The sequence below is a fragment of the Myotis daubentonii genome, chromosome 13, assembly GCF_963259705.1.
Source record: "Myotis daubentonii chromosome 13, mMyoDau2.1, whole genome shotgun sequence".
In the NCBI taxonomy this organism is placed as follows: Eukaryota; Metazoa; Chordata; class Mammalia; order Chiroptera; family Vespertilionidae; genus Myotis; species Myotis daubentonii.
This window is the reverse complement of record NC_081852.1, coordinates 59757775-59825213: the sequence shown is the minus strand read 5'-3', so window position 1 is coordinate 59825213 and position 67439 is coordinate 59757775. Positions and strand designations below refer to the sequence as shown.

At 52.2% G+C, this 67439-nt stretch overlaps 1 protein-coding gene across 1 annotated transcript; it reads right to left on the bottom strand.

Moving 5' to 3' along the window:
* Positions 1 to 27275: 27275 nt before the first annotated feature.
* TCERG1L (transcription elongation regulator 1 like) lies at positions 27276 to 61421 on the bottom strand. Its single transcript, XM_059661994.1, has 5 exons — positions 61075 to 61421; positions 58887 to 59033; positions 57898 to 58078; positions 37763 to 37948; positions 27276 to 27583 (listed from the first exon to the last, which is right to left on the bottom strand). Exons 1-5 carry the CDS (start codon positions 61387 to 61389, stop codon positions 27276 to 27278), a joined length of 1137 nt encoding a protein of 378 aa, XP_059517977.1. The 5' UTR covers positions 61390 to 61421.
* Positions 61422 to 67439: the final 6018 nt, after the last annotated feature.

Below are 67439 nucleotides of genomic sequence, written 5' to 3'. Positions count from 1 at the left end.
GCTCGGCCTGTGAGCTGTGTCTGGCCGGCAGTGAGCTGGGCAGGTGACTCATACCCATGATGACAGAGACTCTGGGACAGTGACATTAAAGGGAGACCCCAAAGATGGGAAGGGATTGGGACCAGGGGGTAGGGATGTCATATGGAGATGAGGAGCTGTAAGTGCCAAGTTCCAGAGCGGAGCCATCTGTGACCCAACTCTGACCCCCAGGTGCCTGGGCACAGTGAGGGTCAAGATGGGACCAGCAGGGGAGCCCAGGTCAGGTCGGGCTCAGTTAGAACCGTCACCCCTCTTCCCTACCCCAGCTCCCCACCCCCCATTTGTACATTGCAAGGAGAAGTGGAAGCTGAAAAAACGTAAGGACAACGAAATATGAAATTTAGCTGTAAATAATGTCATCCATAATATATGTAGCATATTATGCAGTGTTTTTACATACAGTCAAAATGACTGCATCTTATTTTCACACTGAACACGGTTTTCAAGGCCGCTTTCTGCTGTTACTATTCTTTCAGGGAAGAAAGGGACTGGGGGGGGCGGGGGCTGTGCTATTCTTAGGCACATTGTGACGACGCTAAAATTAAGTGCTGCGGCCTCAGATATCGCACTTAATACCTTAGCTACCTCAGCGTGAGTAGTCACAGCTTCGGATTTCAACCCTTCTCCAAGTACCTTTTTATATAACCTTCACTGATACATGGACGATTACATACATTCTGTTCTAAATTACATTATCCAATTTTATCAGAAGAGGAACATTCCTGTAAAAGAAAAAAGGGGGATTCAATATTAAAGCCACTGGCGTGTAAAAGTGAGGTTTGTGAGGGCTGAGTTGTGGAACAGGGGTCGCGACCATTGAGTGTGGCCTGCTATGAGCGATGCCTTGAAGGGGAGCCTCACCGCTGAGCCTCTGGGTCCGGCGCATTCCCAGGACAGGGAACGTCAGGGCTCAGGCGCCCGCTTGCTCACACACGTGCTGCCCGCCGTGGAACTGGGCCAGCACCCCCCAGTCTGGAGGCTCTACGCTGTCCCTGGTTCGAGTGCTGGAGACCGACTCTCCAGTTCTCTGGACGGGCTGGGACCTCCCTCACCATGGAGGCAGGGCCTGGGAGGAGGGAGCTGCTGTGGGGTTCGGTCAGAGACCTGGCCTGGGAGGGCCAGGCATCAGGGAGGGGGAGACAGTCGCCACCTCTCCCTCAGGGACCAGATGAGTGTTGAGCTCAGCACAGAGGCGAGGTTGGGAGTCAGGCCTGGGAATCCACCCAGCTCTGCCGCACACTACCTTGAAGCCAGGGAGCAATCGCTTACCCTCTGAGTTCCCATTTTCCCAACAGAATGAGAGAAATATGGCACCTTGGGCTGCCATCACACAATGGCAGGGAACAGGCGGCTTAAACAACCGGTATCTAGCCCTCACAGCTCAAGGTGTTGGCACTGTGGGATTCTGGTGCGAGCTCCATTTCTGGGGTGCAGACACCAGCTTCTCCCTGTGCCTTCACATGCCAGAGGGGGAGAGCTCTCAGGTGTCTCCTCTTAGGACACTAATCCCATCACAGGGGCCCCACCCTCATGACCTCATCTAACCCTAATCACCTCCCAAAGGCTCCACCTCCAAAGATCACCCCACTGGGAACTCGAGGGGTATGGAACAAACATTCAGTCCACTGCCACAGGGGAGATTCGGCTACGAACAGACACGAGGCATACAGTGCCACACACAGTGTCTGCCGTGGGGGTGCTCATGGGACAGGATTCCAGCAGTTTTGGGGCACAAACATCTTCAACCAGCCTCACCCACTATGCAGGGTGAGCCTGTGGTTGAGCAAGCGAGAGGGCCCAGCCCAGAAGGAGACCCTCCTCCCCGCATGTGCAAACGCAGCCCCTCAGGGCCAACTCTCTTTCTGTCCAGCACGCCCGCTCATCCAGCTGGTCTCCTGAAGAGCTGCGGTTGCATTTATTCTTTCCTGACAATTTCATGGGGAACACTGGGCAGTTTCCTTCAAACACTTTGGGAAAGACCATCCATTGCTCCCACGGCTTCGTCGCTCATCAATCCATCAATCCATCAGACGCAGCAGTGCATCGAATCGCATCTGTACGCGCGCGTGTGTCTGTTTCCTGTTTTACATCAAACCGCCCTACTGAATATTCTAGACCAGCGGTTCTCAACCTGTGGGTCGCGACCCCTTTGTCGGTCGAACGACCCTTCCACAGGGGTCGCCTAAGACCATCCTGCAGATCAGATATTTACATGACGATTCATAACAGCAGCAACATGACAGTGATGAAGTAGCAACGAAAATAATTTTATGGTTGGGTCACAACATGAGGAACTGTATTTAAAAGGCCAGAAGCTTGAGAACCACTGGTCTAGACCCTTCACGGGTCCCTGAGTCTCCCGTGTGAGTGCACACGCCTCTTACAAAACGAGCCTGCACTGTCGCTGCATGGAAGAGAGGAAAGCACCCATGAAGGGTATGTTGGCGTCAAGTCTGAGGGCCGCCGGGAGCCTCGCTCAGAGTCTTTGGGCCTGGCACCAGGAGGGCCTCAGGGGGTGTCTCATTCAAGAGGAATAAACATCTATTTTAAAATAGATATGAATCACGATTAGTGATCAATGGGCCCTAACCTAACCCATTTGAATGACTGACGCATCTGCCCGACGCACAGAGGTGCACGCTGGCCCACAGCGCCTTTGAGGCCTCCCGGCCGCCACCCCGCACGGGCAGCCGCTGTTCTCCGAGGGCCCGGGCGGAGCGGCCCTGCCTTCTGCAGGCTGATCCGCATGGGAATGCAGACCTCACCTGGCTGGCTTACTTCCACATTTCCTGCCACAGAACTGATGGTGCAGGGCTCATCTCTCAGTTGCTGAAATTAACTCGGACTTTTTCTTCTTTTTTTCAAGCAGCTTCTTTCAGTTATTTTTTTTTTTCCAAAAGGGAAGTTATTCCAGTCATTTGATACAAATGGCTTTAATTAGCTCAAGGCAAACATAACCTTGAACAAACACAGGCTTGGGATGGCGGCTCTGCGTGCCGGGAGGAAGAGCTGTGTGTGCGCTCCCAGGGCCTGGATGTGTCGCATGGCATCGGGGAAGCCACCCCTCACCTGGCAGAGCAACCCCTCTGCGAGGCGAGGAGACGCTGGCTGGTTGTGCACACAAATGTGGATTTTCATGGCAAGGGCAGGTGCCTCTTGTTGAAGGCTGGGGAGGAGGAGACCCGATGCACCTGAGTTCTGTTTGCTCTGCTCACTGCTACCCAGGGTGGGGGCGTGCGCAGGCTGAGAGCACACTAGGAATTTTCCAAGGAACCTGCATTTTTCATGACTACTTCCTTTAAAAGGCATTAAAAATTTAAAAGCCAAGCCTACACTCATCAAAAAGCATCTGGTAAAAAGAGACCCTTTACTTCGGAAATAACTCAAATGAAGGTTCTTGTCTGAGATTGTCCTTCCCCCAGTTCCGTCGGGCCGGTGACCACGTGGGTCAACCAGAGTCTGAATTTCCGGTGCCTAAGCCAGCACTTCCATTGTGCACCGACCTTGGACGCCCGTGCCCTTCAGTGGCACCTCACCCTCTGCAGGTCAGAGTCTCACCCCTTCCTTCCCCGTCGATATCTAGTGCCCAGGATTCTCCACGGCCGGGACCCCCTCCCCAGAGCAAGCCCGGGGTGCAGCTTTAGCACTTGCTCCGTCTGGAGCAACGGTTCTCAACCTGTGGGTCGCGAACAATGAAAATACATCCTGCATATCAGGTATTTACATGACGATTCATAACAGTAGCAAAATTACAGTTATGAAGTAGCAACGAAAATAATTTTATGGTTGGGGGTCACCACCACATGAGGAACTGTACTAAAGGGTCGCGGCATTAGGAAAGTTGAGAACCACTGGCTGGAGTAACCTTCCCACTGCTCCCCCAAACTGAGCTGAGACCCCTGCTCTCTGGGGCGCTGTCCATGGCTCTCTACGCTGTCCTTGCTCTGCCCTCCACTCTGTCTGCTCCTCCTCGCTGCAAGGATTGCCCTACATTCCTGGCTGACGCATCTCTCCTCCTTGGAAGATAAACTCCAGGAACCGAGTCTTCAGCATTTTGTCTGCCGTGCGGCTACCCGGCCGTGGTGCTCAGTGGGGACCCACTGACCCCTTTGGCCATAGTCACTTCCCCACCTGGATGACAGTCCTCTCTGCGCCTGGCTGGGCTGAGCTGTGGGCTTTTCCAATCCCCCACCTCCGCACTGGACATTGCTAGTTCCCGGTATCTGCCTCCCTGTCTGCCCACAGTCCCTCCGGCCTGGAAGCAGGCCAGCGCCCCGCCCTCTGCAAGCCCGCCCCCAACACTACGGAGTGCGGACCTCACTGTCGTCCTGTGCTCCACAACGCGTTATGCATATTTCCACTCCAGCACGACACATCTAATGACTCATTATGTGTCTGCGAGCTCCCTCAGAGCAGACGCCACGCTTCTCATCTTTAAATCTGCTCTAAACCAACTGTGTGATTGACACAAAATAGATGCTTAATAAATGTTGGATGACTGGCTAAATGTGCACATCAATGAATGATCAGCTGCCCCCTGGAAGACATCCGCAGGCCTGTCAATCGGCCCCTCCCACGTGCAGAGCCATCAAACCACAGAGAACCAAATGGCAAATAAACAAGACACTGGACACACGCTCGGCAAGAGCTGCGGCTTCGGTGGGGTTCCCACTCCAGAGCCAGGCCCTCTGTAGCTGGGAGCCCACCCACCTCAGTACAATCTATCTCCAGAGGCTCTGCAGGGATGTCGATCTAGAAAGTTCCAGGAAGAAAAAGAAAACCCGATCTTCCTACGGAAGGATGAGGACAGCTGAGCACTGAACGGGTCACTTGTCCTTGAAGACACTCGTCTTCGGGCATCTGGTTGGACAGGTGGAAGGGCTGCGGCATGAAAGGTTCTAGATCCCACCTGGGACTCTGCCCTGGGCACTGCACTCACCTCACCTTCGGTTCTGCTCCTTGGTTGGTTTTCGCTTTTCTCAGCAGCCTCCGAGGGATAAAGGGAGGTGTCTGCTTACCCCCCAGACGGCTGTTGGACTAATGAGGTACTGAGGCTAACACAGGGTGGGGCAGCTTTGCTGAGTCGGAAGCTGGGGATGAGACCTCATCCGAGGGTGCAGCCACTTGCCATCTGACCCCTACCACACACTGCCACCCCGTGGCCAGCTGCCCTTTACCCCTGAGGGTCCTCCCCTTCCTGCCCACACCCTCCCCCGTGTCCTACACACAGCTCTGACCCTTATGACTCAGCAAGTCCACCTGAGCACACACCCCGGCCCCAGGGATAACAGAGAGGCACAGGCAAAAAGCCGAATAGAGAGCAGAGGCTCAAGATACCAAAGACAGTGGCCTCAGTGATGGCAAGGGTCATAGGTCAAGTTCACTATCACTCCACCCCCACCAAGCTCCTGGTGCAGGAGGGTCTGATGAAGAAAAGAGTGATGAGTGAGGAGCAGCTATTTGCTAGGCCTACATGACCTCGGGCTACGTCCAAACGAATCCTGCCCTGTGCTGGACTCTCCCTTGCCCAGGGCTCCATGAGGCAGATCCAAGAGGCCTCCGAGAGCACTCCCCTGGCACTCGCTCTGCCGGCATTCAACCCCGTGGCCTCACGCAGGACGGAGCCGCTCTGTCCTGAACTGAGGGAACCGAAGGCTGAGAGCATCTGCCTTGGTGGGCAGTGCTGTCTGCTGTGCCCGCTTAGGTCTTGAGCTTCCCAGCTTCCGGCCAGCTCCCTGCACTGTCCCTCAAACACAAAACTGCCCTACGTGGCGCGGTTTGGGCCACTGGTCCTCCGGCGGAGCTGTCTGGCAGGCCCTACGGCTGCCCCTGCAGAGCACTGTGCCCGGGGAACTCGGGGGGACAGGGGAGAATAGGCAGAATGCCACCAGGTGCTCCACGGAGCCTCGCTCCAGGTCCCCGCCGTCACCGCACCTGCCCCGGTCACCGCCCGCCTGACGGCAGGCCCCCTGTGGAAGGGAGTTACCCGATGCTCCGCACCTCGGATGCTCTCGCTGTCCTGAAAGGCGGCCTCTCCTCCCCTCTGTCCCCAGCACACGCCCAGCAGGAGCCGGGCAGACACCGCCATCGCCAGCCTCGGGCGGGGACAGTGCCAGGAGCACGGGACTTCTGACAAGAAGATGCAGGGCGTGGCCGTCCGGAAGGCTCATCGGTGGCCTTAGGTAAGAGCTCTGAACGCTTGTGAAGTTCCCCGGCTGTTTCCGATGCAAGTCGTGGTATCGGTGGGCATGCTTATGAGTTGAAATAGTGGGACTCCAAGCCCCTCTGACAGGAGGGGACATCGTGGAAACAAGGGGCCTGGCCCGCTTCACGCAGAGCAACTGGGAAACGGGTTCCGAAGTTTCACAAGGAAACAAGTCTCCTGCCGCCTGCACAGCCGCTTCACCCACTCGGAAACACAGGCCGCGTCGGAGGCAAACGAGCTTCCGAACCAAACAGCAAAGACACGCACAGACAGTTTCCCTCCGCGCAGCCGGCATCTAATTAGCACCGGGGAAACAAAGCCCCATCTCTCTGTTCCGGTGACTTCTGCGCTCCGTAATGCGCACGGAATTTACATCGATTCAGGGCAATCATCACAGAAAATTCCAGAGATGCTTCACACACGTTTCCATGGTTTTGGCTCTGGATGTTCTGCATGTGCGAGTTACACACACACACGAGGCGTGGCTCTGTGCGTGTCCTTTCCAATCAATGTAAACTTTAGCAGGTGATGCATCCACTGTTAATTATTCAAATTTCAGAGAAAATGTAAACGCGCGAACCGTCTGCCTGCACTCCTCAATCCAGACACGCATCTCTCCTTAGAATGAATGAATGTTCCCATGCTCCCGGGTGAGCTGCCTTCGATAATCATGCATTCGCAGACAAAGATGAGTACACATGCTTTCTATTTTTTTCTGCACACAAACATAGCTTCATAAATACTTGCTTTGTACCTCTTTTTTTTTTTTTTAATTCTTACTCGGGGATATTTTTCCATTGATTTTTAGGAAGAGTGGGAGAGAGAGGGAAAGACAGAAAGAAATATCAATGTGAGAGAAACACATCGTTTGGTTGCCTCCTGCACGAGCCCCGACCAGGGCCTAGGCCAAGGAGGAGTCTGCAGCTAAGGTACATGCTCTGGAGCGGAACTGAACCCAAGACCTTTCTGTCTACGAGCCGACGCTCTATCCACTGAGCCAAACCAGCTAGGGCTCACCTTTTTCCAAAATCTAGTGATATATCTTTGGGAGCCAGGTTAGTAAAGCATGCTTCATCCTTTTTAACAATATCCATTGCAGGGTGGCCAGCATTTGCACTGACCCCATGGGTGGACACAAAGATCGTTTTAGCCATTTCCTGTTATAGTTCTCGTGGCCATGAGCAGCCTGGGGGTCCACGTGAGGGTAAATCCCACAGGCTAGTGGCTGGCTTGGAGGCTGCACAGCTTTGTGTGCCTCCATTTAGCAAATGTTTATTAGAACCTACTATGTGCCAGGCACTATTCCTGGCCGGGGGTGGGGGTGGTGTGGGGAGGATGAGGAAACCAAAGAGGTGACATGGAACTTCCGATGGCGATAGGCAATCAGTATGACAGCCTCCGACCTCCTCCCCCGTGTTGAGGAGACCCCTGTGCTGTCTCCCCTCCTCCGGGGCTTTCATTCCTGCCTCCGCCGGCGTCCCTCCCGGGAGGCTGTCTCCGCCTGGCAGGTGCGCAGGCTCTCTGGGCTCGGACAGACCAGCGAAGCGCTGCTGTCCTTCTGACCTGCGTGGTGATCATGGCTTCGTGCCCCAGGCTGTTATTTGTAAGGGGGCAAACCGACTGCTCCGTTCTTTGGGGGCTTCTGGGTTTGTGTTGTGTCAGATAAAAGCCGCCTCGCTGCAAAGCACCTCACAATCCTGCCACGATTGGCTCTAGAAGTTCCAGGGTGTAGTTTCCGCATGTCCATCCGGACCCTGTCCCGGCGAAGGTGCGTGGTACGGATACACCTTCATGTTGCTCCGCCTGGCAGCTTCCCTGCTTCCTCCTCTCCATTGCCCCACAACCCCTTTCACCCAATGCGAAGGGCCTGCCTCATCGCCAGGGGTGCCCGTGGGTCTGAGTCTGTTCCTGGACCTGACACACACAGTCACATACTCTCACGCAGACCAAACAGCAGCCTGAGCCTGTGGCTCAGTGGCTAGATCGTCAGCCTGTGGACTAAAGGGTCACAGGTTGGATCCCCGGCCCTGGGCGGGACTCACGCAGGAGTCAACCAGTCGATGTGTCTCTGTCAATGTTTCCCTCTGTCTCTCCCCTCCTTTCCACTCTCTCTAAAAATCAATGGGGAAATATCCTCACGTGAGGATTCACAACTAAACAGAAAACAGTCACAGACGGAAACACTGAAATATTCTAATGTAAGACCATTACTTGGTCCTTTATGCCAAGAAGAAGTTGGGGTCAGTCTCCCCCACTCCTTGCTCACTGTATCGGTGGGAGGAGAAGAGATCCCCAGCCCAGGTTGGAAACATCGTGGCCTCTAAGCCCAGGGTCACGTCCACAGGCTGAGGGTTCAGCCAGTCTGTGTCGGGATCCGGTCCAGGACCTGGGCCTCTGCCCCTTCGCTCTTCCTGGGGCCCCTCTGAGAGCCCCACTGAGTCACGTCAAATGGCTCCTTCCCTAACCGGGCCCATCCTCTCGATCCAATCTCATCACACCTGGTTTTATTGCCTTTTGTGCCTGATAAGTGGCTCCCATAAAAAGAGAACGAAAATGTACATCTTAGCACTTTCGCCTCCGTCCCAGCAGACCCCTTCGGTGGAAAGCTGCAGAATTAAGAAGGGAGGTCGCGCGGCATAAATTAGACGCATCCCGGCTCCTGGCTGCAGCACCGACTTCTGAAATGTGAAGCCATGAAACCTAAACAGGGTTTCAATTTCTTCTGATGTCAAAAAACGGCAATAAAATCAAAAAGTGAGAGGGAAGGGGGGAGGAGCGGGACTCCGAGGCGGCCTCCCCCGGGACCCGCGGTAGGTGTGATTCGTCCCCCGGGACTTCCCGCAGAGCCGCCTCCTGCAGCCTGTCCCTCACCCTGACACTCGCCCAGGCTGAACTGTTATTTGGGGGGAAGTGACAAGTTCCTACAAAACAGCTCCAGCTGCAGGGCCCGCTTTCTGAGGCCTCGCTGTGCAGACCACGCCCGGATGGGAGCCCAGGAGGGCCCCCCCCCGCGGAGGGGTGCTGCTCCCCCAGGCCACCTCACTGAGGGCATCGTCCTGTGGGCCCAGCATGGCGGAGACCTGACTGTTTCTGTCCTGCACGAGTCGGCCAGAGGCAGCGGGAGCCCCGGACAGAGTCCAGGACGCGCTTGATGACCAGGGCTGAGGCGGCCTCCCGCCCCACCCTCCCCTCCTGCCCAGCCATCCTCCTTCCACGGCGACCACAGAGGAGCACTCCATGATCACTACATGCTATCACTGTTTAAACGTCCATTAAAATAAATTATAACATAACCATTCATAACTGGCTAAATGTAAGCATTTAAATCAGTTGAAGCTGGGAGAAGACTTTATGTTCTAACATTAATTGTCAAAGATAAATGCTTTCTAAATATTATTGTCTCACACACCAGGATCTTAATGGTGGGATAACCAAAATCGCCAGATTGCAGATACATTTCACACCTACAGCTGCAGCATTCACGGGTCAGGCTGGGCCTGGAGCCGCCGGGACCTCACTGGGCTGGTCAGGCCAACAAAGGTGAGGATTTAAAATCTAGAGGATACTTTTCTGAGTTTTCAAAATGTATACTTGGCTAAGCAAGGAACGACAGTGAGATAAGGGCCACCTGGAGGAACTAGAAGGCCCACCCCGAAATTCAGGGTAGCTCTGTAGATCTCCAAACATCTCCATAGTCATTCATATCCTTCCTTCCTCTCTCTCTCTCTCTCTCTCTCTCTCTCTCTCTCTCTCCTCTCTCTCTCTCTCTCTCTCTCTCTCTCTCTCTCTCTCTCTCTCTCTCTCTCTCCCTCTCTCTCTCTCTCTCTCTCTCTCTCTCTCTTCCCGAAGAAACAGGAGTTGTCACTGTGCCCATCCTGCAGATGAGGAGACTGTGGTCGAGGTCTCTCTCGAGGTCCCCAGCTTTGCAGGGAGTGTCAGCTCAGCCTCCAGGGTGCCCGAGCAGAACCCAGAACCCACCCCGCTTCTTGCTTTAGTCGCTGCTGTGACCAGAGCCACCTCTGACACAGGCTCCCTGCACAGCCCCTCCGTGGAGAGACAGCCGAACGGCCGTGCTGGTGGGCAAACAGGAGAAAGGGCCACCTGGGCAGCAATGGACACTGCGGCCTCCAGGCTGCTCAGCGATGCTCTGCCAAGTCACTGAAATCTCCGGAAGGTAAACTAAGGACCCTGAAGAATGCACTTCAGCTCTCAGAGGGTCACAGGGTCACATTACGTCACAGGACTACGTTACGTGTCACCAGGAGCCTGTCAGGTCTGTCCTGGGGTGCCCTGGGCTTCCTCCCCTCCTAGGGGCCCCTCCCCCTTATTATTCCTCTTCCCTGCTTTGCTAACTACCCCATCAGGCCCAGGTTACAAACATATTCTGTTATTAGTAATAAATTATAACTGCAGTCAATAACTCATTTTCCAAAAATTAATTTGGCAGCGATGGCACGCAGTTTCCCATGTAAAATCAAGGAGGCATTGCAAGCCATTATTTCACGTCGGTCCTGGTTTCTCATTTTCCTCCAGTAAAGATTTACAATTTCCATGAGAGCTGCCGTGCACTTTAATGTTTTAATCAAAATAAAATGTCCAGAGACATTCCGTTCAATCTCTCTCTCTGACGCAGACCCACTTCGGGGCCTTCTGAGTGCTTGGTTTGGGGCAGTGCCCACGGCATATGCATCTGAGCTCTGGGGGCGGCGGCACAGGGTCGTGGGAGGCAGAAGAGAGGCAGGGATGCTGTGTGGGCGGGGGGTGGGGGGTGAACTCCACAGTCCCACCCAGCATGGCCAGGCCCTTCCTGCTGGAGGCCCCACAGCCCAACGCAAGAACCAGGCTGGCCTGGAGGGGCCAGGAGCCATGCTAAGCTCCCAGCAGGTAGGACTAGAATTAGACCGGATCCCCCAGATCCGACAGTGTCTGGTGACCCTGGGGAAAGACTGGGCACCTCAATATGCAGGCAGCCACAGCTCTGTCTTACCCACCAACATGCCTGGAGGGGGCAAAGGAGAGATTCCTACTATTCTGGTCCCATACTGTGCTGGGGGCCCTGCTCTTAACCACATTTCTACCACCACTGCTACATATCGCCCACTACTACCACCATCATCACCACCTCCACCACCATCACTACTACCACCATCATCACCACCTCCACCACCATCACTACCATCACCATCATCACCAACTCCACCACCATCACTACCTCCACCACCATCACTACCATCACCACCATCACTACCTCCACCACCATCACTACCATCACCACCACCTCCACTACCATCACTACCATCACCATCATCACCACCTCCACCACCATCACTACTATCACCATCACCACCTCCACCACCATCACTACCATCACCACCACCTCCACTACCATCACTACCATCACCATCATCACCACCACCACCATCACCATCACCGCCATCACTACCATCACCACCACCTCCACTACCATCACCATCATTACCATCACCAACATCACCACCACCACCACCTCCACCACCATCATCACCACCACCATCACTGCTTCCACCACCATCACCATCACCACCACCACCATCACCACCATTGAGGCCGCCATTACCATCCTCATGACAACTACTAATACTTTTGTGCCTTACTCTGTATAAGACCTCGCACTAAGCATCCTTACATCCAGTATTTCATGTAATTCTTCCATCTACCCTCTGCACTATAAATAGCCACATTCTTAATGTATATTTTATAGTGAAGAAACAGGCACCGAGAAGTTGAGTGACTGTCCTAAGATCAGACAGCTTTTATGGGATAAAGCTTAATTCTGAGCCTGGCTCTTGGACCATGGTTTCTAGGCCCTAAACCACCTGCCAGGCCCTAACACTGCCCAGTGCCCACTGTTCCATTCCTCTTGCCTCTGGGCCAATGCCTTGCCTCTAGTACCAGCCCTGACTGTGGGAAGTGAGGCTGCCGCCCTGACTCCCCTCTGTGAGCCCTGAACCCACACTACAGTGTCCTGGACCTCTGGGTAGTGGCTGGCATCCCCAGAGCTGGAGAGAGATCCACCAAGCCAGTTCTGACTGCCCGCCGACCTTGGCTGGCTTTTCCCAGCCCCCGGGTCGCCCCGAGCTCCGCCCTCCACCTATGACTGTCACGCTCAGTGAGGTTCTCAGGGGCAGCACATGGCCCTGGACTGAATACAGAGCCACAGGGTCGGGGAGGATGCAAGGGCTGAAGAAGAAAACGCAACTGGAAACAGACACAGGCAGGCCCTCAGCCTAGGAGTCAGGGCGGCTGAGGTCGGGGTGCCCAGGGAGAAAACGCCCACCCTCCGCCAAGACCCAGCAAGGATGCTGTGAGGGGGGGAGCACGAAAGCCAGGTTCCCACGGTCCCTGTGCCCAGCCGAGCCTCTCTCTCCGTTTCTCTGCATTTCTGCCCCTCCCCCCGCCCCCTCCCCACACTCTCTCTCTGACTCTGTTTCTTTGTCTTTCTGTCTGCCTCTCTCTCTGCCCCATCAGCTCACACATGGACACAAATACATCAGAGAAGAACAGAAGGCTGGGGGGCAGGGACCTCCACCACAGCCTCGCACGCCAGGAGCAAGGAGACAGCTTTAGAACGAAATCAGCTGGCACGCAAAGTGCTACCGAGACCCCAGCAATCACCTGATTTGGACGAGTTGCAAACCCCTGCTGGAGGCACGCCAGCTGCTAATGATGCAGCCGGGCCCGTCGATTCAGCATCACCAGGTCAGAGAAGCTAAAGAGCAGGGCTCCTCGCGGAGGGACCAGAGCGCCCACGGCCACGGGGGCACAGAGGGTCTCACGGGCTGTCTCCCCTGTTCCGGAGCCTGGCCCTCCCCCACGCGGAGTCCCGGTGCAGGGACAGCAACGCTGTGGCTCGATTCAGACCAGGAAACGTTAAAGAAGGAACTAGACTCGGCTACAGTTTCTTTTGCAAGAGCCGGGGTGTGGGCGGTGCCGCCCAGCGGGAGACTCTGGTGATGACAAGCTCCAGCGCCGGGAACTCAGGAGCCAGCTTCCGACCCCTGGCGAACAGCATGGCAAGCACGCCCTGCCATGTGGGAACTGTAAGACACCAAAGTCACCGAATGGACCGAAATTCCCTCTGCGTTTAACCTACACCGTCTTTTTGCTGTTGCTGAGAACATTCGTAGCTCTTCCAAGATGGGTGAGCATTTGGGTCCCGGCCTGCCCCCAGGATTGCTCTGACGACTGTTATTATTCTTGGGTGGGGTCATTCAAAACATCCGCAAACGAAACCTAGATCAATGGAAGAAAGCTGCCGAGCGGCCTGAGTTAGCTTAGAGAGCGATACTCCCAGGCGGGAAGCAGGCAGCCGCACCCACTGCTGAAATCTCCCAGCCAAACCTACTCTTGGTTTCTTCCTCAGTCTAGCAAAGCTCACAGACAAACAGAACAATGACTGGGTGACTCAAGGGTGCAGTGTGGCCAGGAGGACATCCTAATCTCTCCGGTGGATGAGAGACCGTCTGTCTCATCCTCCGAGTGATGCACAGAAGTGTGGGCAGGCTCAGCTAAGCTTGTGTCTGCCTCGTCCCCTCCCTCGCCGCTGACTCACAGACTGGCCAAGGTGCAGTTTATTCTGCAAGGTCTGAGTGAAAAGGCCTCTCCAAGTCCTTCTCAGTGTCCACGTTCATGCCGTAAAGTTAAGAGCATCCCAAAGGATGATGGAAAACGTCAATCACCCAGCTAAAGGCATGATGGGAAACTTCATTCATCCAGCCATAGGCACAATGGGAAATGTCAATCATCCAGCTAAAGGCATGATGAAAGCTTCCTACATATTGCTAATTGCATGACGAAAAGCTTCATGCATCCAGCCAAATGCATGATGGGAAACCTCATGCATCGAGCTACATGCATGATGGAAACTTTCATTAATTTAGATTTGGCATCTGTAAGATCAGAATTATTAGACTTCACCTAATGAGTCCATAATTACATTTAGACTCCAAAGTGGAACAGTAAATAAAAGCGAGGAGGTTCGGGTGGTTTGACAAATGCATGTAGATGATGCTTTGAGGTTTCTCAGGAATTGCAAGGTCTGCTATTGCAAGATTCTTAATTACACCTGAAGCTAACAAATTAGGCCTATTTACCACTGGCTAATAACACAACTAATTAACTTAGGAAATGTTTCTGAGCAAACACAGATGCAAATAAAATATCATTTTGCAATGAGAGTTGGAGAGCTAAGGCGAGTGAGAGTAGTTAGGATGGTTTAAGCCAGGCCGTTGGTCCAGGCCTGAGATGACATGTGCTCTAACAGGTGATGGAGGTGCCCCGCCTGGGCCACAAGACTGACACCCTATTTACAGAAAGGCTCCAAACACACTGTCCTCTCGCTGGAGAGTGTGACCTACAGCCGCACGCTGGAGCTGAAGACTTTAATCACTAATCAGCCTGAAAATGCCCTTCTCTTGTCTTACAAGGCAGACACCCCAGAAAACTGTTTCCTAATCAGCCTCAATCAGAGGCTGCATCAGCAATAAGAGAGTGTGCCATCCAGCCAAATGCATGATGGGAAACTTCCTGTGGCTGGTCCTCAGCCCCCTAGAGGCCACGTGGGCTCCTGTCATGGCCAGTGCAGCCCCAGCACCTGGGAAGATGGCACGTTTCAAGGCGGACAGAAGAAACACCCAGACCCTCAGCAAAATCAACACCTGCAATGACCTTCCCACGACCTTGGAGGGCTTGAAATCCAGGCGGCCCACTTGTTGGACATTTGTACAGAAGCTCGAAGAGAGAAAACAGACACACTTGGAGCGGGAGTTCGCGTTATAAAATTACTTGTCACTGGAGTCGGATGGTTGTGAACTCCCATACGGTGCTGAAATGTAATTCTGTTCTTCAGATCCTTAGGAAAATAGCAGAGAGCAGCGACGAGCTCGAGAGCCTGCAGCCTCAGTTCCGACTCCAGCTCAGCTGGGCCACCCCCTGCCGGCCTGGCCGGGCTGTCCCTCCGGCCCCTACCCAGGGCCTGGAGACAATAACTGGAGCTGCCCAACCCCACACCCACCCCCACCTCCACCCCCCCAACCCCCCCCCCCCCCACACACACACACACACACACACTGCTGGGACAGTCCCAAGAGCGCACTTATGCAGAGCACTGGGAGCAGCACCTGACTCCAGGGAAGCCCTGAACACATGGGATTCTGTGTCTCTTGCTCTGCTGTTTGCCGAGGCAAAGCCTAACGGAGAGAGCAAGTCACACATCGACACCTGATGAGCTTAGCTCTGCTCCTGCGCTGGACAAATCAGGCAGAAAGGCAGACCCCTGCCCACAGGACGCCTGCCCCACAGGACGCATGCCCCACAGGACACCTGCCCGACAGGACCCCGCCCCACAGGACGCCTGCCCCACAGGACGCCTGCCCCACAGGACCCCGGATGGTGGGGACCTGAGGTTACCCAGGTCCCAAGAAGCTCTCACAGGCACCGGTGAGGACAGTGGGAAGGGAATCAACTTAACCTGGTAGAGGCCCCTGTGTGTCGGGATGAGGGCAAGTTTTTAATACAAAACCAAACCAAACAGGAGCTGCCGACGGCAGAGCCAGGCACACTGTGTGCATTCACAGCTCCTTGCAGAAGCCTGGCTTCCCGGGACCTGTGCCCAGGGCTGGGGCCCAAGGGTCTGGAGCTCGGCCAGGGCTCAAGTCCAAGGCCAGCTGGGCAGGGGCTGCGCTTCCCTTGTGAAGTCGACTAATCCCTAATCCAGCCCCAGGGTCCCTCCCATCGTCACCACACACCCTCCTCACGCCCAGGACTCGGGTCCAGCCCAGCCAGCCTGCCTCGATGGGACGGCCACACCTCACAGGGGGCGCTGGGGTCTGCCACCACTCACCTCTCTCCTCCCCACCAAATCCGCTTTCACCTGGAGGCGCCTCAGCTCATCTCACGTCTGTCCGACACCTTCACCCCGTGGGACCGGCCTCTTGGTTTGGGAGCACCCCCTCCTCCTGAGTCGGGTCCTGCTTTTAGGAAACTGGAGTCTTTGTATTATTTAATAAGGGGCCTGCGGTCCCGGTCACCACCTTCTAGATCCCCCAACAGTGAGCGTCAGGAGCGAAAGGCATCGTGTCTGTCATTTCAGTGTTTCCCATGAAGTTTATCACTGCTTTTGGGTCTCAGAAGTGCCACATACTTATGGGGGGGGGGGGGGCGGGGGGGGGGAGAAGCAGGCTTCAGGTCAGCTTAAAGAAGGATTTCGAACACGTGAGGTGGTGGGCCGAGCAGTGGGACCCAGCCAGGCCCGGTCCGTTCAGCATCCTCCCCTGGAACCAACATCCTCGTGTCGTTTCTGAGTGGGAGATGCCAACAGAGGTGCTACTTCCTTTAAAGCCAATGCCGGTCCCGACCCACCCACGATTTCTGATCCTTCGGAAACCTCTGGGCCAGAGTCTTCCCTGGCTCCCACGTTGCGCCCACCCACGTCGCCCTTGGGAGCCAGGAAGGAACGGCTGATCAGACCCGATGATACCAAAGCCCATCCTAGCGTTTCAAATGGGGGACGCACCACTGGATAAGCATATGAGCTGCTGAGAGGAAATTACCTTAAAATGTCTATTTAAATATAAATGGAAATTTTAACTCCAATTTAGAAAGGAAGAGGCGTAATTGGGGAAAGCACAGCCTTCCGCGCCTGGAGGCTCTCTGCTTGTTGGGGAGATAAGGGGTCACCAGCGGGGATGCTGGAGCCCCAGCTGTGCAGGCCCCGCCCAAGGGGGCAGGCGCTCTGAGGACACGCATGGAGGCACAGGCTGGGAGGGCGCCTGGCCCACGGCCCACGGGGAGTGCAGCCCGCGGGGGAGAGCTGGCTGTGGTCAGAGGGGCCGTGGAGGGGGAAGGGGAAGGACGTGAGGCCCGGGCTGTCGAGAACGTCGCTGAGGCTGGGAAGAGCGTGGTCAGGGGCCAAGCATGTCCTCTGACCTCTCGTGGGTCAGAAACGGCACCGAGAAGGAGAAACCAGGGTTGCAGGGAAACACAGAAACCTTCCCACAGCAAAGTTACCCGCCCAAGAGACACGGGGACCAGCCTACAGTGCGAAGAGCAGCACCAGATGGCTGCTGCCGGGAACCTGACCTGACGCGGCCACGGCCCAGCCCCTGCTGCCTGGCCCCACACAGACACAGACCCGCACAGGCCGCAGGGAAGGGCAGGACGCGCGGGCAGGTGGCTCTGTCCCTGCCATGGCCTTGCAGGTGGAGGCGCACAGGAGGAGATCAGTTCTGTACGGTAAAGCAGTTGACTTTGGCAAAATCCAGCCAGGAGTCATCGATGAGTCAGTTCCTGTTCAGCCTCCCCTTGATTAAGAAGAAGAAATGGACAAAAACAGTCCCAACCGTATGAACAAAGCCCAAGGAGACACATAAAGTCAGAAGTGGGTCGGGGGTGAGACATCAGGGCGGGGTGGGGACTGAGGCCAAGTGGAGCTGGCAGAGCCTCGGGCCTCTTCCTAAGCACTCCGTCTCCAGGCCTGCAGCTGCCGGCGCACCCACTACAGTAAGGCCTTCACTTAGACAATGTTTTTCCTCTTCCACAGGTTGTTGTGAGAATCTTGGATGAAAAGGACATCTACCTGCTTTGGGAACTCTAAAGCAGGTTTTATCGTGCCGTTCTCATATCACAGAGGAGGACACTGAGTCTTCCCAGCCACAGACGGGGCAAGCACCCATTTATCTGACCTTTCATGTTCTCTTCCGCTTCACGAGGGCTCCAAGGGGCAGCAGGACGATGAACGGGACACAGCCTGCCCATCACCCAGGGCGCTGGGTTTCACCGCCGCTGACCACGGCGGATAAGTAGATCCTGATGGCTTTTATAAAAGGACGAATTCCCTGCCCCGGGAGCTAAGGCTCATCAACCAGAATTGTCCATTTATTCCTCGAAAAGCAATTTACACCGGGGTTGCTAAGAGAAAACAGTGCATGTGATGGATGGGGAGGTAAAATCAGATCCATTGTTACAATAACTGCTGCCGTTGAAACGCTGCCCCGCTGCCCGCCTTGGCCCCTCTCTGGAGGGACGTGAGTGGAACCCCAGCCTGTGGAGCCCCGATAGCCTGGGCCAGCCCAGAGCTTAGAACAGAAGAGTTCCTTCGGACTGTCTGCTCCCTGGGGGGTGAATGCAAGAAGAACGAGGGGCCTCCGACACTCCACATGGCTCCCATGGGGATGTAACAGGCTCCTGGCTGTGGACGCAGGACAGAGCCCAGGACGGGCTCCCCTACTCGCCCTGTGGCTCCTGCAGCCTCAGAGCCGGTGTGTGGTGATATGTCCTGTGACTGACCATGCAGTGCTGAGGCCGGGACCTCGCTGCCAGGACGCCTGCTGCTCTCAGAACCTGGGCAGCGAGAGAGGAGCGGCCAGCCAAGTAGGGTCACAAGGAGCCTGACACGGGCCAGCCTTGTCCCGGGGCCCTCGGCTTGGGGACTGGAGGGGACACAGCCCGGGTCTCCAGATGGGCCGTGTGCAGGGGGCAGGGCTGCCCATTCAGAAAATACCTCGGCGTTTCCCTCCCCCACACACTGGCTCGTCCATGATTAAGGGCGTGACACACCGCCTGCCTTGCGGAGTCCTGTTCATGTGCTGCCTGGTTTGCTCTGGACGAGAACACGGGGTGCACTCAGCTTTGTGATCCCCAGTGTCTGTAGGTCCAGGACTGGGTTCCAGAGAGAGAGGGGATCTTCCCTCTGCCCGCTGGCCCCCGGCAAACGAGCCCTCTCTGACCTGCCACCCCATGCATGGACCACAGCCATCACAGGAAGGAGCCCTGCACTGGGCACAGGGCACAGCGATGGCAACAGGCCAGTGACGCACGGCGTCCTGATGTCACATGGTGGGTGATTCCAGCTGTGCACACGGACAGTCACGTGCTGGGAAGGAGTCGGTGCCCTAAGAGAAAGGACGTGGCCAAGGGGCCCCAGAGACGCCCAGCAGCAGGGCTTCTAAACTCAGTCCTCACTTTACCCAGTTCCCCCATCCCTCCCCCTCCGACCCCCCACACTCCCCTGCCATACGTGCCCATAACTGCCACCCTCACGGAGAGCACGGCTGTGCAGGTGGCCCGGGAGACCCCGAGGGGTGGGCGGGGCTTCAGTAAAGGGGCGATGAGGCCTGCGGGCGGGGTTGGGCATAGTCTAACTCATTTACAAGCACAAAAGGCTGCTTTGGGGTTCCTTGGGCTGCGGCTGTGACATCCAGGCAAGGAATGGGAGAGTCCTGTTGGCCAACTGGGACCCTAGCCCTTCTGAGGGACACTAGTCTAGTTTATACACAAAGCTCCTGTTTTTTAAAGTATATTTTTATTGATTTCAAACAGGAAGGGAGAGGAGGAGAGAGAAACATCAATGATGAGAGAGAATCACTGATTGGCTGCCTCCTACCTCCCCCCACTGGGGATCGAGCCTGCAACCCGGGCATGTGCCCTGACCAGGAATCAAACCGTGACCTCCCGGTTCATAGGTCGGTGCTCAATCGCTGAGCCACACCCACCGGCTGGGCCAAAGCTCCTCTTAGTCTATGAAATGCGCTGTGGTTTGTCGGGGCGTGGAAGCGTGTGAAGGGACTCCGTGCAGGGAGGAGGCACACTGATAGAGCGAGGACGTCTCAAAGCCATCTTCTCCTGAAACCGCCAGGAGGTGCCTGAGGAAGGCCCGGCAGACCCTTCCCACGTCAGCGCACGATCCTGGGAAACCTACCTCCTCCCGAAAGGGGAGGGCAGCCCGCAAGAGACGGGGTCTCCTCACCGTGGCCCGCGTCTCCAAAGGGGAAATTTCCGAAAGCTTAAAACAGGGCTGTAGCATTGGAAAGTAATACATTTTAAAACTATGCCACGCATCGGTTAAAATTACATCTGTTATTATGACTCATTAAAAACACATTAGAGTTCTTCGCAAAATTAACTGGTTTGGGAGCATTTTTCAGAGCCGGCCCAGCCCCCGCAAGGCTGTGCAACCCCTAAACACAAGAACGCGTCGGAACCCATCCTGCCCGCACAGGGGGTGGTCTGGATGTGCGGTCCTGCCACCTTCAAACCCTCCGGGAAGCAGAGGCCGAGTTTCTGCAGACAACACGCCTCTGGGACATTTGCAGGGTCCGGCAGACCAGGCCCCGTGTGGTCACCCAACTCCTGTCACCGCCACCTGCGGCTGAGGGGAGAAGCCGTGTGGCCACGCGTGTCCTCGTGCCCGCCTGTTTCTGGGAGCTGGCTGCACGCGCCCTCAAGTCCTGTTCCTCTGAGAGCGTGGAAACACACAAAACCCTCCTGATCCCCGGAAGAAATCATATTCATCCATAACCCAAACCCGTGCGAGAATCGCCTCGTTCAGTCTGGAGCGCCACCGTGTAACATATGACGCAATAAATATGACACAGCCTACAGGTTCCGGGCCATTAAGGTGGCCGTTACTCTGCGCGTGCGGTGCGAGCGCGGCGGCGGCGACAGTCCATCAAAACAATGAGTTACCGACGCGGCGTCGGGGCCCTGAGCGTCCGCCCCCGACGCGGGCCTCACCATCAGCCGCAAACGGCACTTGAGTTTGGACATCGATGGCTACGTGTTGAACGGCGCTGGGTCCTTCTGTGAATTAGGGCCCGGGGCCTGAAAAATGTGTTGGCTTCTTTGCACGAAATTTAGTGTTCGGAGAAAGCCCTGCCTCCATCGGAGGAGCGGCTCCCTGACATGCCCTCAGCCCGCTCTGACATGCCAGCCCACGCATGGACCACAGCTGCCATCACGGGAAGGCCCCGCCTCCATCGGAGGAGCGGCTCCCTGACATGCCTTCAGCCCACTCTGACATGCCAGCCCACGCATGGACCATAGCTGCCATCACGGGAAGGCCCCGCCTCCATCGGAGGAGGGGCGGCCTGTCAGCCCTGCACCTCAGCCCTGAGAACTGAAGACTTCCGGCCGGAGAGCCAACACTGGTCTCCTGGGGCCAACAAGCCGAGGAGGCGACACGTCATTGCTGGGACAGCTGTTGGCCCAGAAACGCAGCCAGAGACTCACGCTCGCGGCATTCCACATAAATGAGCCACCTGCTAAATACGTGTAATCGAAACTAATGATGGTTTATAAGTGTAAACGCCAGGCAACAAAAACCTGTTTCATTCAGAAAAAATAAAAATAAAAAAGACTCCTGACCTTGCCGGGGGAAGGGGGACAGTGAAGCGCTGTCTTCTAACGCCTGTGTGAGACGCAGCGAGACGGAGGCTTTCCTGCTTCAAGGAAAAGCACAGAAGCAAAACGAAGGCCTGCGTGCAGGAGGCTCTCCCACCCGGGGCTCTCACCCCCGCCTGGGCCCCGCCCCTGCGGCACCGGCCAGTGGGCTCCGGGCTCCGGGCTCCGGGCAGCAGGGATGCGCCCTCCCCTCTCCCAGGAGCTGGCCGCCCTCTCAGGCGTGTTCCTTGCCACCGGCCTCCTCACAACAGCAAGGCTCCAAACTGGCCTGGCCCTTTGCCCTCAAGGCCCCAGAAGAAAGCAACACCCCATTCAGAGGCCTGCCTTCCAGAACTTTCTGTGGGTGTGGCCACTGGCCATGGGAAGGGAGCTTTCCTGGAGTCACCACCAGGGCCAGACATGCCATGGCTGGTGGAAGCCCAACCCAGCGCCTGGCCCAGTGGGGACTCCATCTCTATGCCTGTGCATGTGGTTTTGGGAAAGGTACCCCTCCCTCCTTCCCCCGGGCTGGGCTCGCAGCTGCAAACTGGAATTTCAGGGTGCACTTAGGGGCTGAGGGGTGTGGGCAGAGGTGGACGGAGTCAGCCCACACAGTGGCCTCGGGCTTTGCTTGGTCCCAGGCCGACCTCGGCTTCCCTCCTGTCTGGGCGCGGGCAGGGGGGTAACCCCCACAGCACACATACAGCCTCATGCAGCCTCGGGCAAGCACCTCCTAATGGGGTCCTCCAACTCAGCTCAGAGGGGACTCAGGGAAACCTCTGCATCACACACACCTGTGGTCTTCACCGAACGGACCTCCAGCGCAGCCAGTCCTCCCGCCCAGCGGCAGGTTAGCCACCTGTCAAGCTGGCTGTCCGGCTACCCCGGTCACTGAGGCCGACTGGATGAATGGGTGACAGACCGGAGCACAAAGTCCAAGCTGCGCACTGTAATTAGCACAGAGATCACGGTCATTCATTCAGATGCTGATCACTGATGGAGAACGTTCCTCGTTCTCATTTTTTCACAGAACAGGGGGCCTCTTATGGTATCTGCGTAACATTTTCATTTTCATTGAGCACCATTATCCTTATCGAGCGCCGGCTGGAGACCCTTCTTCTGGCTCATTAGTATCTCAGGCTCCGGGTCCTGTCATTCCTGCCGCCATCCCATTTCTGTCTGTCTGTCTCTGAGACCCGATTCTGACTCTCTCCTCCCGGCTCCGGCCACCACCTCTCCTGCCCGCGCCCGAGCACGGCTGTAGCAGCCCAGCTCTACGCACCTGGACTGTTCCCCAAGGACCAGCGTCCAGAGAGGTGCCGCTCCGTGACCTGCCAGTCCCTTCTCCTTGTGTAACTCCTGGGTCCCGGGTGTTACCAGACTGGACCTGGGGCCACACTTCCCCAGCCCGACACACACTCAGGGACAGAGCCCGGGAGCTCATTCTTCCTTCGGAATTCCACCCCAACTTTTTATTTCTTTCCAAGTAGATGGATCGGGGAGGAAGCTAATCTCCATTTGCCTTCACGGAGAATATCAAGATCTTTGAGAAAAGTCTTGGCCACCCATGGCACACTCATGTGCTATGGGTCCCACCCTCACCTGCCAACTACCAACATGCCCTGGAGCATTCATCCCTGACTCTCCCACGGTCACGTGGGGCGACGGTCACGTGGGGCGACGGCTCGTTAGGGGATGTGGTGCAGCTCGCTGCCTAAGCCCGGGCACGGTGGGCTGGCTACCGCTCACGGCTCTGCCAGCCCTCGAATGTGGCTGGTGGGCTGGGCAAAGGATGAGGGGTGTCCACACAGACGCCCCCCATCTCCCAGAGAAGAAGGTGGGAGCAAGGCCTGTCTCATGAACATCTCCTCACCCTCCTCGTCTCTCTCTCTCTGCCTCTGAAACACGAGATGTGGTCAGCAGTTCCCGGTAAACTGTGGTCTTTGCAAATAGTGTTTGTAAAAGGCTACAGGCTACAGAGAAGAGTCACTTCACAGAACAACTTACCTACAGTATCACAGGAGAGGCAAGTCGCTGCTAATGTTTTAAGTGTCACAAATAGCTCTCCCTGGAGTAAACTGCATGCATCCTAAGACTGAACTCCCCTAGAGGGGATGGTAGGTCGGAGGACATCAATGTGGGAGGAGAATGATACACACTCGTCTCCAGAAAGATGCTCTATCCTGCTGACAGCAGCGCCTGAGCCTGTCTCTATAACGCAGGGTAACGATGTAACGATGTAACGTAATGTAGGAGGGGGAAGGGGGGTCACACAGTACCATTGAGGTCTCATTGTTACAATTGGCATTCTTTGTTAGTAACAAACTTACACGCGTTCTGTACCTTTATTAGCTCATGTATTTCTACTTTCTGGATCCCTTTCTTCATGGCATTGCATTGTTTAAATAAGAGCTAGTGTTCATATATGTGGGTGTATGACCTATGTGCCTATATATGCATATATGCAAACACACATATAAGATTTAGAGTATTCATTCCAATGTCTCAGTCTTTTCTGTGACTTTTTTCTCTCCTGTCTACCATTTACTGGGTTTTTCTGTCCAGATATTTCCCCTTGTTAGCGCTGTTTTTATATGTAATTTTATAACCCATTTAGAGCCGCATTAAAACATCAATGTTGAAGCGATGGGATATACAGTGCACTAAAAAGAGAATCTGTCATTTTAGTTTCCATTAAACTTTTAAGAAATCACTTCATTCCTTGAAGATTGTTGGAAGCATATCGCCAGTGTCTTTGTTGTGATTATTTCCGGCTCATTCCCCCACCCCTCCTTCCCCCCACCCCCCACCCCCTGCCACACTGCACCTGACAGACCGTGTACCTGTCGCGCACACTGTTGGAAATCCACGAGGTAGTAAAATACGCTAACTTTCCTAATACCGCCTGGCGAATGACGGCGATAGTTCTGCAATTTATCACTGGCCGGAAGCGCACCGAGTTGTTAAAATCGCGGAAACAAACACGAAACCCGTGGAGCACAAGGAGACCATTTTCCGGGCAAGTTTTGAGACCGTGGCGGTTCCCAGCCGGAGGACAGGCTGACCCAGGGGACCTAGGGTCAGAGCTGACCCCCCAGGAGTGCGGACCCTGAGAGAGGCCACTGTGTCCGGAAGGAGGCGCCGCCAGGAGCCTGTACTCGGAGCAGGAAAGTCTGAGGCGGAGAAGTGAGGACATCTGTGTGTCCCCAGGGGCTGCCGCAAATAGCGTCGCCTGATCCATTCTCTCGACGTTCTTAAAACCCCCTCACACACGACACCTGCTTCATCGCTCGCCCCAAAGGCTTGCTCTTAGCAGCCAGCGGCCCTTTCAAACCAGAAGACATCTTTGGCGCATTTTCGCTCCAAACCCTGCAAAAGTCCCAGTTCACTTGCTGTAAAGACATTCCTGTGATCCCTCGTGGCCCCGCTGCCCATCCTCTGCCCAACCCCCTCCCACCACGCCCGTCTGCAGCCTCCCGATGGCTCATACTCATGGCAAGCTCACCCCAACGCAGGCTGTTCCCTCTGCTGGAATGTCCCGTCCCCAGACAGCCCCCCAGCGGGATCCCTCACCTGCTCCCAGCTTTGCCCAAAAGGTCTCTTCCCAGTGAGCCTGCCCCCTCACGCTACGCACAGCGTGACGGGCCCCTTTGCCTCCGAGCGCCTTTGTTGTTGGCCAGGCCTGTTTTCCACCACTGATCACTGTCTACCGCCCACATCACTCACTCACGTGCCCCATCTTTTGTTAGGGTTTGCTTCTCCCCATAGGTGTACACCCTCAAGGACAGAGATCTTTATTTTGTTCTTCAAGGTTTGCCAGGTGCCAAAAACAGTTCCTTGCACACAGTAGGTGCTTAGGGAATGTTTATTGAAATGAGACAATGAATAAATAAAGGAAGATAAATTAGTGCATCTGCTAATTTAATATGTAGGTGCATTGTACCTGGTGAAGATGGGTAATTTGAGGGGCTGGCATAAAACTTCACCATTTCACACAGTGCTTTAACACGGTGCGAATGTTTCCCACATTAAAGATGTATGTCTCAGGCATCGCTGAAGCAGACCCTCCTGGTGGTGATGGATGTGTGTGTGGAGAGGGAGGGGGAGATGGGGAGGGAGGTTGACATTATTTGCAGAACTAGTGCTTGGCAAGGTCAGGGACCGGAATGCCCTCTGTGCGATGCCAGGCCACCGGGCAGTAAATCTCCGTTGGATGAAGGGAGTTAAAAGTGCTTCCAGGTGGTGCTTGGCTGAGCCACGTTCTGAGCAGAAACCTGTGTCTGCTGCGTCTTTATATGGAGTATCCGGAGACGTGAGGCCACGGAGGGCCAAGACCCGCACAGCCGTACAGCGTACAGCATGGCGTGGGTGGGTGCGGGCAATTCCATGGAGGTCCTGGGCCACACTAACAAGATGGGAAAGCCGCCGACCTACGCAGGCCTGGGGAAGGGTGTGGCCACGGTGGGAGCTCACCACCTCCCCTGGCACAGGAAGCCTCTGCCCCTCTCGGCTGGAGTAGCTGCTAGGAACACGCCCACGCTGGGGCTCAGCCACGCAAAGCGCTTCTCCCAGAGGTTCCCGCAGGCAGAGGGCCCACCCTAGCCCCAGGGCGAGGGCTCACGCCCTTCTATCCTGAGCCCGGGCTGCTGCTGCCTGGGCTCCTCCTTTAGGAATCTGATTGATTCGGGAGCGAGAGTGTTCTGTGCAGCCCTCTCACCCCGAAAGCCCTAATTCTGGCTTTCCTAACTCAAGCAGGGTACAGGAAATGGCTTTATTCTCGTCAAAATACTCTCATGTTTTGAAAGTCAAAGCACCATTAATGACGTCAGGGTTTTCCAATTTCCTTCCACCACCCCTTTCCCCCCCAACCAGCCTCGACCTCTCCCCCACCACTGCCACCCCAACCGCGGTCAGCCTTGCCCTGCAAGTCTGCCACAGCACAACCTCAGGAAGCGGCCCTGGCAGCTGCCCCCAGAGGGGCCAACCCTCTGGCCACCAGGACGGCTGGGCTGAAGGGGGGAGGCCTGGCTGCAGCTTTGGCTCAGCATGCAGTGCCCGGAGCCTCTGCCCCGCAGTCCTGGGAGCCATCCTTCCTGGTCAGGAGGGTGTCCTGGCACAAACCACACTCCAGGCACACCCCGGTCCCCTGGCCTGCCGCAGTCTTGACTCTGGGAACCTAAAAGCAAATGCCCCTTGCCCAGCAGCGTGGCTCAGTGGCTGAGCATCAACCTATGAGCCAGGAGCTCACAGTTCCATTCCTGGTCAGGACACAGGACCAGGTTGCAGGCTCCATCCCCAGTGGGGGGCGTGCAGGAGGCAGCCGATCAATGACTCTCTCTCTCATCATTGATGTTGCCATCCTTCTCGCCCTCTCCCTTCCTCTCTGAAATCAATTTAAAAATATATAAAAAAGCAACACCCCTCCGGTACTTATTCATCTGCTGTGACCAAAGGACAGCCCCGTCCAGTCCAAGTGTGCTCACCAAGGACAGTCCGCTACGGCTGCGGATCCCGGGAAGCCGGGACGGAGCGGGCCCGGGGCGTGGGCACAGCCTGTCACTCTCACCGACGTCATATCTGCAGCTGCCTGAGGAAATGGAATTTCACGCCTTCGCTTGAATGCAGCCTTTATTGGACACAGAAAAGTAAATAACAGCCCATAAACTGTTTGCTGATACAGGAACCGAAGATCTGCTGATAGCACACCCGCTGAGGAGGCATTCATGCGACGCCCAGAATAAAAATGAGAATTAAATGTCAACATTCATCTTATCTCCTAAGAATAAAGGCATATGGGACAATGAGCACGTCCCTCTGTTATCTGTTTATTTATTTGTTATCTCGAAAGAAAGCTGTTTGCAGATTGGGACAAGTGGTCGAACAGCGCAAACAAGTTGGGTGATAATCGGACCCGGTCAGCAAACACGCTGCGGCTTCCCTCCGCAGGGATGTGGCCAAAGCGCCAGCGCTGCCCAGGGAGGCCCGGAGACAGAGGAGAGGGCAGGGCAGCAGGCAGCACCTGCCGGGGCTTGGGGGTGACCTCGACAACCGTGACATCACACACCAGGGAGAGATGGCGCTCAGAAATCCTGCCACATGACTGAATGCCCAGCTTCTGCACGACAAGGCTGAGTCCCTTCTCACCTGCAGATGCCACACCTGACTCAGGTCAGAGTCAAGACCCTCCCAGGGTGCCCGGCCGGTATGGCTCAGTGGTTGAACATCGGCCTATGAACCAGGAGATCAGGGTTCGATTCCCAGTCAGAGCACAATGCCGGGTTGCAGGCTCCATCCCCAGTAGGGGGCATGCAGGAGGCAGCCGATCAATGATTCTCTCTCCCCACTGATGTTTCCATATATTTCTCCCTCTCCCTTCCTCTCTGAAATTAAAAAATATACATATTTTTAAAGACGCTGGGCTCCTGATTGCCCTCAGAAGGGATGGGGCCTTCAAGAACCTTCCCAGAACATGGAGGACGACATCCAGGCCAGACGGGCAACAGAGAACAGACTACGATGATCCCCGGGAGCCCCGGGAGGGGGGCAGGTGAGTCAGAGAGAGAAGCGAAAAGGAAAAGGACAAATGCTGCATCCACAGGTGAGCAGATGCCCCAGGTGCCACAGGCAGAGCAGATGGTGACCGAGGGCAGACAGGCGTGCTCAGGGGCAAAGGGCTCCTTCCAACTCAATACACTTTGAAAACACAGGAGGTCCAGAGGCCTCCCAGGATGTGGGGGAAAGTCAGAGACACAAAAGATGAGAGAAAATAACAACACATGAGGGGGGACGATCACGATGGCTGCCAGCCTCCTGCTGCGACCCCAGAAACACAGCATCCCCACGCGGGAGGAGATGACATATAATATGTTTGTAATCGATGTAAAGGTCATGTGAATACATCATACTCTCTTACATGTAATTTCTCTCACACTACATGTAGTCACATTATACTCTATGTGGTACATGTAATACAAAGTATAACGTGTAGCACAATATAAAATGCAATCTATAATCTATACTCACAGCACATGTGTGTGTACGTCTGAGTGTGTGTGTGAATAAGAGAATTTCCCAGCAGTAGAGAACAATGAATCTGAAAAGGCCCACAGACTTTCCCCCAGAATTAATATTTTTAAATGTGTAGCTACCATCAGAACATCCCTGTAGATCAAAGATAAACCTGGTGCCCTCGCCATAGTGTCTTTCCAGAAAGAAAACACACCTGTGAGCTCACACGGGCTGGAGTGCGCCCTTCCCTCCGCGAGTCCCGATTTTAGAAGACGGTGAGAGCAATTCCTTAAGAGAAAAACAACTCACGCCCGTATTGTGTAAACTTGACAACCTATCCGTCAAGTTTGCAGGCAAATGAGAATTTTAAACATCAAAGAGATTGGAATTTCCTTTTATTGGGACATTACGGTAGCAGATGCTCCAGGCAAGTGTGGCTGGGATAGGAGTGGAGACGCCGAACCCCGAGACGTGGCTGTCAGCCAGCAGACGCCGCCCGCATGGCAGCTACCGGGATGCAGGAGGGATGATTCGGGAAGATGGATGCTTTGAGGAACGGAGGCCCTCGGGGGCTGGGGTGGGGAGAGAAGAGGAACTGAACGGAAAGGTGCCGAGAGGAATCTGAAGACCATCCTGGTGACACACAAGAGCACAGAGTCGGGAACAACCGAAAGGAGACGGGAGGAAGCCCGGGCCTCAGCTGCTGGGGGTTAACAACGAGGCGAGTGAAGGTGTCCGCTGGGTTCTGGTGCCAAGTGTGGTCCTGAGGTTGGGACTCTCATGGGACAGCACTTATCAATATTAACGAAATCTAGTTAATATTAATGACATCTAAATTCATGTCACCATCTCGCCGGTAGGCGTGGCTCAGCGGTTGAGCGTTGGCCCATGAACCAAGAGGTCACCGGTTCAATTCCCAGTCAGGGCACATGCCGGGCTCCATCGCCAGTAGGGGGCGTGCAGGAGGCAGCCTGTCAATGATGTTTCTCATCATTGATGTTTCTATCTCCCTTCCTCTCTCTCTAAAAATCAATAAAAACATATTTTAAAAAAAAAACAAACATGTCACAGTCTGAACATGCTTTCCCTCCGTGACTTCATAGACTAAGGGACTAAGGGGCTCAGGTGGCCCCCGCCCCACCCGCTCGGCTGCTGAACTGGTCTCCACGCCAGCCCCGGGGTGAGGCTGGGAATCACGAAACCTGGCACATCTCCCTTCTCCTGAGCACAGGAGGGTCGCTGTCTTCCTGCCCAAGGACACTCCGGCCTTGGGGCGACAGTGTGGCGGAGCTGGGGTGACCACAGGCCGAGGCGGGTTCTGCAGGGACCAGGATGGTTCCCCTGGTGGGCATGGGGTGGAGAGAAACCCCGCCAGGGCCAGTTCTCGGGCACCTGGAACCAGCAAGCTCCACCCTAGAGACGGGGCCACCCTGTGGCGGCATCGCTGTCAATCACGCCGGGCCCAGGCCTGGCACTGAGCCTGACTTCAGTCCCATCCTCCCCGCAGAAGAACCCGAACCTCTCAGAACACATCTGCGCTGAGGAAGGGCTGGCCGGCCTCCCACACTCTCTCAGGGGCGTAGGCGGCATCACCGCCACCAGCGTGCGGAGCAGGGACCGCGACCCCACCGCGTCCGGGAGAGAGTGTCGGAGAAACGTAATTAAAGGGTCGCGAGGACGGAGGCTGAGGGAGCCGTGCTAATTGCAGTGTGTAATCCGCCAGGCGGTCCTGCCAAGCCTAACCTCCTCGGAATTCTTTGGACTCGTCTCCGATTAATTATTTTTGGAAATAACAGCCAACATCATAGCTTGCTAATAGGCTTAAAATAATAAATTGGGGGAACACCGAGAGGTTTACGCCGGCTTCGGCTAAGCGCCCACTGTGACCTCACTGTGCAGGGGGTGCGTGCTCGCCCCACGGAATCACGGCTCTCCGAGTCGGCAGCCATTCCGCCCAGAGGACACGCGCCTCCAAGGGCAACGGCCCGACCAGAGGTGGGGCTTCTGAGGCGGCCGTGGGGAGTCATTCTGGCGAATAGTCAAACCTGGTGCCCTAGTGAAGAGCCGGTCTGAGGTCGGCCTTGATAGAAGGGATGCAGTGTGTGTGCGCGCGCGTGTGTGTGTGTGTGTGTGTGTGCATGTGTATGCGTGTGTGCATGTGCATGTGTGCACGCACGTGCGTGCGTACATGTTGTGAAATTGGTGAGACATTCCCGGGCCCTCCCAGTGTGAGAAGGGGGCTGTGCTCCTTGGGCTGCGAGAGGCGTCAGGACGGCTGCCCAGGACGCAGCGGGAGGCCCGGGGGTGGAGTCCCCATGGCGGGCGGTGTGCAGACTGAGGGTGCCGCCTGTCAGCATCACCCCGTGCTTTGGTTGGTCTGGGCCCCATGGGCACAGTGTTACTTCAAGCCCCTGGTTGCACGTTGCTGAAGCTCGGCTGTCAGGCCAGTGAGCATGGCTTGCGTGTGAGCTCACGTCTGTCCAGTACTCGCGTGTGAGGGCTAGGGAGCGAGGCCTGTGCATGTGGAAAGAACATCGGCACGTTCTTGCCCACGATTATCACATTTTGAAACGTGTGTGTAGAAGCAGCAGCACCCGCTCAGCCTGGCCTGTGTTTATCCGCTTCTCGCCCCTCAACGACCTTAACCACCAACAGGACACCCGCCCGGGTGAGCCCCTCAGTATAGAAACAAGGCCAGGTGTATGTGACACAGGCGATCACAACCGGAAATGACACCAGATCCGGCGACAGGGATGCACATGAGCGGAGACGAGGCCTCAAGCCCCAGAAGACGCCACAGCGGGTTTCAGCGCTGATTCTCCGACTCCGCCTGCCGTCCATCCTGATCCACCGCGGGGCTGGGCCCTCACGCTTCTCCCGATGGTTCTCCAATCCGCCTCCCTCTGACCCCCCACGGCACAGCACCTGTCACCAGCGCCCCGCGTGGCCCAAGTCACCTGACAACACACCCAGCCCACGCACTGACCCTCACACTCGGGAGCACACGCGTGTGTGGACATGCATGCTCCCACAGGCACACGGGTTTAGTTGGGGTGACAGATTCTCTTTCTGCAGGTCCCCTTAGTCCAGTGATGGCAAACCTTTTGAGCCCGGCGTGTCAGCATTTTGAAAAGCCCTAAGTTAACTCTGATGCCGTGTCACATATAGAAATTTTTTGATATTTGCAACCATAGTAAAACAAACACTTATATTTTTGATATTTATTTTATCTATTTAAATGCCATTTAACAAAGAAAAATCAACCAAAAGATGGGTTCGCGTGTCACCTCTGACACGCGTGTCATAGGTTCGCCATCACTGCTTAGTCGCATCCTGGGTTCACCTCTCACAGGGAATGAACCGTTCTCAGGAGGACCAGGTCCTGGGCGGAGGCACAGGTATAAACAAATGCGACACCAACGTGAAGGGGACGGCCTTACAGCCAGAAGCACGGGCGGGAAAGGCTTTGCGAAGACACCTCGTTTTGAGCAGAAAAAAGGCCATCACAGAAGAACGAATGAACTCTGATTACACTGACGCAAAAGGCAGAAAAGCCACAGCTCCACAGCGACTGCTAGAGCCGCACACACCTGGGCGCACGAGGTCATGGCACCCGCAGGGAGCGACTGTCCCCGGCCCGCAGGAGCCGGGGCTCCCCGCATCAGGGCAGGGAAATGCCCCTTCCTTAGGCTCAGCGGGACGTCTCGGGCCTGTTGTCTAGCGTTCTGTCCACGTGGCACACACACATGCGTGCTGTTAACGTGAGTGATGCGTTTCCAAGTTCCTTTCCAACAGCGGATGGAAGCTAACAGGGGAGATGGCTAATGCCGAGCCCGGAGTTCCCTCCCCATAATGGAGCCCGGTGGGCAGACACCACGGAATGGAGCCCGGTGGACAGATACCACGGAATGGAGCCTGGTGGGCAGATACGAGCAGAGGAGGTGGGTGAGCAAGAGCAGACTCCCCTCCTGCCAAGCCCTTTGGATTCCAGCCAGGGGCTCCCCGTTTAGGAAACTCTGCACCTTACACGCCTAAGGTGCACACGTCTCTCTCTCCCTCCCTTCCTCTCTCTCTCTGAAATCAACAAAAACACCTCCTCGGTGAGGAGCGAAGAAGTGTGGCAGTGCCCGCGCGGCCACGCGGAGCTCGCATCCTTAACAGGAGTTCATTTGTGGAAACAAACTAGACAAAGTCTTTTTTCCCCAGGTTGTTTAAATCCAATATTTTTCCTCCCGAGAGCTGCGCAACCCCTGTATTCGACACACAGCTGTCTCTCCCACAGAAGCCAGCTGAGTCTCCGACACTCTGGAGTGTAAGTAATTGTGCTGCGGTGCTATTTTTGTCGCTGAGCCTCTCTGAAATGTTAATATGTATTATGACATTCTTCATTGCAGTGGAGGAGGAAACAATTCCTGGATTTTTTTTTTAAAAAAAGGGAAGAGGCTGCATCCGCCAGCCCCGGTGCCTGCTGCCCACCCACGGGTTTCTCCAAGGAGGCAGCGACAGCCACGGATCGGCTGCGCCCTCGGTCCTGGCACGGGGCCTTCCTGACGCGGTGGCTCAGTGGGTGAGTTACTGAGAGGGGGAAGCAGTCACGCCCAGCTGCTCGGTGGCGGGACAGGAAGTTACAGCCACCCACTCACTCGCCCTGGAGCGAGGACAGGTGGCGAGCGGCTCCCGGGCAGATGGCTCTGCCTCCTCCCTGTGCTGCGCTGCCTGGTAATGACTCCATCGTGGCCGCCACTCCCCCCACCTCCTCCCTTTCTCTCCTGGATGCTGACGGAATGGTGGGCAGAGGGTTAAAAATAACCACCGTCACTCTTACCCCGAGGCTCGCCTCGGCAACGTCATCGCCTCCCGCAGGCTGCGCCCACCCGGCACCTGGGCCAGGGCGCCTGTGGACACTCAAGACGTGGGTCTGGCCCTAGCAGATCAAGGGGTAGAGCGTCAGCCTGCAGACTGAAGGGTCTTGGGTTCCATTACGGTCAAGGGCACCTGCCTCAGCTGCAGGCTCAATCCCAGCCCTGGTTGGGGTGTGTGCAAGAGGAAACCAATCGATGTGTCTCTCTCACATCGATGTTTCTCTCTGCCTCTCCCCCTCCCTTCCACTCTCCCTAAAAATCAATGGGAAAATATTCTCGGGCGAGGATTAACAACAACAACAAAAACATGACGAGTCTGAGGACCCACCCAGAGATGGGGACAGCGGGCCCTGCTCTGCGACAAACCCTCCTGCAGGACTGTCTTTCTCCCCTCGGTAACTTCACCTCCTCCTTACACACCAGGAAATGCACAGGGTGTCAGATACGTTTCACCCCGAACGTGTTTGTGCTTGCACCGAAGTGCTAAGGCTTCAGGGAACGGTCAGAAATGAGGAAGGCTGTGTCACTGAGACCTGCTTGAGGAGAAGGGAGAGGAGGTGCCCGCTGCCACCATCCCCCATCGCCCAGCTCCCCCGTCACTGCCCACACCTGCAGGTAACCCTGCTGTGCCCGCCTCCTGCTACTGCCCCTCAGATAGGAGCAGACCTGTGAGAGGGAGCATTCGAAATCCTGTGGCCCTGGCCAGTGTGCTCAGTGGGTTGAGCACTGTCCCGTGTACTGGAAGGTCATGGGGTCAGTCCCCTGTCAAGGCACACACCAGGGCGCAGGTTCTACCCCCCGTCTGGGTGCGTACAGGAGCTGGCTGATCGATGTGTCTCTCTCACATCGATGTTTCTCTCTCTCTCTCTTTGCCTCTCTCAGCGCCAATAAAAACACATGCTCGGGCGAGGAATAAAAAATAAAAGGGAAATTCTGTGAAGTCGAATAAGTTACACAACCTGCTGATGCACAAAGTGGAGAGTGGTCACGGGAGCCGGAGAAGCTGCCGTGGAGTCACGTGTGGAGCCGACGTGTGAGCGCGACCCCGGTGCCCGGGGCAGCCCGCCAGCAGATGACTGACAGCCCAGGGCGGGGACAGGTGTGAACAGGCTGAGGTGAGCAGGAGGCCAGGAAAGCACGGTCCCTGAGAAGAGCAGCCGCAGGGACGAACTTGGCTGCAGGTGCCGGCCACTTGGGCAGAGGAAGCACCGCTGATGGGAGACTGGAACAGGCCATGGGTTCTTTCAACATGTGCCCTCTTTGGGCTCTAAGTCACGCTACGGGTGTGTAATGTTAGCGTAACATGGCTGGCCTTCCCAGCTCCCCGCCTACTTCCTTCCAAGCCCTTCACTTACTGGGTCACTGACGCTCCCGATGAGGGCAGACCGTCCACACCCCAATACGGGTTCCCACCGTCGATGTGGAATTCTAGAATACACACCGCCGTGTCCGGACAGGCACCGCTAACATTTGGGGCCAGACAGCTCTTCACCACGGGGGGGGGGGGAGGAGAGGGGGGCGGGCTGTCCTGGGGGTTGTAGAACGTGGGGCGGAACCACTGGTCTCTACCCACTAGAATTACATCCCAATAGCAACCCCCCCCAAATGCCCCCAGTCATTGCCAAATGTGCCCCAGGGGGAACACCCCAGCCCATTGGATAAAATGGGAGTGATCGTCTAAGTGCAAAAGGATTACTCATCGCAGCGACATTGAAGTTCACCTGCTTTGATAAGATCCGCTTGAATGCGGAGCAAACCCCACAGAGAGCTGCACGGCGGTGGTCTATGAGCTCTGCTGTGCTAGCAACGCCGCCCTCGCTTCCTCCTCCCCTCCAGGCACCTACGTTCAGGGCGGCAGGGATTGCCCAGCAGGCGGCCCGGACCCCACAGAGAATGTTCACCAGGAGAGTCAGCTCTTCAGTCTCACAGAACCTCGTTTGTGGGGCGGCTGACGGCTCAAAGCAGCCCTGACAGACACCCCTCGGTCCCTCCGTGGCCCTCAAGCCCTGGCTCTCAAGGGACATTGTGTAAAGGTGGTCACCGGGACCCTGGCCAGTCTCACTGGCACACCTCCCGCTGAGGCCAGGAGGAGAGAGCCAGGAAAACATTATTTGGAAGTCGCATCACCCGAAGACCCCCACACTGGGGGCACGTGACATCCCCTGATGCTGGGGATGGGCCCCAGAGCCCCGGGACCACCCCCTGGCTGGGGTCCTGGATCCAGACCCAGCCTCCAGCCTGCATTTCAGCTTCACCCAGGTGCCTCCTCAGTAAAGCCAGGTTTCCAGGAACTAGACCAAGGCCAATACTGTGAAGGCCATTCTAGAAGCCGCCTGAGCCCCCCTCTGCCCCCCCCCCCCCCCCCGCATCTCTTTGGCAGCGTCTGGGCGGTTATCTAGGAGACAAAGCCGAGGCCTGTCTGGTTTCTTCCCGAAGGCACATTATGGCAGATGTGATTACAGAGCCTTACAAAATGCAGCGCGGAGAGATGCCTGATGAGCATCTACTTTATAAATCCCGTGAGAGACCCAGGAATGAAGCTACTCCTGGTGCCATGGTGTTCGGTTCTAAGAGTAACTTCCTTGAAACACAGTCAGTCGTCCTTAATAAGCGCCAATGGATTGATGGATCTGAACCAAAATCTTGACACGGCTGTAAATTATGTTCCACTCAAGAGATTATCTCTGTGGTTTACTCATTTCCCCGTCACACCCCAAATGCATGCTCAGTAACATGCCGAAATAGACGTAAGATTTTGTCCTGGAGAGTACAATACACCGCTGACCAGCTAACTTATCAACCCGGCGGAGAAAGATGGAAGCCGGCGGCCGTGTTGAGAAGGCCACGTTGGAGTTACCAGATACCAGGTGAGCAAAGCAACACTCCCCACACTGGAGACAGCCACGCTACCTCCCTTTCTACCTAGAACTCGTACAGGTGACAATCTAGTGATATTTGTTATTGCCGATAACCAAGCAACTCATGATACTAGTACTAGAATTCTAGCCCAGCCGGTGTGGCTCAGTGGGTGAGCATCGACCTATGAACCAGGTGGTCATGATTCGATTCCCAGTCAGGGCACAGGCCTGGGTTGTGGGCTCGGTCCCCAGTAGGGGGTGTGCAGAAGGCAGCCGATCCGTGATTGTCTCTCATCATTGATGTTTCTATCTCTCTCTCCTCCTCCCTTCCTCTCTGAAATCAATAAAAATATATATTTTTAAAAAGAATTCTAGCATTATCTCCAGGGTACAATTAATATTAGAACTCTGCAGGCCCTAGCCGGTCTGGCTCAGTGGATAGAGCGTCGGCCTGCGGATTGAAGGGTCCCAGGTTCGATTCCAGTCAAGGGCATGTACCTGGGTTGCGGGCACATCCCCAGTAGGGAGTGTGCAGGAGGCAGCTGGTCGATGTTTCTCTCTCATCGATGTTTCTAACTCTCTATCCCTCTCCCTTCCTCTCTGTAAAAAATCAATAAAATATATTTTAAAAAAAATATTAGAACGCTGCAGAATTTCCGTTTGTCTTATGGAATCACACAGAAAGCTAAAATCAAAGAGCACTCGCCCAGGAGACGTGGCTTTTGCTACGTGTAAGGAAGGGACCTAACCGTGCGTTCACAGGACGGCTTGGACACATGACGTCGTGGTCACAGTCCACAGACGCCCATGTACACTGTGAACACGTGTGGACAACGGAGTCTCCACCCATCGGGACCGGGCCTCCCACTTCCCTCCTGAACCTCCCGCAGGCATCGGGCATCGGTCACTGTGCAAGACACCAGGATGCCTGCCCCCTGAGCCACCTGAGGACTTTTCAGAAGAGACACCCCTCACCCCCACCCCACGGCGCCCGGACTCAACACCTTCGTGGCCATCCTGGCCGTCAGGCACGCCCACAGGCTCCAGCAGGCTTCACAGAGCTCCTGCCGCGGTGGGCAGACCCCAACCCTGTGCTCGGAACAGGCCCAGCTGCAAGGCCAGCTGGGCTCCCAGGCGCCGAGAGTCCATACGAGACCCACGGAGTACGTTTCGTTTTGTGTTGACTGGGATGCTTGACTGCCTTCTGGCACGCTGCCTCTGCTTCCCTTCGTGTTCTGGTAAGAAAATCTCAAACTTCTTGGTGCCGTGCCCTGTCCCCTACGTGTCCCCTCCCCTAACGAGTTAGCAAGGGCCGTGGCACTTCTCAAACAGAAACCGGGAGCTTTGCCCTGTGGCAGAAAATGCCCGGGTTGACTTAACAAAGCCTTGTTGAAGGGACCCAAGTCCCTTTGTGTAGATGGGTGATGAACAAACCTGAATACCGCCTGCCCCGCCCCACCCCTGGGCCAGTCTGGCTGCCCCACAGCTCACGGACCCAGGAGGCCAGGCGCCTGCGGGTGGCTGGTCCCACCTCCTGCTCCTTATCGTGGATTCTGGAACCGACTCGCAGCTCTGAAGGCCGTGCTCTCGCTTACCAGGGAAGGGGACAGTCCGCAGGGGTATCTTGATGGGTGCCAGCGTCAGGAAGTGGCAGGGCTGCGCGCTGGAGGGGGACGGGCCCCCAAGTCCCTCAGCGTCCACGGAGACCATGGCTGCGGCCGCGGCGGCGATGGCGATGGCGGGGCTGCTGCCCACGGGCTTAAGGCTGTTGTGGCAACCACCTGCGGGAGAGGGACGGGAGGTCAGCAGGGGACACCAGGGCCACGGGAGACAGATGCCATTTCATGATGCAACGCACGAGCACAGAACACAAGAGTGGGCCAGCCCCCTTTCTTGGGAGTGGACGCTGTGCCACTGCCCCAGGGCTAACGTGATGCGTTCTCAGATGTCCAGGTGACAGAGCACACAGCTCTGCGACGGTCGCGAGCCGCCACGCGGACCGTCGCCAGCTCCTCGGAGAAGGGGCCAGGATGCAGGGCCGTGCAAAGTCAGAGGTGACGCTGGGAGCAGGAGCTGAGGGGGCCCAGGGACCAGCACAAGCAGCATGGGGGGTGGGGGGTGGAGCGGGGAGCTGTGCTGGGGGCAGAGAGGGCCCTGGGCACGTGGCCGCCACCCAACTGGCCACCACCGTGGGGAGGCCCCACCCCTCTCGGCCTGGCAGCTCCTTGTGAGGGGTCGGGCTGCAAATACAGATCCAGCTGGGATTATTCGGCATCACCGGAGAATGCGAAAGCCGACTTCTTCTCTGCTTTCTCTGTAAAGCTTAAAAAAAATAAAAAGGGGGCCCTCAGTGTCTGGAATAACTGGTTTCTGCAAAACACTTTGTAGGCACCAGCTTATATTGATGGTGGAAGTCTTGTTTGCTCAGCTCTGGAAAGCAATCTGGAAATGTGTTTTCAACGAAAGGACTTGTATGCATGCATATTAGCATAATCAGCGGACACAGACATTGGGGCAGTGGGGGCTTGCCTGGGGTGGGAAGGGCTGGCGGGGTGGGGCAGGGGGGTTCAAGCAGGGAAAAAGGAGATATATGTAAAACTTTAGACAATAAAAATAAAATTTAAAAAAAGAAAAGAAAGTATGATCTAAAATATAAATAAATAAATAAATAAAAATTCCATAATACCTGTTCGCAATAAATTGAGCTATCATTCTCAAAGGACAATAAAATTAATTGTGCAATGGGAAAAAAAAAATCTTAATACAGTTCACAACTTTTAACCTGGCATTTCCCTTCCTGTAATTCATCCACGTGCCCGATGCCTTAAGACAGAGGTTTTTAGCAAGAAACTAGAAATTATCAGCGAAAGGCACACCGCTGCATGTGCGTCCACTCAGTGAGACGGCAGCAGCCAGCGCGGTGTGGGGAGGACACTCGGTGAGCAGGGACGGCTGCGATGTGCTCAGTGAGCAAAGCAGATCACAAAACCACCTCTGCCCGCACGGCCTGCCCTTCGGCCAACGGTGCCTCGTGGGCTGGCTTGATGCCACGCACGTTTAGCTCCTGGGGACAGAACGCAGCCCACAGAAGCCCGCCTTCAGGAGCACACCTGCCCGGAGGGGAGCGCACGCGGGCTACGCTCTCCTTGTCGGTTTGCTTTATATGAAGGCCGATGGCACCGCGGAGAAACTGGGGCAGGGAGAGAGGACGGAGAATCGGAAGGTGGGTTTCAGCTTTCGATGGGTTGTCGGGAAGTCCTTACCGTGAGGTGTTTCAAAATACACTTCCCTTCTCATCCAAGGGCCTCCCCGGGTCCAGCTATGAGTCAGAGCCCCGTCTCCCGGGCCAGGGACCCGCCACACAAACTGGCCGCGTCCACCTAACCAGCCCACCACACTAGGTGCCGTCCATTATCAGCAACCGTGACCTGCACAGCCGCGCCAGCATGGAGACACGCGTGCGTCAGCCGATGCCGTGATGTTGTGAAAGCCCCTCTCAAACGCTTCTGCTTCCACCTGCCTTGCCCTCCGGCTCCCGCAGGGGTGCTCTTCGTCTGCAGGTGTTTTCCCGGGGATTCACCCACATGCCTGCCCGGCTCAGGGACAGGTCCGCTGCTGTGGCCCAGCGGGAACCACCAAACCCGATGACTCCGGGCTGCTGCCCAGGGATCCCGGGCATGACGTCACTTCCTGTTCACACAGCGGTTTACCTGGGAAGGGTACACTCCCTGTGTTCTGAAGGAACGGATGCTAAGGCAAAAGCTGCTTTGTAAATGGAAGTGTGGGGACGTTTCTATTACCAGGCGACGATTTTGCTGTCAGAAATGATGTGTCAACTGAAAAGGAAAGTTAGGAAGCAAACTGATCTGCCTGTTTAAAAACAAACACGTGGAAAGATAGTTTGGGGCTTGTTTTGAATTCATTTGGTTACCAACTCACTCCAATGAGTTCCCCAAATCGACTATTATCAGTGGAGACAGAAAGTCAATAACCAATAGCGACAACATTCTTTTCTGAATGGGGGGGGCGGGGAGCTGGGAGGAGGCCCCAGGCCTCGGCCAGGGGCGAGGCGTGCTGACATCAGCACAGGTACCTGTGGGGAGCAGAGCCTTGCTCCCGCCGCCAGCACAGGAGCGCCCTGGGCTCAGACACGGGCACCTGGTGGGGGGCAGAGTGTGCGCTGGGAGGAGGGAGCCGAAGAACTTCCGCTGCTGGGTGTGCAAGATGAAACGGGGGGCCTGGCGTTTTCCTGCGCCCCCGCCACAGTCAGGCATCTCGCTAGCACCTCTGCTCACCCGTCTGCACAGGCTCGGCCGGAAAGACGATGATGCCGCAGGGAGCCCGATGCAAACAGATAAACGCCGCAGGTACCAGCTGCCCACGGAGCCACCCAGGCGCAAGGGCACCCTGGGATGCCAGCCGTCCCCACCCCCACCCCCCAGAGCCTCTTGAGCTGACTCTTGGAAGAGGAGCAGGCACTCAATAAATTGTGCCGAAGGATAAATAATTAGCATAACTCGCTTTCCCCAGAGGACGGCAGAGAATCCCTGAGTTGGGTAAATAACAGTGAGATAAGAGAGGTCCAGCCAGAGAGAAAATAAGAAAACTGCTAAGCCAGCTAAGAGATACGCCAGAGATGCTATCCCATAAGGATTACTTATAAAAAATCAATGTTTTAAGCAAAACAGTGATTAACCCTGTGCTTCCCTCGGCAGCGGCCTGGGGAGGCGAGCTCCGTGCTGGGCCTGCGCTGCCCTTTTGTTTATCATCACCGTCTACCTCCTCCAGGGCCAAACTTGCAAAGAGCTGTGTCGGCACATTTTGTCCCGAGAAACCTCCTGACAGCCACGCGTACCTGTTTGCTGCCAAAGACAACAATCTGGGGAGGGTTAAGGAACTTCAGGCAGGCCTGGGGACCATGCCAGCACCAGGCAGGCCCGGGGACCATGCCAGCACCAGGCAGGCCCTGGGACCATGCCAGCACCAGGACGCTGTGTCTGACCCCAGGCCCTGCAGGCCCACCCCCCGCCGAGACACCTGGCCACCCAGGCATCTGGAGGACTCACCTTGGCACCCACCTGGGCCCTATGCACGGAGCCTCTGCCAGCGGCTGGCACGCTCACTTACTGAAACCTCCACTGGCCTCAGCAACACGGAGGGGGCGGGGATGGGGGCGGGGCAGGCGGGCTCTTATAAGACCTTGGCCAGAGAGAGGTCACATTTGAATTCAATGTGCTCACAGAATGGGCACTGAGTACATTTCTTTGAAAGGCTTATTTAAACTCCTGGTTGAGCGGTTTCTCTACAATACACTCACAGAGAGATTGTTGAGAGCCCCACAGATAAACTTAGCTTCTCGTGCTACCCTGTCTCACCCGGGAGAGATTGGCCACATGTGGCTACTGAGCCCTGACCTGTGGTTCATGGCACAGGGATGTGCTCTGGGTATAACACACACTGGGTTTCAAGAGCAAAACCAAAGAAAGGGTAAATGTCTCGTTAATAATTTTATATTGATGACATGGTGAAGTGATAATGGTCTGGATATTGGACTAAATAAATGACTAAAATGAATTTCACCTGTTTTGTTATGTCTTTTTTAAAAATATTTTTTATTGATTTCAGAGAGGAAGGGAGAGAGAGGGGGGGGAGAGAGAGAGAGAGAGAGAGAGAGAAACATCAATGATGAGAGAGAATCATTGATCGGCTGCCTCCTGCACGCCCCACACTGGGATTCAAGCCTGCAACCTGGGCATGTGCCCTGACTGGGAATCGAACCGTGACCTCCTGGTTTATAGGTCAATGCTCAACCACTGAGCCACGGCAGCCTGGCTTGTTATACCTTTTGAAATATGAGTACCAGAACATTTTAAATTCTACATGTGGTTCCCGTCGTATCTCCTCTAGAGACTGCTGCTTTCCAACATCTGGAAACTTCCAATGAGATGAAAGTGAGGCGATAGCCCTAATTTCCTAAGTCCGCTTTTATGGAATTCCGACATCTTCTTTGTCATTTCCTGGCCCCATCTCGGCACTAGTATAAAGAATCGGTATCACATCTGTGACTTAGAACTGTCACCTTGCATGGAATTGATTCATTACGTTGTGGAATGTCACCCATAAATTCAAGGGGGGGAAAAAGATCACCAGCCATAAATTCCTCATTTTTTAAAATGATATAAGTTGTGTTGGTAAACACAGCCCTCATTTAAGTTTTTCATTATCTAGGCAGTCTCTCAATTTTAGTTGATGCCTGAATAATTTACCACTGGGTCTGGAGACACAACCAATTTTCATACAAATGGCGCCTTGAGGTACGTGTGATACAGACAAAATATAAGGCATCACCGGGGAGCTGCTCGCCCGGTTCTTCTGGGGAGGGTCGCCGCCTCCCTCCTGTCCGGAGCGGCGTCTTGTGGGGATTATCCGTGAGAGCAGGTGGGTACCGCCAGCACGGAAGATGCCACTGATGTGCTGCACTCAAGTGCCCACAGCTAGCACACAGCTGGCGAGTGGCAGGACCGTTTGGAACCCAGGCAGACTGGCATCAAAATCCTTCTCTCAAAGCAGAATTTTAAGCCACTTGCTGGGGGGGGCTGAGCAAGCGCTTTCCATGTGCGGCATTTTCTGGCTTCTCCCAGATGGCCCGATTTCCGGTGCCTCTGGGATCCCCCCGTAGTTTTCTCTGGAACCAGAATTAAGCGCCGACATATCTATCCACAGACCACAGGGCAGAGCCCAGGCTGACCCCCACCAGCCTGAAAGGCCCTGAGGGTCTCCGGGCAGCTCTGAGACTCAGACACAGCTGCATCTTCTGCTAAGATGTCTGCTTTTCCATCCCAGACAGGCAGCGTGTCTCCCCCAACGCGCTAAGCAATGTTGGGGGTTCCCAAAGACTTCTCTGTGCAGCCTATGACTCCAGATCTCTGGGTACCAGGCGCCCCGTTTGAGGGCGACGTCACAGGATGGGTTCCGGGGAGCCGACTGGTTCCGGACCAGGGCTGACTGGCTTCGGTGACACTTGACTTCTGGCTCTCTCCACATCACCAGCACCCGGACACACAGTCTTCGGTGGGGACAGACCGCTGCACTCGGGATGGGCGCTCTGTGGGGACGCTCGCTGTCTGGGAAGCTGCGTGCTGCCACGTGTGCTGGAACCCATGGATCCACAGGGCATGTTTGCAAGGATGCAGTGAGAGACCTCTTCCCCAGGCTCTTCCGGACGCTGATCCTTCAAGGACGCAGCCCTTGACCTGACGCGTGGTTAAAGATACACCCGCATCACCCGCGCAAGGCGGGGCCCTTGTGGGACAGGTGGGCCGGCTCCATTATCTCCTCGGTGGGTGTCTCGGGCGGACGAGCCCCAGCAGCAGGTAACACCCTCATTTTCAATGGCATGAGGAAGAGAGAAGCACTTCCATGTATCCTATGGCTTTTGTCTGACTATAAAAGTAATACCTGCACGTTAAATATGGAAAAAAAGCCCTTGCCGGTTTGGCTCAGTGGATAGAGTGTCGGCCCTCAGACTGAAGGGTCCCAGGTTCCATTCTGGTCAAGGGCACGTACCTCGGTTGCAGGCTTGATCCCTGGACCTGGCTGGGGTGCACCAGGAGGCAGCCGATCCATGTGTCTCTCTCACATTGATGTTTCTCTCTCTGTGTGTCTCTCCCCCTGCCTTCCACTCTGTCTAAAAGTCAATGGGAAAATATCCTCTGTGTGAGGATTAACAACAACAAAACAACAGCAAAGGAAATAAAAGATATTATAGAGATGGAAATAAAAGTACCCCTCACCCCGGCAAACAGCAACCAGAAATAGCCACAGTTAACATCTTGATGTGTCTCCTCTGTGTGCTGTCAGTGTGCGCATGCCTGAGTGTGAGCGTGTGTCTGGTGCTCCAAGAATTCGGATCATCCGGTTCAAACGGTTTGTCCCCTGCTTTTAAACATTTACTAAAATAAAATAAAAGCATTTGCTTTTGTCTAAATTATCTTCCAAATGCGATTTTATTAAAAGTTGGAGGTATTTTAAATCGTGATGTTTCACAATTCGCTTGGCAATTACCTAGTCAAGGACATTGAAGATTTAATTTTCCTCTTGGGATTATAAATTGTCACGTGCTCTTTCTGTAACCGGCCATATACATAGATTCATGGAGTGAAATGATGTTAACATCTTAAAGGATCTGAAAGTCCAATCGTGCCGGTGTCCAACCCCAGCAGGTCCAGGGGTCCCCAAAGGTGTAGACGGATTCGGCGAAGAAGGAAAGACTTGGAGACAGCGTTCAGTTGATCAGCAGCCTAGCCAGGATCTCCAGCCAGGATCTCCAGCCAAGTTCTGGTCTGAATCTCCAGAGAGGTTCTGCTTAGGATCTCCAGCGAGGTTCTGTAGTCATGTTCCCTCGCTAGGTTCTCCAGCCAGGTTCAGTCCAGGTTCTCCAGCCAGGTTCAGTCACCAGGCTCTAGTCAGGTTCTCTTGCCAATTTCTGTAGTCAGGTTCAGTCCAGGATCCCTTGCCATGTTCTCTCCAGCGAAGCTCCTCCATCTCCAGGTTCCGCGTAGGTTCTGTCTTCTGAATTCTGACTCTTGCTGTCTTGTTGCATCTGTATTTATACCAGTTGATTCCAATCCTATCAATCTCTATTACAAAGGTTAGGGTGTTTCTTATCTCCATTCCAGGGAGTAAAGATTATGTAGCTTAAGCATGATTGTTCATAGTTAAAGTGATTAATTGCCCGCCTGGCACTTAGTTGAGGGGTTTTATTCCCTCCCTAACTTCAGGGGAAAATCCCTACCTGGGGATTCAACCTTTCTCGGAGAGGTGACCTTGGTTAAAACACAGCGCCAAGAAGGTGAGCGAACATATTAAGAACCGTATGCCATATATGCCAGGTCCCTTGAAACAGCAAGGATGGACCGGCTCCCGGCACAATCGCATGACTCAAAACAAACCACTTCTAATAGTTGTGGAAGAATGAACACTGTTCTCTACTGCACACACTGAGGAGAGCCAAGGTTTTTGAAAACCTGTGCCAATTTAATAGGAGAATGTTATATTTGCTGGTTTAAATTTGCATTTCCTGAATTACCTGTGAGTAAACCACATCTTGCATAATAATCATAATTATAAATAATAATTTATAATAATGCTGTGAGTCATCCCTTTGTGTCTATTTTTTTATTATGGTATTAGAACATTGTCCTCCATAACAATTCTTTTAAAACTTATTACGTTAATCTATATGTAGATTAGTACATCAGTACCACATTTTAAAAACTGATGTAACTTTAGAATAAGTTAAATCCCTCTTACAGATTTTTAAAAATATTTATACAGGGTGTCCCAAAAAAATGTATACACTTTAACACCTGACAGCTCAATTTTGAAAATTAAATGTGTTTTAATAAATATTTCCTTTCTAATTATTCAGAGTGTGTGTATACATTTTTGGGGGGCACCATGTATTTGTTCATCTCAGGTGTATATTCCACGATCAAGATTTTTAAATTTTTTCAAAAAGTAATATAATTAGCATTGTACTACATCCATAACTTAATTTGAAAATCATTGATATCTCACAATGTTCCATTTTTCCTACCCAAGTCCATAGTGAGTCTCTCTAGTTGAAAATAATTCCACAAATTCTTAGTTTCTTTGTTTAAGGTTCATACATAAGTGAAGGTTATGAGCCATTTATCTACATGCCCTGACAGTTGTGCCCAGGTACTTTATGATTGTCTGTCCCATATGAAGACGGCATCCTCCCCCTTGCAACATCTAAGTAACTGTTATCACGCAGAAAATCTGCTGTCTTTTGTACATTTGTATTTTATCATCCATTTTGCCAAACTGTTCTGTAAGTTCTGAGAGTTATAAAGTTGAATGTCATGAGTTTTCAAAATATAAAAGTTATAAACTTCAAGTGGCATTTCCTACTTGTCTTTCATTTCCTATTGCATGGGCCAAAAATGATCAAAGTAAAAGGTAAATAGTGAGTGATTATCATGGAAACACCAATGGTGTTGGCCATGTAATGTAGCAGATTTTGGATACATTTTATGTATCATGTTGAGGGATTACACTTTGGTCTTTAGTTTTCTGATTTTCCTAAATGGCTATTGCATTTTATCAAGTCATATATCTTCCTATCCTATATAATAAAAGGCTAATATGCAAACTGACTGAACGGCAGGCAGAACGAGGGTTGCTGTGATGCGCACTGACCACCAGGAAGCAGACATTCAATGCAGGAGCTGCCCCCTGGTGGTCAATGTGCTCCCACGGGGGGAGCGCCGCTCAGTCAGAAGCCAGGCTCACGTCTGGCGAGCAAAGCGGTGGTGGTGGGAGCCTCGCCCGCCTCCGTGACAGCGCTAAGGATGTCCAACTGACGGAGGGTGTCTGACTAACAGGAGCAGGCCTAAGCCGTCAGTCAGACAACCTGCAAGGGCTCCTGGACTGTGAGAGGGCACAGGCTGGGTTGAGGGACGCCCCCCCCCCCCACACACACACACACAGTGCATGAATTTCATGCACTGGGCCTCTAGTAGCCTAATGAAAGAACATATTTTTTCTTATTAAACCCACATATATGATGTCATTGCCATGCTTTTCTTATTTTTATACAATTTCTGCAACGCTCCACTGAGTCCTGGCAGGTGTTATTGTTACCAGACTGTTACATTCTCAATAATAATTTTAGGATTGTTACAGCTCCCCTTACAACTGAAATCTGACCATATAATTTACTTGTTTCTGTTTGTTTTCTATTTTCTAAAAACATTAGTAAAATGGGTCAATAATTTCTATAATCTATATTAGCATGTCACCATTTTCTATGTTCTGAACAAACTATTGTTATTAGAGGGTTCTCCTTGGAGTTTGGGAGACTTTACTGGGGAAGCTTGAGAAGTGTCAGGCTCAGAGGGGACTCGGGCTAAGGGGCAGGGGAGAAGGAGGTGTCCGAGCAGAAGTCTGGTCAGAGGAGGCAGGAGTCCTGTGGGCATTTATGCAGGTGTCCATCTTGATCCAAGTTGACCACCTCCCAGGAAATATCTAACCTAATCATTTAAAAATGACTAATACTGAGAAAAGATGTCTCCAGTTAATGTATTTCTGTTTTTATAACCATCAGTGCGGACAGCATTTTTCATCAATTGAATTTATTTTTGTGTTTAAAACTATAAATGTTTGCCTTTATTCTTATGTTTTGCTTCCTCGGGTTTTCCTTAGTTTTCTCTAACCTGCTATTGCCTTGATTTGAAAGTGAATTTACGCTGGTGCCCACACTTCCATAGTTCACATCATCATCATCATTTCGAGCTTTGGATTCGCTCGGTAGTACCACTGCCCACAACTCATCACTCCTAACAGGCACAAATCATGTTTGCTTCTGACATAAAAGGTCTAGTTTTCTCATCTTGACTTGTTTCATTCCTTTATTTCCGGTAGTCTTGTAACTTCAAGGCTGCCGGGTGTCTCTTTAGGGTTCATCTTTAATTTTCACTTCCACTGCACTGTGGCAGGCAGGTGAGAGCCCCACTGTCACTCTGTCATTTTTTTTGAAGTGTGCTTCATGGCGTTATTTTTTTTCTCTTCGCTACTATGGAAACTTCCAGCAATAATGCAGTGGAGAAGAGCACCAAGAGCCCCACGATCGCGTGACCACCGTCCACGGTCACCAGCTGGCGGTGGGCATGTTTCCTCATTACACACGTGTCCCCCAGCCACACGCCTGGATTCAAGCACACGCGGCGTGGATTGAGCTTCTCCTCACGTTGCAGTAGTCAACTCTAAAGTATAAGAGTTCTTTTAAAAAGCGTAAGCACAGAACACCTGTCACACCTACAGATTGATAGGATTAACATAATTCCTTAATATTATTCAAGACATAGTCAGTGTCTGGATTTCCCCAGCTGTCTTCCCATCTTTTTCTTTCAAACCAGGGTCAGATAAACTTCACACATAGCACTGGGTATGTCTCTTAAGTCTCTTTAAAAAAGCAAGTGTTGGGTGCACTGGCGTAAAATTTGCATTCAGCTAGTTACTCTTTTCAGGTGCACAGTTCTCCGAATTTCAATAAACACAAGCAGTCATGTAACCACCACCACAGTCAGATACCTGTCCACAACCCCTAACCCTCTCCCCGCGAGCCCCCCATCGTCAATACCTTCCTCCAAACCCTAACCCTGGAAACCACTGATCTGTGTCTGGTCTTAAGTCATGAAAAGGGCATCACGTATGACACGGATGTTTGCTTCTGGATCGTTTCACCTAGCATCACGGCTTCGGGGTCCAACCGCCGGCTGCTTGTACCAGAAGCCGTGCCTCGGTATCTCCGTCATCGTCCATCACTCACCAAGTGACGGACATTTACATTGCTCCCGGGTCTTGTTGCTTACAGACAAAGCCTCTGTAAGCCGTTGGGCACAGGTGTCTGGGTGGGCATATCTGTTTTTCTTGGGTGACTGTGTAGGCATGAGATTACTGGGTATCGGATGTGGGTATGCCTGTGAGAGACGCCCACACTCACCCCAAAGTGACTGCATTCCCACCAGCAGGTTCTGAAAGGGCCGGCCGCTCCCTGCGTGTTGAAGTTACAGCCCCTCTGAGAGGTGTGTGGGCCCTCACGGCGGACTCGGTGTGCCTGGCCCTGATGAGGGCAGCGAGCATCTTTGCGCTCATTTGCCGTCCACACGTCTTTGTTGGCGACGCGTCTGGTACACATTTTGCCCATTTTGTTGGGTTGTTCGTTTTCTTGTTCTTGACTTGTGAGAGTTCTTTGTGTGTTCTGGATATCAATTATTTATTAGGTATATGCTTTGCCAGTATTTTCTCTTAGTATTTGGCTTTTCTTTCCATTCGATTCAAGTACTTCTAAGCGCGGCAGCACTTCATATGGATGAGATCTAGTCCATCCATGCGTTTTCTTTTATGGCTCACGCTTTTGGTGTCATATCTCAGAAACCTTTGCCTAATTCAAGATCACAAATCTCTCTTTTATGTGTGTGGGTTGTTTGTTTTTTTCCCCAGAAGTTCTAGGGTTTGGGGTTTTATAATCACACCTATCATCTACTGCGAGTTAATTTTTGTATATGATACAAGGTATTGGTCAAGGTTTGTTTTTTGTTTTAAAGACCAGTCCCCAAACCATTTATAGAAAGTCAAGCTTTTCTCTATTGAGTCGCCCTTATGCCTTTGTCAAAAATCAATTGACCACGTATGTGTGTGCCTATTTCTGGAAGGTCTATTACTATTCCTATTGATCTTTGGTCTTATCCTTTTGCCAATTCCACAAGGCCCGCATTCTTATAGCTCTATCACAAGCATTCAAATCACTTATTTATGCTTCCTCCACGTTTAGTTTTCTTTCTCAAAACTGTTGTGGCTACTCTACTTCCTGTGGCTTCCTATACCAATTATAGAATTAGCTTGCAAGCCACTAAGAAACTGGGGGTTTTATTTAGGATTACATGGAACGTATAGGTCAACCTGGAAGGAAGTGACATCTTAACGTTATTGAGTCTTCCAGCCCATTAACACAAAATATCCCTCCATGTATTAATGTCTGATTTCTCTAATCAATATTTTCTAGTTTTCTGGGTACTTATTTTGTTAGCTTTATCTGTAAACATTTCATGTTTTGGGTGCTTTAATGTACTGCTATTTTATTTTCATTTCCAATTGTTCATCAGCAGCTATACAGGGCTGCAATTGAATTTTCACATTGACCTTGTATCCTGCAACCTTGATAAACAACCTGTTGGCAGTAGCCGCTCTCAGTAGACTCTTAGGAATGGTCTACATGCCTCGTTTTGTCTGCACATAGAGACAGTTTCGTTTCTTCCTCCCCAATCTGTATGCATGCTCCTCATTCTTCTTCTTTTTTTTCTTGTTCCTTTTTGCACTGGGCAGGCCTTCCAGTACAGGCTTGCATAGGAGTGCTGAGAGCACAAATCCTCGTCCTGTTCTCCATCTCAGAAAACATCAGGCATTCGGTATGAAATATGACTGCAGCTATGGGTCTTTCCTAGATGTTCTTTGTCAGTCTGATGATGTCCCCTTTAACACTGAGTTGAATTAGAGGTTTGTTTTGGGATTTTTTTAATATCTGAATAGATTTTGAGTTTGACAAATGTATTTTCCGCATCTGTTGAAATGATCCTGCTGTTTTTGTTCTTCATTGTTTCTGTAAAGTAAATGACATTGATTTTCTAGTGCTGGGCCAGCATTGCATTCCTCAGAAAAGCCCCACTGGCTCCCGGTGCGCTGTGAGTTGTGTACATTACTAATATTATGTTGAGGATTTTTTTGCACTTATGTTGATGAAGCATTTTGGCCTGTAATTGTCTTTTTGGTAATATCTATTTGGTTTTCATATCAGAGGGATGCTGACCTAAAAGAAATAACTTGCGAAATGTTGTTCCTGCTTTTATTTTCTGAAGCAGTTTATTTAAACTTGGTCTTCTTTCCTCCTTAAACACTGGGTAGGGCTGCAGTGGGGCTGTCAGAGCCTGGTATTCGCTGTTGGAAGAACAGAACTGGCTCAGTGCTTTTGTGCTATCCATGCTTTCTGTTTCTTCTTGAGTAAGCACAGGTAGGGGTGACTTACAAAGGATTCGCCTGTTTCTTCCAGGCTGTTAAATTCATTGTTATGGAGTGCTCTATATGGTTTTCCTATTAAATTTCTAGTACTAAATCTACAGTGATGCCTTTTGCTCATCATGACTTCAGCAATCTGTGATGTCTCTCTTTTTTCTTATACTCTGTAGCCAGGGGGGTTTGACTGTACTGATCATTCTTTAAAAAAAAAAAAATAGAACTTTTGGTGTCATTGATTTTCTTTCTATTTTTCTACTTTTAGGCTCTTTGATTCCTGCTCTTATCTTCACTATCTCCTCCCTTCGGCGTCTCACAGGTTAGCTCTCCCTTTTCTAGTTTCTTAAGATGGAAGCTTAGCTTGTTGATTTGAGAACTGTCTTGTTTTTTGGAGGTGTTTGGGGTTTTGTGTTTTGTGAGAGCGCTTGAGGTCTAGTCTCTGGGCAGCTTTGTTGTAGGTGGTTCCGTCTTGTTGACTATAATCACGGGCTGTGCGTTAGTGCTCCAGAACGTATTCGTCTTCCAACAGCAAGTTTGTACCTTTGACCAACATCTACCCACGTCCGCTTCTCCCAGCCCTGGCAACCACCAGTCTGGCCTCTGCTCTTTTAGATCTGGCTTTTTTAGATTCCACATATAAGTGAGATCTCCCAGAATTAGTCTTTCTGTGCCTGGCTTTTCTCATTTAGTATTACGCCCTCGAGGTCCATCCATGTTGTCCCAAAGGGTAGGATTTCTTCCTATCTCATGGCTGAATAATATCCAATTGTATTACAGATACTATATCTTCTTTATCCATTCATTTATAGATGGATACTTATGTTGTCTCCCACATCTTGGCTACTGTGAACAATGCTGTAATGAACATGGAAATGCAGGTACCTCTTCGATATCCTGCTTTCATTACCTTTCTATACATGCCCAGAAGTGGTATCACTGAATCATATGGTGGTTCTATTGTTAATTTTTTAGACTTCTATGCTGTTTTCCATAATGATTGAACCAATGTACCTCCCAGCCGTCATGCCCAGGGGTTCCCTTTTCTCCACATCCTCACCAACTTCTTGTTATCACTTATCTTTTTTATAATAGTTATCCAAGCAGGTGTGAGGTGATATCTCATTGTGGCTTTGATTTGCATTGCCTTGATGACTAGTGATAATGGAGAATCTTTTCTTGTACCTGTTGGCCATCTGTATGTCTTCTTTGGGCAAATATCTGTTTTGTTTTTCTGCCCAATTTCTAATCAGATTGTTTGTTTGTTTGAGGGGGTTGTTATTGAGTTGTAGGAGTCCTTTATATTTTTGAACTAGAGGCCCGGTGCACAAAAATTCATGCACTTGGGGGAAGGGGATCCCTCAGACCAGCCTGCACCCTCTCGCAGACCAGGAGCCCTCGGGGGAGGTCCGACTGACAGCTTAGGCCCACACCTCTGTGGGAGGTGACCCGCGGGATGATCCAGGGACAACCCCTCTGATCACCCCTCCACTACCACTGGTGGCCACCACCCCCCGATCGCTGTCTTCTCCCTCTGCCCGCTGGCACCCACCTTGGCTGGCCTGGCACCGCCCACTCACCAGCTCTGGCCCCCACCACTTGGTCGTTCTGCTGTTTGGTCGATTTGCATATTAGGCTTTTATTATATAGGATAATAGCCCCTTATCAAATATATGATTTAAAAATATTTTCTCCAATTTCCTAGGTTGCTTTTCATTTTTTTGATTGTTTCCTTTGCTGTGCAGAAGATTTTCAATTTGATGCAGTCCCACGTGTTCGTTTTTGCTATTATTGCCTATGTTTTTGGTGCCGTATCCAGGAATTGTTGCCAAGACCAGTGTCAAGGAGATTTTCTTTATGTTTTCTTCTAGCAGTTTGATGATTTCAGGTCTTATGATTAAGTCTTTCATTCATTTCAAGTTAATTTTTATAAGTGGTGTAAGATAGGGGTCTAATTTCATTTTTCTGCATGTGGTTATCCAGTTTTCCCAACATCATTATGAAAGAAACTATCCTTTCCTCATTAAGTACTTTTGGCTCCCTTGTCAAATATTAGTTGACTGTGTGTACAGGAATTTACTTCTGGGCTCTCTATATTCTTTTCCATTGGCCTATGTGTCTATTTTTATTCCAGTGCCATGCTGTTTTGATTACTATAGCTTTGCATTATAGTTGGAATAAGGAAGTGTGATGCCTCTGGCTTAGTTACTTCTCAGAATTGCTTTGGCTCCTCAGGGTCATTTATGGTTCCATAAATATCTTAGGATTCTTGTTTCTATTTCTGTGAAAAATGCCACTGGAATTTTTACAGGAATTGCATTGAATCTATAGATGGCTTTGGGTAGAATGGACGTTTTAATATTAATTCTTCTGACTCATGAGCACAGGATATTTTTCCATTTGTTTGTGTTTTCTTCCATTTCTTTTGTCAAAATCTTGTAGTTTTCATTGCTTGGATCTTTTCCTTCCTTGGTTAAATGTATTCCTGAGTATTTTCTTGTTCTTGATGCTATTGTGAATGGGCGTGGTTTCTTTATTTCTTTTTCAGGTATTTCATTGTTACTGTACAGAAACTCAACTGATTTCTGAACACTGATTCTGTATCCTGCAACTTTATTGAATTTGTTGACTAGTTCCAACTGTGTTTTGGTGTTGTCTCTAGGATTTTCTGTATATAAGATCATGTCATCTGCAAATAAAGACAACTCCACTTCTTCCTTTCTGATCGGATGTCTTTCATTTTTGCCTGACTGCGTTACCTAGGACTTCCAATACTATGCTGACTAGGAGTATTGAGCGTGGGCATTGTGTCTTGTCCTGATTTTAGGGGAAACGCTTTCAACCCTTCACCACTGAGTATGATGTCATCTGTGGGTTTGTGATCTATGGCCTTCATTATGTTGAGGTGTGTATGTTTCTTTCAGACCCAATTTGTTTTTTTAAATCATGAAAGGATGTTCCCCTTGAAAGAGAGTTGCCATCTTGGAAAACATCATGGTTCTGGTGGAGTCCGGGAAGCTCTCCCTCACCCTGGGTATTCCTGGTATCTGAGAATCTCTGTTGCCCTCTGGGGGGTGAGGCAATCCTACAGGGATACCCACCACATCTGGCTCATGTGGAGACATGCACATAAAGGCTGGTTTCCCAGGAAGTCTGTTCAGACTCTATGCATCTCAAAACACACACACACACACACACACACACACACACACACACACTAATATTAACATGGGAAATCATGCCTTCAAGGCCAACAAGCCCCATGACAGTCAACCTTCCATTAATTCTAAAGTGACTTCTAGATTAATCTTTTTGTACGCACCATAAAAAACTATAAAATTAGGAAAACATATTTAATTGGTCTCTCGAAGCGTTAAAAGAAAGATTTAGATGAATAGATCAACCAATGATGTTGTTAGGTGTCAACCCAATTCTTTGAGGTATTAAAAATGGCTGTCCTTATGTTAAAGGGGGATGCTCATTTGGAACTTGACTTGTCAAGGAAAGATATAAGTTGTAAATGCCTCCAATACAAAAAGTGGATCCAACTGTTCTTTCATAAACTAATGTTAGTTTTTCTCATGGATAAAAGATATGTTTCTGTTTGTTTGTCTGTATGTGCCTATGTATGCATGTTGTAAATGTAAGGTAATTTTCAACTTCTGCTGCTATTGTTAAAATTAATGGGAAGGCCAGCACTGGTAAGAATTGGGTATTCTAAAATTCTCAGAAATATAGAAACTAACTCAAATGCTTTTCAAGTTCACAACTTTAGATTGATTTTTACTAAATAAAAGCTATTTTAAATTTGTTGGTTCAAGAACAGACATGTCTTTTGAATCATTAATTAAATATTTATATTTTACCCGAGTTTATAAAAATAAGTCCATGTCAGTAACTGACTCTGATGTCAACGGAATATGCTTCTAGAGGTTATAAAATATCTTCACAAATTTGCCAAGTTAAAGAATGCTAGTTGTTTACTTCTTAGTTTTCATTGGACATTGAGATTTTAGGGGTTAAAATCTCAATATATGTAGGAATAACTTTGCAGCTAGAAGAGCCCCTGGAATACCTCCAAGTTTTGTTTTTCATGTTAAAGTACATGGAAATCATAGTACAATAAGTGATAGAAAACTACCAGGGTATGTTGTATGGGTGAATAATGGTTGTCAATTAAATGAATAGTCAGGGTTATTGGAAACCCAAAATAGCTGCTTGGTCCTTCCCAGGCTCGCTGGCAAACCCCATTTTCTTTTAAGATGGACTTGGGTGAAGTAACTTATGAGTTGGCATTATTCAAAGGAGCCATCTTAGCTATTATCAAGGTTTGATAAAGTCACTTCAAGAAAATGTCAAATGGGTAGCCACTTCCTTTCACAGTAAACTCCCAGGAGACACAGACTTAGAGTTCACTGATTGCTACCTGGAGATTTTGTTTATTGGAAAGGACAAATATGAAAGACACTCTGCAACTTCATTGGAAGGGACTTATCAGGTGCCTAACTGTGAATGAACATCTAGCCTTGTCTCTGCTACGCGCCTCCGCCTACAACCGTCATCCGAGACTCCTTGAGGACGAGAAGCTGCCAACATCAGAGTTAGACAGCTGTCCCAAGACATCGACAAGGCCTGTATACCTACAGATTGATGTTTAACACAGAAAACAATTGATTGTCTTTACCAGTTTGCTAAGAACATTAGTCCTAATAATAGTTATACTTGTTTTGGAGGTTTTTCATTATAGCTCAACTGTTCCTGATGACTGAACATGTATAAAATAACTTAATACTCTCTTTCATGGCTTATATAAATGTCATACGAGGTATCAAATACAGAAAAAAAAAATGAGACAGAAGACAAAACTCAAATCATGACAGTTCACAAGACAGAAATGATCCAATGGTCTTCAGAGTGAAAGCCATAGGACCCAAAAGCCTTCGGTTTACCTGCCCTTCCCTTTTGGGGAAAAGTTCAGCCACATATCTCATGGTAATAGCATTGCCCCATCCCCAATGGTCCACCATTTCAACAAGACAACATTAATACTGAGCCTTCCTAGAACTGAGCCTTCCTAGCCCCGTGAGACCACCTTGTCCAACTTAAGGTTGGTCATCAATGCATCCTTCAGATTGATTTATAATCAAAAGGGGGAATTGTGAGAGGTAAAAAGGTTCTACAGAAAGTATCCTCACACAGTGATCTGACCATAAATTCCTAACTGGGCAGGTCATGGTGGGTAGTAACCCTGCAGGCCTCTAACTTCTTTTTTCTTTTTTATTAAATGTCTTGGGGTGACCGTGGTTAATAAAACCCTACAGGTTTCAAGTATACAACTCAATAACACATCATCTGCCCACTGCACTGTGCACTCATCACCCAAAGTCAAATCTCTTTCCGCCATCATTTATCCCCTCGCTGCCCTCTTCTTCAGCGAAAGGTTTTAAGCCAGCCCTGTTCATTGTTCTTGTGCACCTACCTTAGCACACCTTCGAAATAACAAAAGTAATTACCACCCTCAAAAGAGTACATAATCTTATTAACTATTCTGTAATCCGATCCCCGCCTTGCTTTCTCTAATCTTCCCTGGGTTCCCTCCTTAATTTCAAATGCATAAAAGAAGCTGCAAAACGATTATCTCAGGAGTGTTTGAGATCTTGCTTCCCGGCAGCTGTCATCAGTTTCGCTCAAATAAACTCTTATTAAAAATTCTCTCCAGGTTTGGACGTTTCTTACATCGACAGCTTCTTCAACTAAAGAGATATTTAGTGTGTTCATAGTATGAGTGTTCTCGGAAGAGGATTAAGGTACACTGCAAAATGTCTATGATACTCAAGGAGGAGCTGAGAGGTGGGAAGTTTCCGCAAAGATTTTGCCTAACTAGTTTAACCAACTTACCTATTTTTAAACTTAATTTCTAATGATTTGGGTGACAGCTATTGCTGATGCGTTAGGAAACGAAAATATTTTTCTTACATATACCAAAGAGCCACCTGCAGCCACGAATCCTTGTGTTAACACACGCAGCCTAACCACCTTTCATCATCATTACATGAAATAGGAAACATAATCATCTCAGTGAAAAATGTTTATAAATGCAAGTATGGATGTTGCTCATGCGGATTTTAATAACATGGTAATGCCTACTTACAAGGCAAGGAGAGAAGGCAAGTTTCAGTCAAGAATCATTAAGACCCATGAAAAAAACAACAAGTAATGGAATTGTTCTTTGTGACTTATTACTAAACAAGATCCATAGCAAATTAGAATACGTAAGGTAGGCAAACAGAGAAGCACACAGATCTATCTCCTCGACCATCACATTAGCCACAGGGCATGTCCTTATTACTAAATTTTAGAGACACCCGTTGAGACAAGCGTGGTAGGTAGGAAATTACAGGAAGCTAATGTAATTCTGAAGTCATAAAATATTCCATAATGGAAGGTGTTGCAAGGTAATTTTGGCACGGGCAACATTTGCTTTTATAATATGATCGTATGTTAAGGTGATTTTAAAAATCAATTTAAAAATTCATAAGACGTTTTACTCTTCTGTTACTATATGGGTTTATTATACAATCTTTCATGCGGGGATTATTTCAAGGGAGTTTATTCCAAGACAAGTGTTCTTTCAGGTCACTAAGACTCCAAAGACAGAACAAAACCCATCTTCCAAATAGGCCATGCCCAACATCACCCCCAAGGGGAGGCCACAGAAACCTCGCATGTCCTGCAGACCAGGCAGTTTTGACGCGTGCACCTCACCCCACCCAAGAAACATTTCGAAATGAGTGTCCTGATCATTTGGTGCCCCTGTGAAGAGCGACCAGCAGAAGCTGTGGTCCAATTCTAAAGATAAAGCACCAAAAATATGGTCCTGGAAAATCCCTTCTGCCATCTCTTCATCTTAAATCAAATTCCATGCCCCCCAAACACAGTGAAGTTACCCCAAACTCCATTTTGTTATCAAAAGGAATCTTGCCAATGGAAAGAAATGATATGTTACTGAAAGAATTTAAGAGAATTGTTTCATTAAAATGACAAATGCAGTGTTCAGACCTAGAACTCACTCACTTGCGGCTAGAACAAAAAGCGGGGTGGGAGGGAAGGACACTGGAGCGGCTATTTGGACACCAACCTGGTATAGGCTGAGGTGCTAACACCACTGTGGGAAGGGGCCTGGAGGCAGGCGCTGGCCTGGACAGAGACACAGCTACTTGATTTGCCAACAAATGAGGCTTTCCATACCCATGGAACAATCTTGATTCCTCGGGATATATCCACGTTGAGTCCAGAGCAAAGGAATTATTTAAAAAGATCTGTCCAAAAAAGAAAGCAAGTGTAGCATTTCAGACCATGCACATGAGAAAGACTAAAGGCTACTGTAAAATATTTGTCTTGTCTTACATTGATCAAATATTGGAGAGTCTATAAGTGAGGACTCTATAAAAGCATCCTTCTCCAACCTAAAGATCCACGGGGCTCCAATAACAATCACCATGAAGTTACCATGATCTGCGCTGGTCTTCAACTATTGACTTGATTAATTCAGCACAGCAGCCCGTTTACAGACTAAAGAACCGTCACCAGGAGGTCCGTTGTGTGGCATAGACAAGTCACCACACAATTTTTCTTTTCTTTTTTTAGTTTTCAAACAAAGTGTAATTAGTACATTTGAATTCAAACGCCAAAATAGACCACCAGAAGGAGGAATACTTAAAGCAATCATTGCAAGAAAAGCTCGCTTTTAAAATTTATACTTGAATTATATCATGTTTGAGGCCATCTGTTGACCCATTGTTACAGATTTGAAAACTGAACATTGTCAAGAGTAGATTCTGATTCACAATGGAAAATTCTGTATTGTGCTAGGGAATCCAAATATATCAAGCTAAAACAAAATACCATTCCCCTTCCGACCCCCCCCCCCCCAATCTGCTGGTGTTTAACAGACTGATCTTATTCTGAAAAGATTCCTCTTTAGATCTAGAAGGTCAGTCTAGTGCAATTAGCAAAGAGAAAACACACAAAACCCATCTTCCAAATAGACCTTTCTGTTGTTATGGAAATACCCAACGACTCCATAACTGAATCCCACTTATCCAATGAAACTACTTGCATTTTTACCTTACAATTGGGTATCCGTTTGTCTATCCAACCTTTCCCAACAGGAGTGGGGAGAGCAGGTGGGCAGACATGTGGGAAGATGGGCACCAGCTCCACAGTGGAAGAGGGGGACAGTCCTATTGACGGAGAAGGGCCACCGAGTAGCCACTGAAACCCAAGAAGAGAGAAGGGAATACGTGTTAGCCCATAGCAATCAACTCTAGTTTGTCCCATAAGCTACTGGGGCAGCTGCTTTTTAATTTTTTTAAAGGGAATTATAAAATATATGTATTTAATTATGAGAAAAACCTCCTCTTTCCCCAGTTTTTTTTTTAAAAAAAAAACACCCACGCATTTTTAAAATGCATAAGGTTTCCCATCAGAACCATCACAAAGCATTACCCACACTGCGCTCTTCAATACTGAGAAAGAACTTCTAAGCACAAAACCACGAGAAGCCGGTAAGAAGTGGGTTTCTGCCTGAGATAGAAGGAACCACGATGGAAAGGGGAGATGCTGGGTATTCCCTGTATGACTCGTGAATTCTTTTCATAAGCAAGCAGAGAGCTGTATGTCAGGAGAGTCCTTTCAGTATAGCATTTTGTATGAATTATACTTACCTTTTTAAAAGATAAGCACAAATAATATTTTCAAAATAAAACTCATTTAGGGGTTAAGATTGAAAGTTGCCCACGGCTCACAAGTGCAAACAGATTCCAAGGCAAAGGAGACGTAAGGGTAGCTCATCAATAACCGAAGATCCCAAAGCACAGGGTCAACGAGCGAACACCGAAAGGGGCAGGCCGTCTGGGAGACAGTCTCCCTCGTTAAAATAACTGACTCTCCACGAGCAGAGAACTGATAGAATCGTGGCTCAGTGATATGGAATGCTTCCACATCGACTTCTTTTAAGATCAGAGAAGCATTTTTTAATTTTCCTGTTATGTGAAAATGTCCTTCTGGTTCTAAATATTGTCACTGAACAGAAAACATGGAGCACAAAAATATTTAAAAGAAGAAGAATACGGTTTTTAAAAATATATTTTTAAATTTACACCCCCCAGAAATGCAGTGTTCTATATAGGGGAGAGAAAAAAATGTAGTTCCTAGGCATTATATACCTCTAGTGGTAGCACTCTGATATAGCAACCCCCTGAAAATGCCCAAAAAGCTACCAACCATTTATTCAATAAAACCCAATATGAACTGCATCGCACATCAAAATAGATATCTAGGACTGCATATGTGATGTATCATTAGGTCTAAAGATCAGCGTGGGCGGAGTTTAACAACATCTTTAAGGAAAGCTCACAAGATACCATAGGAATAAAATTAATTAAATGGATTCTAACATACCGCTTATTTGAATATGCTAAGGAAGACTATCCTTGGAATAAAATGCGTTTTCCCCTGATTTAAATGCATCTGCATAGTTAGATAGCAAACAATGGATCTTGCCAAAACCAGCCTGCCTTGCTCGGTTGCACCATTAATCAAAGGTACAGTCACTTTTCCTTTTTCATTCCAGGCTTTAAATGCCAAAGTATTCCAAAGTGCGGTATGGCACTAGCTAGCTAATGAGGCGGGCACGGGTGGACCTAGTTTGGGGGTGAGGGGCGGCGGTTTATCACCGGTAACATTTCTCGGTATTACAGGCAGGGTTTCCCTGCACTTCCATTGGTCTGAATTCTCTTCAGCATTGTCCTGAGTCTATTTTCACATAGAAAAAAAAAAACCCCAACCAGATCAGCATCAGAAATAGCTATTGATTCCCAGCCTGCTTTTCAAGTCTGGCAGAGACTGTAAAAGTATTAACTTCTCTGCGATAAGCCGGCCACGCTGCGCAGCTGCCACGCCGGCTCCCGCGGCGGCGACTTCAGCACCGCTCTCTGGACAGCGACCCCGGCCCCGCGAAAGTTGTGGCCACCTCGGTCCCAGCTCAGGCCTTGGGGTGCTGGTCCCTAAAATGCTTGGCTGGGAGACCGCGGGAAAGACTGAAAGACTGCCGGGGGGCAGAGCGGGGCGGCAAGGCATGAACTTTGTGGACGATGCACGGCTGCCAGGCTGGTGCTGTTGGTTGGGGAGCCTGGACCACCAGGCGGAAGAGCACGAGCCCCAGGCCGGGGCCGCCCGGGGGCCAGCGAGAGCCGCGCCCCGGGCAGGGGGGCTCGCAGACCAGAACCCGAGACCGGGGGCGGGGGCGCGTTACCTGCCCGTGGAGCAGCGGGTAGTAGTGCGCGGCGGCGGCGGCGGCGGCGTGGTCTGGCGCAGAGGGCAGCGGCACCAGCGGCAGCAGAGGCTCACCGGGGGCTTGCCAGCCGGGCAGCCCCGGGAGCAGCGGAGCGGCGGGGGGCTGGGCCGCTGCGAGCAGCACGGGCGGGGGCGCGACCCCAGCGCCCAGCCGGAGCAGCCCGGTCGAGCCGGGGACCATCCAAACCCAGGGCGGCGGCGGCGGCGGGTCTGCATTCATCGGCCAAAGGAGAGGCTGCCGCCGCCGCCGCTGGAGCCTGGCGCCCACCAGCATCCTACATCCCCGCGCGGGCGGCGGCGGCGGGGGCGGCGGGCGGGCGCCGGAGGTGCGGCCGGCCACAGCACGGGCTCCGGAGCGAACTCACTTGGTTCCGCGGCGCCGCCGCTCGCTCCGCCCCTGCCCCGCGCGGAGAGCCCCTCCTCCCGCCCACCGTCCTCCCCTCCGAGCGCGGCCGCCGCGCAGCCACCGCCCCCCGGACCTCAGCCCGGGCCCCGCCCGCCCGCGCCCCCAGACTCCCGGCCCCCGCCTGACCGCCTGCACCCCTCCCGGGCTCGGCGCTCCCGCGCCTCTGGACCCCTGGGCAGGCGGGGCGGACGGGGGCGCTGGGAGCTGAGGGCGCGCCTGGCCGGGATCCCGCGGATGGCGCCCCCGGGCTCTCGGGCGGCCGCTGGAAGCCGCTGGCCCTCGCAACGGTGCGCAAAGCGCTGGAGCCCGGAGCCGGAATCCACGCGCGGTGGCGAGCCGAGGCCCAGGTGGCCGCGCACAAGCCGGGCACGTCCCGCCGCCGGGACCGCGCAAGGTCCTCTCTCTGCCTGGCTTTACTTGGGTCAAGGGCGCAGGGCCCGAGGGCGTGCTGGTCGCAGACCCCGACGCTAGGCGGCGCTGATTGCCGCTGGGGATGAGCAGATTTCTCTTGGGAAAATGTGCCAAACACTTTCCTAAGCCCCCAGCGGGTCCTCTTTCCACGCGGCCTCTACCCCACGCTCCACTAACTTCTGTGCAACGCACCAGGCAGGTCGCCTCCGGGCCTTTGCACAGGCCTTTGCCCTGGTTCCCGCGAGAAGCCCACTGTAAACTAGTCGTGGGTTCCCGTAGGCACAGAACTGTGCTCCTCCTCTACCCACCGCACGCGGCCCCTGCAGTGCACCGTGAGCTGCCTGGGGCCAAGGACAAACCCTTCCTCGGACCCTGGCTGGCCCACAGCCTGGCTCGGCGCTGCTCCAGAGCCGTCACCGCCAGGCGGCGAGCTTCCCAATAGCTCCCGCGACCTCCCTCCTGCCACAGACCCGGTCCCTGGGAGGCCCAATCACTTGCTTGTGATCCCCTGGCAGCAATAGCAGCTCTGGGAACCTCGCTCAGTCATGGACGACTTGTGCTGGGGCGGGATGGAGACTTCGCGTGCTAATTAGGTCCTCAGGTCGCTAAGTGGAGAAGCCCAACCAGTTACCTGCGGCTCAAGCCCGGTGCTTCTTGGGAGGCCTGGTGACGGCTTCCTGCTGCTCCAAGCAGAAGGGGTGTTATGAGGCTTGCATTCAAGAGCATGCAGAAAAAACCCGCCCTGACCTGGGCGGGACAGCGTGCATTCACCTGCCTGCCCCCACCAACACACCTGGGACTCTCCAAACACGTGCTCCTAATCACCTCTGACCTGGTCCACACCGCCCTCCGAGGCACAAACTAAGCCACCTGAGTCCGTTCCATTTTCTTTCAGGGATGTTTCCACATAACCCTAATTTGCTGAATTTCCTCCTGCTCTGGCAGGATTTCTTTTAGATCTGGGCATATGTTAATTTGCATAGCTGGCATCTCCATATTTTTCTCCATTTTTCAATTAGCAAATTTATCTCTTTCTTTGATGCAAAAGTACTGGCAAGATTTTGTTGTGTTTTTTTTTTCCCCCTCACCTAAAATCAGAAAGCTCAGCAGATTTGAAGCCTGTTATTATTCAACTTAAGCTTTTAATTCCTGTGCCTATGTTTGTGAGTGCCCACAAAGGTGATGTGTCTTAACCTTGATGGGCACAGCCAGACTAAGGTACTGAGGAGGCATCTTTAGGCAGGTAATGGGACCCCTGTTTGAGTAAGCACTCTTTACCCTTCTCCGTCGTTTGGAAGCTGGGCCTGGGGACCAACCATGGCAAAGCCCGGCTTGCCTGGTGCTCTCTGCACAACATGCTACACGCACTGACCCCACGCTCCCGGGAAGGCGGGGTTCAGCCATCTGTGGCAGCTTCCTCAGGCACTGGCAGGGTGTCTCACCCCATCCCCACACAGCTCTGTCCTTGGAGTGGTTTTGCTAAAGTCCGAGTTTGTCAACCGGTGATCCATGTTCCCTCCCTGGCTGCCCTGGGTGTGCCCCGGGCGCAAGGCGCCTTGGGCAGCTGCTTGACTCAGCGCCGAGCCCGAGCTGGAAGTGACGAGGGACTGTTCGTTCACTCAGAGAGCCTCAAAGCGGCCACACTCCTCTGCCAGGCCTCACTGTATTCACTTGACACATGCTTTGGGCCCCTTGGCCATACCCTGCTGCCGCTAATTCTAGGGACACACGCAGGGCGGTTTCCAAGATGAAGTGAGATGATGGGGCACCCAGGGTAAGGGCTCTTCCCCTGCTTCTGGCTCTCATTTCATCTCAGGGACCCTCCCCCCACCACCACACACCCAGGAACAGCCCTACACCCCCGTGGATGGGAGACACGCATCCCCACGGGGATTTTAGTGACTCAGAGCAAAAAGCACTGCTCCCTCAGAGGACCAGAGATGGGAGCCAGCCCATCTGTGAGCAGAGGTCCGGTGCCAGGCAGACCTGTGCTGCTGGCTGGCAGGTCTACTGACCTGTCAGCACCCCCATGGGTCAGACCTGGGCAGGGCCCGGGCTGGTGCCCCATACACTCGGATAATAAATCACAGTGAGAAGTTTTCTTTATAAAGAGCTTTCTACACAATCGAGTCTTAAGTTCTCCTAACCAATGAAAACAACCTAAAGTCTGCCCATATTATTCAGGCGACACCAGCAGAAATCCCAGCTGAGGTGAGGATAGCACCTAAGCAAGCGTAGATCCATGCGTGAATAGCTACACATGCTAATTGTTTTTACCTTTGGGGAAGAAATAATGTTGGGTGTTAGGGAGAGATCAGTGAAACACGATTTTGCAGCCTGTAGGTTTTTCTTTCAAATTATTTTACTCTGTTGTTTTAAAATATAAGAATCAGAAGGAGAGAGAGACAAAAGTGCTGTTTTTTCAGGCCTGCTGAGTTAAAATAAACCCAGGGGAATGGGGGGGCGGGGGGGGGGGCGCAAGATGTCACCTCAGGAGTGCCCTGCTCCGCCCAAACGCCAGAACGACTTTCCAAGCAAATGCTGACCCTGCCGGGTTCTTCCCTCCTGAAAAATCTCCAACTGTGGGACCAGGAGCCCTGGATGGAAGCCACGCAGGCAAGCGGGAGGCGTCTCCGCGGGAGGAGGCAAGTTGGCAGTTGGATACCTGACTCATCAGAGCGAGGAGATGAGTGGGAGCGAATCCCACAGCTCTGCTCAACTTGGAGTAAGCGCAGCCAAGCACCCCTCCCCGCGTGAGGAGCCTTGGTGCGGGTGGGGGCGGGGGCGGCAGAAAAGAGAGGAAGGCTGGTTGTGGTGACTCTGAAGGCTCGGGGCCACATGGGTCACAGTGGAAGCTTCAGTCTGGGGCTCAGGGCACAGTCTTGGATGGAGGTTCAGAACTAGAATTAGCACAAGAATTGAGTGGGACAGCTGTCCCCTGCCACGGAAATCCAGGTGTGGACAGATCACCTGGCCAGCACAGATTGGGAGAGGAGAGGCCATCCATGGGGCCCGGAAATGGGAGCATAGAAAGGTAAACCGAGGCAGGCGGTGGCCACGACACCAGTGTGGACGGACGGGAGTGCGCTGGTCTGATGAAGGGCCTCATTGTCACTTTACTGGCCGCGTGTTACGGCAGCGTGTCTGGAAGGCGCCGGAAGCACGGTGAATCGAACTCGGGCAGGGAAACGGGTGTGGCCCTTCGGGGCCTCCCCTCCACAGTATTTTTTTTCTATTAATCTCTCTCCATATGTAAGATGATAAATATGTTGTATAGATTAGACATTAGTTATTAGTTATCTAATAACATTGCATTTATAATGAATAGTTTTAATTCCAGCTTGTCCTATGCAGACCTTTAGATCTTATTTTTCACTCAATATCATAGCAGGAGGGTATCTCCTCATTTTGAAAGTTTCTTGGAGGACCCCCCTTATCCACAGCAGAATAATACCTCACTGGGGACATCCAGGAGTTCAGGCAAATGCGCTTCTACTGGAAATTCAGTAGCCCATTGTGGGACAGACAGACCACGGGGACACCCCACCCCACAGCCTGTCACACAGTCTACAGTGTCTGTCTGTCCATCACCTTTCTGTCTGTTTCTCTCAGACAGACACAGAATGCCCTGCGTGCTGGAATGCGTAGAGCAGCGGTTCTCAACCTGTGGGTCGCGACCCCTTTGGCGGTCGAACGACCCTTTCACAGGGGTCACCTAAGACCATCCTGCATATCAGATATTTACATTATGATTCATAACAGTAGCAACATTACAGTTATGAAGTAGCAACGAAAATAATTTTATGGTTGGGTCACCACATGAGGAACTGTATTTAAAGGGCCAGAAGGTTGAGAACCGCTGGCGCAGAGGTTGTGTGGAGCAGAGTCAGGTCGCTGTCAAATCCGACCCCACAGGCAGTGGCTGGGCTCCCAGAGAAGGACGAGGCAGAGGCCCGTTGGTGGGAATTGCCATCATTCCTGTCCCTGTAGGGAGTCACGGTGGCCGTCACTCAGCCTAATTGCACGTGGCCGTGCCACATGCTGACATGTAAGAGAGGCCACGGCTGGACACGTGTTATGACAAATCCGCTAATTGGAAATAATTCAGGAGCGGCGGCTGGGGCTGGGGTGGGGGAGGGTGTGGGTGATGGATGCAGTTCCAACGCTATCTCGCTGGGATGATGTCACAGGAGATCGAGGGAAGCCCCGCGGAGCCGGCCGCAGAGCAGGCGAGACCCTGGCAATGAGCACTGAAGGCGCCCATTTCTCTCTGCAGCTCAGCTCTGGCTGCACCTCCAACCAGGTTCAAATTAGCACCAACTGCAAAGGTCAAGGTCTGATCTCATGATGTAGCTCCAGGCGCCTTGGTGAGTGGCGCCAGGAGAGCAGATCTGGGGGAGACGCCGGCTGGGAAGCGGGGATCCTGGCGGTTCGCACCTGCCTGCCTGTGCCCAGCTGACCACAACTGAGACGGTCACCAAAGGCCGCCCCTGGTGGAGCATGTGAGCCGCCCGATGGCGGTCCCCACGCAGGCTCGCTGGGCAACGTGACCGTCGACATCTGAGTCCCGCCCGAGAGCAGGTGCGCCAAGCACAGGGCAGAAGTGGGTCCTTTGACAGACCCAGTGGCCAGGGATGCTCGGGCCAGGTGGGCACGTCCAGCTTTGGCCTCCGGACAGGCTCCCCTCTTTCCTCCTCCTCAGAGTCTGGGCCATGGGTCTTTGACTTTACCGACCAGCTCCACCTCCTGCGAGGGGACGACTCTGAATTCGGCAATCAGAATCCTTTTCATCCAAATGCCCTACTCCTGATTGTAAATTATTTCTTGACAGCAAAATAAATAAATAAATAAATAAATAAATAAATAAATAAATAAATAAATAAGGCAATGACTAACGATACACCATTGATTGTCCTAATATTTTTCTCCTTGATAAAATATTCTTAGGGTGAGAGAAAAAAAAAATAGAATGTGTTAGAAGATAGCCTGTGTTTTCTTCCCTGAACTGTTAGCTTAGATAATTCTGTGCGCTCAGCGATTCTGCCACTTAACCTTCCCTCTGACTCTCCGCTCATTAATAAACATATGGAAATATACTGGCTCCGGGACCAATCTCGGGGGCACCCGACTTCTGCCCTTTTTCCATGTTCAAAATTAGACAGGGCAAAAGTTGTGATTATTTAAGAGCTAAGTGGTGAAATGTGCAGGCACACATGCAACGGGGCCCTGAGAGTGGGATTTTTCATGAGGACACTGGTGGAGGGACAGCCAGGACAGCCCACTGCTGAAAAGCCTGCCCTGTGAGCGTCCGAGCTGCCCCAAGGCCAGGCAGGGGGCGATGACCCAGCCAAGTGGCAGACCCTCCCTCCACGCAGCCATTTCCTAGGGCCCACAGGAGGTGGGGGGATAGACGCCCCATGACCCCGCCTCCAAGCCCTATGGGGGGGTCATAGGGATGCTGTCCCTCCAGGTCCCTGATGTCACTGGACCTCAAGTGCCCATTCGTG

Excerpts from the sequence above, each read along its gene's own strand:
- TCERG1L (XM_059661994.1), bottom strand. The coding sequence starts at position 61,389 with ATGCTGGTGGGCGCCAGGCTCCAGCGGCGGCGGCGGCAGCCTCTCCTT. Across the intron at positions 37,949-57,897 it reads AGCACCTCAGCCTATACCAG|GTGGTTGCCACAACAGCCTT; the intron begins GTTGGTGTCCAA and ends CCTCTCCCGCAG. Across the intron at positions 27,584-37,762 it reads GCGGACTGTCCCCTTCCCTG|GTGAGAAGGGACTCAGCCTT; the intron begins GTAAGCGAGAGC and ends TGGCATCTGCAG.